Source organism: Setaria viridis, chromosome 9 (genome assembly GCF_005286985.2).
Source record: "Setaria viridis chromosome 9, Setaria_viridis_v4.0, whole genome shotgun sequence".
Classification (NCBI taxonomy): Eukaryota; Viridiplantae; Streptophyta; class Magnoliopsida; order Poales; family Poaceae; genus Setaria; species Setaria viridis.
In genome coordinates, this window is record NC_048271.2 from 8,883,544 (window position 1) to 8,953,393 (window position 69,850).

General features: G+C 47.2%; 6 protein-coding genes, 1 long non-coding RNA gene and 3 other non-coding genes across 10 annotated transcripts in view; 7 read left to right on the top strand and 3 right to left on the bottom strand.

Moving 5' to 3' along the window:
- Positions 1-747, top strand: part of LOC117836312 (uncharacterized) — a 1,772-nt gene extending 1,025 nt beyond the window's left edge. Inside the window, exon 2 of the mRNA XM_034715717.2 lies at positions 155-747. Coding sequence (XP_034571608.1) covers positions 155-549 — 395 coding nt within the window. The 3' untranslated portion in view covers positions 550-747. The remainder of the gene's footprint in view (positions 1-154) is intronic.
- Positions 748-9,579: 8,832 nt separating this feature from the next.
- On the bottom strand, positions 9,580-10,762 carry LOC117840604 (uncharacterized). Its single transcript, XM_034721125.2, has one exon. The coding sequence runs from the start codon at positions 10,258-10,260 to the stop codon at positions 9,730-9,732; it is 531 nt and encodes a 176-aa protein (XP_034577016.1). The 5' UTR covers positions 10,261-10,762; the 3' UTR covers positions 9,580-9,729.
- Positions 10,763-16,152: 5,390 nt separating this feature from the next.
- Positions 16,153-17,415, top strand: LOC117840852 (exopolygalacturonase). Its single transcript, XM_034721389.2, has one exon. It carries the CDS (start codon positions 16,153-16,155, stop codon positions 17,413-17,415), a length of 1,263 nt encoding a protein of 420 aa, XP_034577280.1.
- Positions 17,416-23,831: 6,416 nt separating this feature from the next.
- LOC117841195 (small nucleolar RNA snoR126) lies at positions 23,832-23,926 on the top strand. Its single transcript, XR_004637220.1, has one exon. It is a non-coding gene; the product is annotated as a small nucleolar RNA snoR126 (small nucleolar RNA).
- Positions 23,927-24,239: 313 nt separating this feature from the next.
- On the top strand, positions 24,240-24,332 carry LOC117841196 (small nucleolar RNA snoR126). Its single transcript, XR_004637221.1, has one exon. It is a non-coding gene; the product is annotated as a small nucleolar RNA snoR126 (small nucleolar RNA).
- Positions 24,333-24,410: 78 nt separating this feature from the next.
- On the top strand, positions 24,411-24,501 carry LOC117841194 (small nucleolar RNA snoR126). Its single transcript, XR_004637219.1, has one exon. It is a non-coding gene; the product is annotated as a small nucleolar RNA snoR126 (small nucleolar RNA).
- A 1,220-nt stretch (positions 24,502-25,721) lies between these two features.
- LOC117838897 (growth-regulating factor 9) lies at positions 25,722-28,332 on the bottom strand. Its single transcript, XM_034719094.2, has 4 exons — positions 28,101-28,332; positions 27,473-27,658; positions 26,802-27,126; positions 25,722-26,506 (listed from the first exon to the last, which is right to left on the bottom strand). The coding sequence occupies exons 1-4, from the start codon at positions 28,330-28,332 to the stop codon at positions 25,951-25,953; spliced, it is 1,299 nt and encodes a 432-aa protein (XP_034574985.1). The 3' UTR covers positions 25,722-25,950.
- LOC117838898 (uncharacterized) lies at positions 26,283-28,451 on the top strand. The gene is made up of 4 exons (XR_004636739.2): positions 26,283-26,422; positions 26,747-26,919; positions 27,003-27,139; positions 27,516-28,451. It is a non-coding gene; the product is annotated as an uncharacterized lncRNA (long non-coding RNA).
- Positions 28,452-36,633: 8,182 nt separating this feature from the next.
- LOC117841119 (DUF21 domain-containing protein At2g14520) lies at positions 36,634-42,388 on the bottom strand. Its single transcript, XM_034721690.2, has 11 exons — positions 42,007-42,388; positions 41,121-41,197; positions 40,942-41,025; positions 40,746-40,859; positions 40,568-40,654; positions 39,304-39,443; positions 39,110-39,197; positions 38,320-38,393; positions 37,646-37,779; positions 37,300-37,547; positions 36,634-37,003 (listed from the first exon to the last, which is right to left on the bottom strand). The coding sequence occupies exons 1-11, from the start codon at positions 42,182-42,184 to the stop codon at positions 36,962-36,964; spliced, it is 1,266 nt and encodes a 421-aa protein (XP_034577581.1). The 5' UTR covers positions 42,185-42,388; the 3' UTR covers positions 36,634-36,961.
- Positions 42,389-46,941: 4,553 nt separating this feature from the next.
- Positions 46,942-54,048, top strand: LOC117839232 (CSC1-like protein RXW8). The gene is made up of 12 exons (XM_034719516.2): positions 46,942-47,102; positions 47,222-47,285; positions 48,011-48,367; positions 49,119-49,265; positions 49,570-49,633; positions 49,731-49,937; positions 50,915-51,109; positions 51,194-51,492; positions 51,855-52,131; positions 52,240-52,512; positions 52,941-53,174; positions 53,519-54,048. Exons 3-12 carry the CDS (start codon positions 48,087-48,089, stop codon positions 53,828-53,830), a joined length of 2,289 nt encoding a protein of 762 aa, XP_034575407.1. The 5' UTR covers positions 46,942-47,102; positions 47,222-47,285; positions 48,011-48,086; the 3' UTR covers positions 53,831-54,048.
- The last annotated feature ends 15,802 nt before the right edge of the window (positions 54,049-69,850 follow it).

A 69,850-nucleotide genomic window follows, 5' to 3' on the forward strand; every position in this document is an offset into this window, starting at 1 on the left:
TCTGCAAATGTGCCTTGTCCTCTTTTAGGCCAAAACTTTTGTCTTTATACATCATTGCCTCATTGGCCGGGTGTTCTTCAGAATCGTCAGTAGTGGCAGGTTAGCATGCGAAAAAAAGCATGATGTTAATCTCTTTCGTCTGTTCTTGTGACAGGGGAGGACGAGAAGCCATCGACCTCCGGGAGCTCACCACCCTCCGAATACTTCCTGGGCCCGGCCTCCCCGTGCTTCAGCTTCAGCTACAACCTCCACGACAAGTTCTGCGAGATGGAGGTGGACGAAACCGAGGACGAGGCGGTCAGGAACGGCAGGTCCATAGAGGAGCAGATCTCGTCGTGGGAGAAGATCGCGGGGGACATCTCAAGGATCCCGGCGATGATGGAGCTGGACCTGTCGCGGTCCATGCGGCAATGGCGGGAGATGGAGCCGGAGGTGAGGGAGATCGGCGCCAGGATAGAGACCCTCATCTTCGAGGACATCAGGAGGGAGACCGTCTGCGACATGCTCACCTCGCATTGTACATTGGCGGCGGCAGCAACATCTTGTTGATCGGAGAGGGAGAGGGAGAGAAACTGATAAGGGTTTGTTTGTCAAAACGAAAGGGAAAAAAATATTAGTAGAGGATGTGTACAATTTGAGGCAGGCTCGATGTGGAATTCTTTTCCCCCCAGACTCCAAAGCCTAGGACAGCTGCTCTCTTTCCTGCATTGGGTTCCATGCTGAGTAGTATAAATTCTGCAAATATGATATTGATGGCAAAAGGACAAGCTTTAATCCTTTGTTAACACAGCAGCAGGTTAGACCCAGGACTAAACATGCCAATGTGTAGACTTTTATGCTTGAAAGCAGGTGCGAAAGATCAAAGCTGCAAAAGTGCCTGTTAGGTTAGGACTACTAGTAAGAAAGTGAGACTAACTAGCTAGGCTTGTTCATGACTAGCCATGCTTCAGGAGAGATAAAATTCAGCAGCAAACAAACCATTTTTCCACGTAAACGCAGCAGCAGCAGCTGGCAAATCTGTTGTGGCCCCCAAAGTCAGAACTCAGAAGAGGTGAGGGCTGCATGGCCATATAAAGAAAAGCATGGGCTTTTTGTTAAGTGATGGGGTCTGCCCATTTTGTTATAATGGAATAGCAATGGAAGCAACACCACGCCGCATCAAGAGGACGAGGGAGACTGGGGGAGAGGCAAAGCCCCTGTTGTCCTTTGCAAAGAGGACAAGCATCGTCTATAGGATGCCCTCCTGCAGCGCCCATGTTGATGTGCAAGTTGATCTTCATTAATTAGGGAGTCAAAGTGGTAGCTCATGGTTGGCAGTACAACCCCTGCAGTTGCCCCCATGCTACTGAACTACTAGTAGTAGCTGCGCGTTGATAGATTAAGGTGACAAGTACTCCTGGCTGCTGCTGTAGCACTAACTGGAAGCTCAACAGGAGGTGAAGTGATTCCCTGTCGAGGGGGAAAAATATACGCAGAGAACACTCGGGCGACAGCACAAAATGTGGGATGCGAAGTTTTATTTCTATTTCTTGACCCGTTTTCCGCGGTCTGTTCTCTGGAAGTCAGTATTGTGCCGGCTCGGCTTAGGGCGTGTTTGGATACGAGGTGTTAAACTTTAACAGTGTCACATCGGATATTCGGATACTAATTAGAAAACTAAACATGAGCTAATTATAAAACTAATTGCAGAACCCTGTGCTAATTCGCGAGATGAATCTATTAAGCCTAATTAATCCATCATTAGCAAATGGTTACTGTAGCACCACATTGTCGAATCATGGACTAATTAGGCTGAATAGATTCGTCTCGCGAATTACACTCCATCTGTGCAATTAGTTTTGTAATTAGCCTATGTTTAATACTCCTAATTAGCATCCAAACATCCGATGTGACAGGTGTTAAACTTTAACACCTTGTTGCCAAACAGGCCCTTAGTTAGTTGGATCATTGGATGGACACAGAGTGACACAACTCCGAAAACAGATGATCTAGTGCACTTTAGCAGTAGCACAAGCGCACGGGGCAGCAATTGCATTAGATCATCTGTTTCCTTTTTTCCATTTCCTTTTTTTTCAATGAAGGTGCAGAAAACAGTAGTAGATGAATATGGAGCGGGCTTATTTTGACCGATCAGGAATTCAGGAGCTGGATGCGCACAGCAGGTCAGTGGAGTCATGGAGCGGCGGTTAGATGGGGACAAGAGGCATTTATTGGCATTTCGCCATCGGCACGTACGCCCGATGCGCCGGGTGCAACCCGTTACTAATATAATCATTATTCCGGTACTACGTGAATATTAGTACCGAGTCTAACGGCTAATCAACCAGGAGTTTCTCGTGGTACCGGGTGGAGATTTCACCTAGTACTAAAAATTACCAATTAGTATCGGTTGGAGGCTCTAACCGGTACTAATATACCTGAGGACCTTTAATATCGGGAAAGTCTCCAGCTGGTACTAAAAGCTCTCTCCGACTCCTCTCTTTCCCTTATCTCCCCACCCACTCGGACTTATCCTTTTATCTTCCCACCGACACCACCGGCTTTATCACCCCACCCTCCTCTCCCCACCGGCCACTCCTCCCTCCACACAGCCTCCTCTCTTCTCACTCTCCTCTCTCACTGCCGCAGGCGCAGGGGGCCTCCCGGCCACCCGCCACCGAGGACGCAGCGGGCCCCCCGGATGCCGGCCATCACAGGCATAGGGGGCTCCTTGGGCGGCCCCCGAGACGCTGGCCACCGGCCACCGCAAGCGCAGGGGGCACCACGGCTGCCGCTGGCCATAGAGGGAATCGTGGCCCCAAGGGCACCCCGACTGCCGCCGGCACGTGGGCCGCCAGCCCCTGAGGGCGCGGGGGGCCTTCCTGGTCGGCCTCCGGGGCCGCTGGCCGCTGCTGGCGCGCGGGCCGCCAATCCCCGCCGCTTCTGGCGTGGCCTGTCCTTTGGCTGCCACCAGTACATCGGCCCCTGCTGCGGCGAGCGTGTGAGGAGGCCCGACGGCGCTTGCTGGCAAGTGGGTGAGGAGACGCAGTGGGAGGTCCGACGGCGCAGTCGAAGCTCTCGCGTGAACTCTGTGATTTTAATTTTTTCTGTGATTCTTGTGAAATGTGATAGTGATTCTTGCGAAATGTATTCTTGTGATTCGTGCTGTGATTCTTGTGAAATCTGTAATTGTCATTCTTACTGTGATTCATGTGATTGTGAATTTTTTTTATTCTTGCTAAATCCGTGTGCGCACAAGAAATTTGTAATTGTGATTCTTGGAGAAGCAGACGCTTTTGGAAGCTGTAGCAGTGGTATAAACAACCGATACTAAAGGGGTGCCTTTAGTACCGGTTATTTGACTCGGTGCTAAAGGTCCCCTTTAGTACCAAAATAGTAATATCGGTTGCACAACCGGTACTAAAGGGGGTTTGGATCTGAAGGCGCATTCTCCAGCAGTGATGAAGTGATGACGAGGACTGGATTAGCAATCGATTGGACGACAATGCGTGCCCATGCATGACCCATCTTCTTCCTCTCTCATTCCAGATGATGTTCCGCCACGTTTTGAGGCCTCTCGCCGGAGAACTTTGCGTCGATCTTTCACCACGTTAGGGAGGTATACGGGACCTTATCAGGACATAGCGGGCCCTGATGAAAAGGAAGACATGCATGCACGCAGGCGTTCATCCAGTTCAAGTGGGCCGTTTCCGCCGTCGTAACTGCCGGTGGCAAAGCCGTGTCGTTGAGAAGGACGGAGTACATGTGCACATGGTTAGTTGTGAGTTCCGTAACGACAAGGCACGGCACGTACGTACGTGTGGGTGCGGTTGCCTAGACGCGCACTTGCTCGAAGTCTCACCGAGCGGATGCTTCGTTCCGGAGCAAGATCATCCATCCATGATCCATCACTCGGTCACTACTCCTACACGTTCAGTCGAGTCGAGGGCCAGCCGCTTGGATAAACTAGCCGTACGTGCTGCGCGGCCACGGCGGCAGCGCGTACGCGGAGCAGGACGAAGCAACTGCGACCCAGCCAGAAGGCATGGCTGGGAGTGGGACGCCCGTCCGTGCATGCGGCCCGGCCGCCCGGGAGGGCCACATGATATGATGGACCAGCAGCGTTTGTGGCTGGGTCCCGGGCGCGCACGAACGGCGGGCGGGTGGCGCCGTGGCGGTCCAGGCGCGCGCTCCGGCTCCAGCTCCGGCTCCGGCGTCACACGGCCGGGCATGGCCATGTGCCCCCATTTAATTGCGCGACGGTGGCGCGGGCAGCAGCAGATCGCACGTACGGCGGCGGTACAAACCCCACACCGCGCCCCAGCACCATATTGATGGCACCCCACCGCATCCCCACCCAGGCAACCGGCAACCTCCTGTTCTCCGCCCGCCCCGCCACGGTGGGCGCTCACCTCGCCGCCATCTCCAATTGTCCACGCCCACCCCATCGCGCACGAATGTACGCACGCTGGCCGCACGACATCAGCCAGTGACGGCTGGGTCACCGGTCTAATCCTCAAACTCTGATTGGCACGATCACACGACGCATACTCCGTCCACCCACCCCGTCCGTACTGCCCACCTGCAGTGCAGATACGACGCGCGCTGGCCAGCCCGGCGGGCAGATCCGGGGAAATCCCTGGACGGATATTTTCCTTCCCCTGCATACCAGTATATAATGGAAGCTGCCGATCGCACTCATGATGCACGATTGCTTTTGTCGTCGCCGGTGGCTGGATATGCATAATCAAGTCCCAGGCAGCAGCAACATGTGCCCCAACAGTCGCCACTTGGTGCGCCGCCCAAGCCGGCGCGCAGGCACCTTCTGGGCTCCTGGGGTGCGTGCGAGTGCGACGCCGCGAGGCCACGCACGTCGGCGCTACCGCGCCAATTCTGGTCGCGGGTTTAGCTTAGCTGTTTGGGACGAAATTGAGGTTTACTAGCACCCTGCAGTGCATGAGTGTATGTCACCCTGCGCTCTGCCTCTGCAGCCTCGGAGCGGGCAACGGTGACGAGTCTCCAGTCGCACAGCGTTACGGCCGCGCGGGCCATCAATTCCGCACAGGCGTTTGCAGGCTTCAAGCTGGAAAGGCAGCCCGCCACTGGTGTCATGTACTGTGCCTACGTGCGCGGCGGCTTTGGCATTCGTGCGTACGCTGCCCTGAACCGTGCCAACATTGTGTGCTCAGCTCCGGTGCTGTGCCTACGGCGGCTTTGGCATTCGTGCCTGCGATGCACCGTGCCAGGGCCTTGTTTAGTTGGCCAAATTGGGAAGTGCCAAATTACTGTGCTGGCACTGTAGCACACTGTAGCGTTTCGTTTGTATTTGTGAAATATTGTCCAAACATTGACTAATTAGGCTCAAAAGATTCGTCTCGCAAAGTACAACAAAACTGTGCAATTAGTTTTTAATTTCATCTACATTTAGTACTCCATGCATGTACTGTAAGTTTGATGTGATGGAGAATCTTCTTTTTGCATAGTGCCAAAGTTGGGAGTTTGGGGTGAAGTAAACAAGGGCCAAGATTGTGTGCTCCGGTGGTAGACTGGCAGTGTACTAGTGTATCGATGTTAGAGCGTCGCGCTGCTGCCCGATCGCAGTGAATTGGATCCGTAGCCAGCAAACTGAGCAATGTATTTGCCCGGAGTAACGATGTGATGACACGATTGATCGAGGCAGCAGATTAACCTGCAAAAAGCCAGCAGATTACTTATCATCCATGGACTCAAGCCTCTTCCGGAGACGCAAACGGACATGCAGCCGCAGGAAGCGCCGGCCTTCTTCCACTCCATCCTCAGAGGCCGCTGCCGCCGAAGCCGGCAGTTTGTCTCTGCTTCCGGTTCCCGCCTCGGATGCCCTTGGGCAACCCAGGTACCCAACCTCCCGTTTTGTCCTGTTCCCGGGCGTCCCCACGCCATCCGCGGCACGTGCGGCCAAGCGGCGCGAGAGGGACAACGCCGGCGGGCGCCGCGCTACGAAACAAGCCGGACGAGCCGTGCCGCTGTTCCGCGCCCACGACGTACCAGCGGCAGCCGCGCACGTTGCGGGGATTCTACTCGCCGCAATCTATCTATATCCATCTGATTAGAAGGCATGGCCGTGGCCTCGTGCGTCGTCTGTGTCTGAATTTTGTTCCGTACCGGTCGGCTTCCACTGCATGCTGGAGGATTCCTCCTCCCATCCAGGCCTCCACGATCATGTGTTTCGTGTGTTTTCTCGTGATGACGAGAAGGAAGACAGCAGGAAAGGCTGCCTCGTCGAGTAGATCGGATGTGAAAGGAAATCGTATACCTCTGTGACTCTGACTGGTACTTGATCAGTAAACCCTTTTTCTCTTACTGAAAAGGCTGTTAGCATATTGTTTTCTCTCAACTGCCAACGTTCACACTCTGCGTCTTCAGGAGTAGGATAGGAGCAACTTATCTCTAGGTTATACTGGACGCACACAGCGGTTCGTTTTGCTGCATCGTACTCCCTCCGTCCCAAATTACTATTTATTTTGAATTTTTTAAATACATAGGCTAGAACGAATAGTAATTTGGGACAGAGAGAGTAATATACTAATATTGATCGCAATTGATGTGCACGACTGTGATCTTTAGGACAACAATTATGAAGTTGCAAGAAGTTTAGGTAAATAATGTAGTACACACGTGGGATTTATGCCTCACATTTTTAAGTTTCATTTTGAGTTAAATGCACTTGGGTAAAAAAAAAAGAATTTCCCGAGACTAGAGTGCACCTCAGCCTTTTCTTAAAAGAAAAAAAATGAGAGGAGGATTTTGTGCCTCCACTAGTCCACTGGCACCGGTGGGCTGGCCCATTTGTGCATGAATGGCTCGGGTCAACGAACTCGAGGGCTCATGAAGCCGAGTGGGCCTTCTTTCATCTCCCACCAGCTTTGTTGTCCACGGGCCTCTCCCAGTGCGCGAGAGAAACTTTGCTTCCGTTGCCTGCTCGCCTTGCTTTGCCTCGCTTTGTCGGCGCGAGCAACGAGGAGCTTGCCGGGCGGGCGAGCCGATTTAGCTCTCCCACGGGAGCGAGCTAAGGGTTTGTTCAGCCAGAGTTATAAGCCGGCTGAAAAACTGAAACAACTGATTTGTTGTGAGAGAAAAATACTGTTCGGTGGCTGATAAGCCGGCTGATAAGCTGATAATCTTGCTCGCACAAACCTCGAGACACTCAGGCAAGGGAACCAAGCGGGAGCGCTTGCTCGGTAGCCTCGCTCAGCAAGGCGATACAGGACCGAGTAAGGAAAGCAAACGCTCCCTGAGAAACTGAACGTAGGCAGCTCTCCGATAATCAAACTTAGGGGCTACTAGGGCATACCAACTTGGTCCAAGCAACACTGGCAGCTACAACAAAGTGAAACAGTTCTTTGGGACGAGAGCTGAGCAGCCGAATAGTTAGCAGGTAGCGCACGCAACACGCTTGCAAACATTGGCAGCTGCGAACGAGCGCGCCGGTCCGTGGATACGCTGCGGCTGTGCTGCCGCGGCTTGCGCGAGAGCGAGAGATGAGATGCGAATGCGACGGGTTTCTCGGAGGCAGCGAGTGGCAGCCAGGGCTGCTGGGTGCTTTGCCGCCCGTGCCCGTCATTTCCTCCGTCCGTTCGCCTCCTCATCTTTCCCCTGATCTCGGCACGGGGGCTCGATCAGGCGCACGCAATCCTTGAGCTCGGCCGCTAGCAGGCTGCATCGTCGACCAGCAGCCGGCAGGCATGCTTGCGGAGTCCGTCCATCTAATATCAGCAACCGGTTATAACAACTTCAGATTTCCGTGGGTGTCTTGGTCCGGCAGGCCGGGCGGATTTCATTTTGGTTCTGCACACGTCAATTTCTGTTCCTATGTAGTACTAGTAGTACGTAATTGGTATAGTGCTACGTACGTACGATACGAATCCATCTGTATTTAAGCCAGGAATGTGTCCGAGGAGATGGGGTTAATTCCTATGGTGAACGCTACAAAAGCTCATGCAAAAATTGTGCGCCAATGTACTCTCCGAAGAAACCATGTCCAACGCGACTTCATATGTTTGGCAAATGGCGACTAACGGTGAAGTGGCGCATGGCAGGGCCAGCCGGTCAGGCGGCCTTGCGCCTTAACGTACGCGTGCGCCTGGAAAAATGTCAACCTGTCATGACCTGAACGCTAGGTTACAACGCACGAGTCAAATCCGCACCGGCCGTGACTTCTCTCTGCGTGTGCTTGCAGAAATTTGGCAGGCGCGTATAGTAGTGTTCGAGCCCCAGCGCCTACATTGAGATACATGATGCCGGCCGTTTTGTAAGTGATCATAACTAGGAATTTTCGTAACGGGGAAAGAAAGGAAACAGTTGAGATAAAAGACGCGATCGACATCGATGTAGGAGCTGCACAATGCCTGTTTAACCACCCGCTGTTCTCCTGAGATGGCGCGATCGATCGGGCATGAAATCAGGATGAACAATCGGAGCAAAGGGAATTACATGTGGTGTTTGATCATTGACCTCTTTCGGTTGTTGGAAACTTGGAATCAACAACATACTTCGTTTAGTCAGACTCAGGGCGGTAACATGTGATGAATGTTGATGGAAGAAATCTCAGAGGTAGTAGGTTTTAGCTGAAAGTGACCGTGTCCGGGGAGGTCTTGATCGCAAGAAGCGGATTTTAGGCCGCCTATGCCTGGAAATAGTGTCAAGCAAACCAATCTCACTCGAAGACGGCTAACGTCGCAAACAATTCTCGTCACGCACGTTGCCTCTGATGGTCTTTACGGCTGGATTTCTGCTTAATTTGCTCGTGACGGCGACTCTTAGGTTGACGAAATTTCTGCGTATCGCCGAGAATGGAGGATCTCGCCAATCTGGTTACCGGAAGTGGACATCCAAATACGGTTTTGTCAACATAAGTATCCGTTGCCACCACCGCACGGATGATGTTTGATGTGTTGTTCCTAACATGAGGAGAACGGCAGCTGATTGTCTTTTGATCCAGATCGCTCTCCGGGCATCGCTTATTGTTGGACACGTGCGCTTTCAGTTGTTTTTGAGCAAATTTTAGACAGCCGTGGGTTTTATAGCACTAGCATCATAAAACCTTAGAGAAGTAATGGTACTTGTTAGTTAACCTTATGGTTCCATGGCCATTAGTATTCTGAAATCCCAACACTAACAAAATCACATCATCTTACTCGTGAGTCCCATCTTTTAAGCATGTTGTGTAGCTTTTCAATGGTACATGAGGAGGTAATTGGGGATAATTGTTTATTGTGAGATCATCCTATTTGTTGGTCAGCTTTGGCATCATAGCCGGTATGATCATCGTTGTTTCAAGCTTCATCATGTAAAACACACTATAGAGGCAGCGCGAGCTCATATGAATATTTTGGTGGAGTCCGTGGTATTCATACACTATATAAAGCCATGGATCATCATAGAACACCTCCAATCCAAATTTTAAGGACGCCATATGCCATCCAAGGCACTAGGAGGTTCTATCTTTGGAGTACGCCAAGCAATTCCAAATGACTCTTTTTTCGTGAACTTGCTTGTGTGAGCATTTCATTAAAAAAGAAGCAAGAGTTTATTACAACACACATGACCATGCACCAAGGTACATCTATGAATCCGGATATATGTATTTAGAAGTCCAATAAAGACAAACTTTGTATACAATTTCAATAAGAGTGCTAAGTGCTAGTTCAACTTTTCTACCCTAGTGTTTATGGCTTCTTTGGAACAAATTGTTGAGACGCAGGATTGGAAAATTCAATCCTCATCGAGTTCAGGGATCCTAGCAAGCGTCACGACGCACTCCTCCACGGCCCCACACGAAGTCTTGCAAGAGAGCCCGAGCCCACGCAACCCGAGTCCAAGCCCAAGCCCAAGCCCCGCCCACCCAAGCATTTTCTGTGCCCCCTTGCTGTTGCCGCCGCCGTTGTCCGTGCAGGCCAGGTAGGCTGCAAGGAACGGGTCGTCCCGCGGCCTGACGCCGCCACGGCTCCTCCTGCCGCCGCCGCTCTTCCCTGGCTGGGAGACGGCCGGCGCACCCGGCCCTCCTGGCGGTGGCGGCACGCGCAGCCGGTGCGGGCGCGCCGGTACAACAGCCGCGGGCGCAGGCGCCTTCTTGGCGGTCGCCAGCGTCCTCTTGCTGACGGCCTCCGTGCGGGGCGCCCCGGCTGTGGGCTTCTTGGTCTCAGCTGGGCTCTGTTTCGACACCCCCGGCTCCTGCTCCCACGAGAAGGCCACCGTGCCGCCGCCGGACCTCGACGCCGCCACAGCTCCCGGCTTCATGTTCATGCCGCCGTCGTCGTCGGAGTCGGAATGAAACTTCCCTCGAGCTCGATCAATCTCGACAGCAAGAGAACCGAGTGAACACCACTAGCCGACGAGACGAGCCTCTCTGCTACCTATCGCCTCGAGCTCCTCGCAGGACGCAGAGGAAACGCAGAAGGCCAAGCCAACTAGCCAAGAGCAGGGGCTGGAGCAGAGAGGCAAGGTAAGCCACCGGTGCACCTCGCGCCGGCCGGCCGGTCGGTTATCGGAACGCTGGCGCCGTGATCTGCGGGAGCTTTGAGAGATGCGGCGGGTTTCTTGGAGCTTTTATAGCCGCGTGCAGCGGCGGCAGGAGGCGGGCAGGGAGGGCAGGCAGAGGCAGGGCCCTTGATCCGCTGACGCCGACGTGGTTCAGAAGTGGTGGCTTGACCGCCTCCGATGCCCGTCGTTTTCTGTTCTCTGCAAGCGTCGCCGTCGCGTCGGTTCCCTGCTCGCTTTTGCTGATCTGATCTGGGCATGGTTGTGGTGGCTTTTGAGCTCAGTGGCTAACAGACTGCACCGATTCGGCGGCCGGCAGCGGCAGCCGGCAGGCATGCTTGCAGCATCCGTCCTTCTAACGGCCTCCGGTGGCAGCACGGATTTCTTGGATCTATTCTCTTTGGGGGCGTTTCAGTTCGGCACCTGGACGCGTACGTTGGTATCTGTTTCTGCATTTCGGCAGTTCGTTCGGTACACAGTACAGTAGTTCGTTCACACTGGGTATCTATCTATCCGTATCTTCTTGCTACGTTCATAGTACGATGCTAGTAGATACTATATGATGCAGTGAGAACGTGAGATTCCTTCGTTGCAGGGGGGATGGATGCTGCGGTGCTTCTTTGTACTGTTCGGTGTTCGGAGTACCAACGTTTGCGTGTCACGGGGCACACCGCCTGAGAATGGAAGTCTGACGCTCATGACCTGAACGCTAGGCTACAACGCTAGAGTCAAAACGCTAGGGCCGCGACTTCCATGCGTACATGTAGAAATTCGGCAGGCAATGATAAGATTATGGAGACGAATGTCGCGAGCCGAGCTGCCCCAGACCCCAGTGCAATCTGATCGCGGTTTCGCGCACATGTGACGGACGTTAGATCCCAGGCTCCGCTGGCCTAGATATATGTACCTGCTTGCTGACTAGCGTCTCGCAGCTATGTTTGTAGTATGGTCACCTGGCTGTTGCTATTTTCAGACTAGGCTTCACCCTCGTCCTCAGATTTCCGTTCCATTATTGCCTCGCTCTAAAAATGTAGAACCCCCTCAGATCAAGTTTTTCCAAATCAGACTAAAAAAGATTTAGTTCTGTGTTAACAAATAAATGGAGAGCTCACATTGAGTGTTATTTTTGTTCGTTTGAAGATTAAAAAAGTTCGAGGAATCTAACCAACTGATAAACTCAATTCTCTCATTTGGATTTTGATTATGATGCTAGTATGCTTTGTTTACTGAAATATCGATTGTAACTAATAAAATATAATAATCCAGCTGTTGAACAGCTATGAAGTACTTGGATTATTCTTATTTTATATACTCATCGTCTAGAAACTACAATTGGCACAAATATATGACACGTGAAAGAAAACTTGTGTTGGAGGCCTTAAAGTGCTCAAGTGAAATTTGCATTCTCTTTTTTTATAATTTTGTGAAGATTTTGCTTCAGACATACCAATATAGTGCATAATTAATTAAGGCGATGTCACACTAAAAGCAGTCATATATTGCCGAAGAAGAATTTCCTCCATTTTTTCTTAATATTATATACAATCTTGGAGTTATGACCTATATGGTTTTTTAATTAGTTGAGCAGAAAGAAGAGCGAGGAAGTGGCAAGTTACGCTTTCGCTAGGCCACTCGAAGCTTTTAGCCGCAGCACTGGTGATCCTAACTGCCCGATCTCCATGCCACGGCACACGTGCACACGTAGTTACGGACAAGTATATTAGTATTGTCTAATAAGTGATCTCTTGACACGTAATAATCTTGAGTCGACTTAACAAATAACTTGTACAATGGGTTGTCTTTTTAAGTTGTCTCATAGTAATTCTATTTTCTTAATTTGTGTATAAAAAAAGAAATATTATGAGTTGCACAACTCGTACAATGGGGGAGTAATTGTTTCATAGTCCTAAAATCTAACCTATGAGGTGGATGTTTCATGAAACAATGACCTCTTTCTCTCTCCTCACCCTCTCTCCTCCACATTAGCAAAAATCCTATGTGGCATTGCATTGCATGAGACGACCTATAAGACTGCTGAGGTGTAGCAATGTACTTGCCCTAAGAGCAACTCCAACAGAATATCCACTATTAACTCTCCATTTGACTCTCTATCCAAATTGGTAAAATGATTCCTCTCCTTATTGAGTTGCTCATTCCAACAGACTATCCATTTCCCACTCTCCAAATCCTAATAGCTAGTTTCCTCTCTAAAAATCTACACTCTCCATCCACTCCAATAGCCTCTCCATTTCGCACTACAACAGACTCTCCATTTTGCACATTTGGCAAGACAAACTTGCTTGCCAAGTTTGGAGAGTGTGGGGAAGTATTTGGCAAGCCAGATGGGATGGCCATCAAGATAGCAACTATGTTGGATCGTGATTTTCTAGCAGACTTGCCAAATTTTGGCTTGGAGAGGAAGATGACAATGCCGTTAGAGTTGATCTAAAGGGTTGTTGGAACAAACTTGTATTAGTTTAATCCAGGAAAAGTCCACAAAGGTGCTAAGAAATTAAAGGCACCAAAATAACATGCTTATTTATTATGGATTATTCTGGTGATTTTGTGGAAGTGTGTAGATGTAAAAGTGCGCAAATAGATTATATCCTTCACCCTCTATTGGAGGTAGTTAGCACCAGTTTGAACTGTAAGCACACGGATCAGTTATAACTTTTCCCTCAGAGTATTCCCCAAAGTTTATCAATCCGTGGTAACAAGGTCACAAGCTCTAAATTAACTATGCATCGGAAAACATGATTCATGTTGCAAGGTGATTGTGAATAAACATGAAGCATTAGTAGATATGAACAAGAGGTAACTCGTCTAGAACAAAGCCTAGACTATGCATATGTTGTAGCTCTAGCTAGATGGCAAGCAAAACATGGTTCTCATTCAAAGCATCTTTAAACCACCACCTCTAGTCTGACTCCCCAAAACCCCTACCTTATACGGTGTCAGACTCTGTCACGATCCTACCTATTAGCGTAGGCAGTCTAAGGGCATGAACATAAAGCATATGTCTAGCTGTTATGTAGATCAGACATGCAATTTTAGTCACCATGACTACAAGAACACCCTATGCAATCTACTGTGTTAATAGATTGGAATAAGCAAACTCATAGCAGTAGAAATCATAGAAGGAGGTATATGGATCGCTATTGAATCAGAACTCATCTATTACTTCACCATAAATGATTGTTCATCACAAAATCTCCACCGAAGTCATACCCACGACTTGTGAATCCTACCTCCAGAATACTAGCGTGGATCTTCCTCGCAGGGTGATCACGCCGGCCAAAACCTACCCTAAGTTAGCCTCCGAACAACTGCACGGCCATCAGCTCTTTGTAGATGGTTTTCCCTCAAGTTTCTCGGCTTCTTCTATGAATGTATTTGTGGGGTGCCGATGGAGAATGGGTATTTATACCCTGGAGAGGCCGTAGTCCAAATGGGAAGTCGAATGGGTGAAGCAAAGACCCTAGCCGATCAGCTTGGGTGGGTCCAGGCTGATCAGCCTGGCCCTTCCTTTTGTCCTCTTGCATCCTCCTTCGTCTCCAAGTCTTCTTTGATATTCTAAGATTTTATTTTCACTTGTATGTGGGTTTGGCTTGATGATAACCTTAGGATAAGATTGGATCTTGATAACCTTCCAAAGTGTTGTTTGCTTCATCTTGATCATGAGATCAACTTGCCTTAATTATCTTCTGAAACTTAGCCATTAAGTCTTCCTGTAGGAATGCTCGCTGAAGATGAGCATGAATGGGCGCCATAGTACCCTAGGCCGATCGGCTTGGGCTCCATAGGCATCTGGCCTTTGTCTTTATGTGGGTTGCTGTTGGTTCTGGGCCTCATCCAATTATGGTCCAATATAGTCTTATTTCTTGCGAAAACAGAACATCCTCCAAAATGCAAGGCATATACGAAAAAAACCCGATTATTAGGTATGATCGATGTTAGTGATGTCATTTGTATTTCAATATTGAAGATAAATAGGGGTAAAAGTGTGTCATTAACGAGTGCCCACACCCTCCTAGAAAAGAGCAATTTTATAGAAAAGCTCTAAACAAAGTTAGGGTAATGAAAGGCTAAGTTTGTGCATGGCATGTTTTTCACTAGGCACATCGTGTTGCTTACGAATTATATTCCGATATGTGAACGGCGGTTGAGTTAGTTAGATGGTCGTAATAGTACTACTCAGGTCCTGGGTTCGACTCACCATGGGAGCGAATTTCAAGCTGGAGTTAGAAAATCCCTTCGTCTGTCACCGCACCAAAACACAGGTCAATGCTTAGCCTAAGTTGCAGCTGTGGTTGGTTTGAGCCCTCCTACCTGAAGTAGTTGCAATGGTCACCAACCCAGTGGTAGTCTCACAATGGGTTACGGGCCCATGTATGAGGGTGGGGCAGAGGTTTGATGTTTTTTCTCAACCTGCATGAGAAGGTCCTTCTCTTAGAAAAACTCTAGGGTTATCTTACCCCGCAGGTCAAGTTTTTTTGAATTATATTCCGGTATGAATAATTGAAGATAATAAATTTAATACTACTATGATTTAATTTCAATATTTTTGCAAGTAGCAACATAACAATTGATGGTGCCAACCAATTAATGATTAAATATTATATTGTGAAAGAAAATCCTAGGATTAAGTCATTATGCTTGAGGAGCACTAAGTAAAATACTAGCAAAACAACTTGCTGAAGTTTATCTATTTACACTAAATTGGCATGGGTTTGTGGATGGTCTACTTTAGTCTCAATCTGAGAATATCGGCAGTATGGGTAACTCCTAAATAAGTTAATAAGTGTTCTATTAAGGTATTAATTGTAGTGAATGTGCTAAATGGCGTTCAAGTAGTGATTAATGACCACTGATGACATATCGATCTGGTCTTACTATTATATTGAGTGTGAATATTAGTTTAAAGCGAATATAAGTGATGAGTTAGCTATTCGCATCGTTGTGATCGAAAGGCACCCTAAGGATGTTTTTGGAGTTGGCCTTGGCTCCACAGCTCTCTCTCTCTACATAGATATATGAGTTGAAGGGATGCTCCATGCAATCTAAACTTTAATCTCATCGTTAGCCTAAATTCTAATCAATTAGAATACTGCAGGGGTTACAAGTACGACTACACTTCTGAGGCAGTTCATCTATTTTGAGTCTTTCATCAGGAAGGATCATCCGGATCCTAATTCGGTGAAGACCAAGTGTTGATTCACCTATATATCACCTCGTACTACGACTACAGAGGCAGTCATGGCGTTGCAAGGCCGTCACTAAGCATGGTCTTAAAGGTTGTCGACATGTAGAATAGGCACCGTTGGATTTGGATGTACAGAAAATAAAGAGTAAAAATGAGTGCGAACTAGAACAAAAATAACACTCGATGTGAGCTCTCCATTTATTTGTTAACACAGGGACTAAACCTTTTTTAGTCTGGTTTGGAAAAACTTGGTCTTAGGGGCTTCTACATTTTTAGAGCGAGGCAATAATGGAACGAAAACCTGAGGACGAGGGTGAAGCCTAGTCTAAAAATAGCAATGGCCAGGTGACCATGCTGCAAACATAGTTGCGAGACGCCAGTCAGCAGCAGGTATATATATATAGGTGAGCGAAGCTATGAGTGAGCAAGACACACACAAACTAAACGTATTCAAAATGGCCTTCACCACCAAAAACGCCATGAGAGCCCTCTTCCTCCTTGCGCTAGTGTTCACCGCGCAAGCCGGAAAGGCGGCGCCGGCGGCGTCGAAGGACGCTAAGGCGGCGGACGATAGCGCGGCGAAGGGAGGAGGGTCGTGTCCCAGCGGGTCGTGCGACATCACCAAGCTGGGCGCGTCCGGTAATGGCAAGACGGACAGCACCAAGGCGCTAGAGGAGGCATGGGCGTCGGCATGCGGCGGCACCGGGAAGAACACGATCATGATCCCCAAGGGCGACTACCTGGTTGGCCCGCTCAACTTCACGGGCCCGTGCAAGGGTGATGTGACCATCCAGGTGGACGGCAACCTGCTGGCGTCCACGGACCTGAGCCTGTACAAGGGCAACTGGATCGAGATCCTGCGCGTGGACAACCTGGTGATCACCGGCAAGGGCAAACTTGACGGGCAGGGCTCCGCCGTGTGGAGCAAGAATGCCTGTGCCAAGAAGTACGACTGTAAGATCCTGCCCAACTCGTTGGTGCTGGACTACGTGAACAACGGCGAGGTGTCCGGCATCACGCTGCTCAACTCCAAGTTCTTCCACATGAACGTGTTCCAGTGCAAGGACCTGGTGATCAAGGACGTGACGGTGACAGCGCCGGGTGACAGCCCCAACACGGACGGCATCCACATGGGCGACTCGACCGGGATCAGCATCGTTAACACGGTCATCGGCGTCGGCGACGACTGCATCTCCATCGGCCCGGGGAGCACCAAGGTCAACATCACCGGCGTCACCTGCGGCCCGGGGCACGGCATCAGCATCGGCAGCCTGGGGCGGTACAAGGACGAGAAGGACGTGACAGACATCACCGTCAAGGACTGCACGCTCAAGAAGTCCAGCAACGGCCTCCGGATCAAGGCGTACGAGGACGCCGCGTCCGTGCTCACTGCCTCCAAGATCCACTACGAGAACATCAAGATGGAGGATGCTGGGAACCCCATCATCATCGACATGAAGTATTGCCCCAACAAGATCTGCACCAGCAGCGGCGCCTCCAAGGTCACCGTCAAGGACGTCTCCTTCAAGAACATCACCGGCACCTCCTCCACCCCCGAGGCCGTCAGCCTGCTCTGCTCCGACAAGATCCCCTGCAGCGGCGTCACCATGGACAACGTCAAGGTCGAGTACAGCGGCACCAACAACAAGACCATGGCTGTCTGCAAGAACGCCAAGGTCACCACCACCGCATCCCTCAAGGAGCTCGCATGCGCATGATGAACGATATGGTCCGTCCATCCTCCATTGCCATCCATTTCAATCAATTCAATTCTTTGGATACATGGTAACTAGTAAACTATAAACAGCAGATCGAGCAAATCCGGCCTAGGTATTCTTCTGCTTTATTTTCTTGCTTGATTCCTCCCTCAGGCAAGAGAGACATGGAATAACAATGTTTGCCACACTAACAATGTGTAAAGCACTGATGATCCAGTCACGCCGGTCTTTTCATTTTCTGTGTTTTTTGTTTTATTTTCTTTTTGGTAGGTTAGACATAACGCTATGTAAAACTAGTGCTTGTGAGTCATCAATGAATGGACGAAACGGTGACCACATTCTACAAGAAGTTTTTGGCCTATAATTTCCATGTTCTCTTGCGAACTGTTGCTCAGAATAGTTTAAGAGGGTGTTTGGCAGCACTCCACCTTCCAAAAACCATCTTCACTCCACCAGCTCCATACTTTCCCAGCTCCACTCCATAAACTCCAAAAATCCATGGAGTTGTTGTACGCGTTTGGCTGTTTTTAGTGCTCCAACTCCAGAAACACAAGGATTTGGTGGGAAAGTTCTATTTTTCCCATGGTGGATAGCTGGTTCTATTTTTAGCATTGTGGAGAGTTCTTTTTTTGTTTTTGACGCCGCCCTGGCCAACACGGCCACGGCCTTGGCCGCCACCCCTGCTCATGCCCAACTTCCGGCGTCGAACTTCCTGCCCCTGGATCGCGCCTTCTTCCTGGCCCATGGCCGCGCCCAAGGGCCTGCGACCGCCGGTGCCCAGGACCGCAACGCCGTCTTCATGCGCATCCACACTGCCCGTGGCCGCAACACCCAAACTTCCCCGACTGGCGGCACCTAGGAACGCTGCGCCGCCCAAATTACCCCTAGCCACGCTGCACAAATTTCCTAGGCCGTCGGCGCCAAGGACCACAATGCTGTCTTTATGCGCGTCCACGGCGCCCCTGGCCGTGGTGCCCAGGACCGCTACGCCACCCAAATTTCCCCTGGCCACGCCGCCCAAAATGGATCCGTGAGGATGAGCTGAGGAAGAAATCGGAGAAATCGGCGGAGGAGCTTGCCGTCGCTGTCCATCTCGCCGGGAAAGACCGGCGGCAGCGGCCCAAGGAGGAAGGGTGGCGCTAGGTTTCTGCACGGCGGCGGGAGAGAAGCAACGGTGGGAAAGAGAAGCGACGAACGTGGGAAAGAGAAGCGCGACGGTCTGTTCTTTTTTTTAGATCGGACCGATACTGTGTAATCGGTGGCAATGGAGGTAAATACCCACCAACTCCACGAGGAGGTCTGAAAAGTGGATTTTTGGAGCACCCCTTGAGGTACTCCACCAAAAACATGGATCTGCCCCCCTGCTCCACCTTTTTCCTTGAGTCAGAGTTGCTGGAGCTAGACACGTTTGGCTGGAAAATTTTTGAAGTTGGTGGAGTGGAGCAATTTTTTCTAGGGTGGAGTGCTGCCAAACACCCCTAACTTATATTAAAAAATAATCGAAGATAATATATATTTCAAATTTGAAGTTTGATCTATGTTTACTATTCCCTTTTTTAAATGACACTTTGATAATAATGAAGATAATATATATTTCAAATTTGGCGCGCCATGTTTATTTAAAATCTTGTGGGAAACGTAAATTACAAATATAACGGGAAATGAAAAATTACAAAAATGACGTAAAATGAAAAATTACAAATATGTGAAATGAAAACTCCAAATATGGTTTTCCCTCGGGCTCTTTGACAAAATCGGCCTGGCTATATGATTTTCAAAGAAAATACCACGAGGAATCTCATCATATTTTTACATATGCTATGAGCAAACATTGAAAAGTTGATAAACCTATCAAGTAGCACGTGGAGGATGAAATTAACACTATGCACTAATATATTACTTGCCCAAATAATGCAACTATTACATGTTTCAATGGAGCAACACATCTACATCTTTTAATTAGGATGGATTTTTTTTATACAAAAGTACATGGGATGTTCTGTAATAGTAATAGCATATGATAAATACCTCATTTGGATTTTCGCATGTAGCAACGCACGAGCACTTTTACTAGTACAAACAAAACAAAACAAGAACAATAAGATATTGCCACTAAATTTCACCTCACATATACATTGGACTTACAAAACAATACAACTTCTTCAATTTATTTGATCTGAGCAAAAATTAATACATCCTAAAAAAATACAACTAATGAAAAGATATTACACTTAACATACAATATTGATACAGGATACTTAAAAACAATATTTCAAAGTACAAAAATGAAACAGACAAATATATTGTTGGGAAATCCCTAAACCTAAGGAATTATTGTGGGCTCATGCCAAATACACTCCTAGAAGGTCAAGGCTATATAAAGTAATTAACGTGTACTTATCTATAAAGATCAAAAGAGAATAAGTTCTATCTACATTGTCTCCTATGTGCTAATCTAGGGGGGTTATTGAAAAGGGATACAGATGATCTTCTACGTCTTCCCCACGCCTTATCAGCTGCCAGAGGGAGTGGAACAGCGATCGCAATTGCACCGTTTGTTGATACATATTTAGCGTGCTCGGCACAGTTGGCTGCAGCTGTGCTGCTGCAGCAGCTGGGCCACAGCCGGTGTTCTAATTAGTAGCAGCTGCGGTGGCAGCCCACTGCTACTAAAAAAAGCCTGTTTCTGTAGACGTGAAATCGGGCCCCAAGTCTCGGTAAACAAATACGTGCTGACGATTGGATCCAAGGGAATTGCACGTTATCTATTGTCGATTGACTTGGAATTTCAGCTTCGCTTCTGTGTTTGCCAAAGTATTTGGCTGGAAAAGGTCACAAATGCAGATACACGTACGTACCCTAAGGCCAGATTTGCAGCCTGCTCTGCGCAGAGTAGGTTCACCTGAAAGTGACATTAGCTTGTTTGTTTGGCTAGGCGCTAGCTTAATCGCAAGCACCAGTATTATTCCGATCGATCCGTTAAATTTGCATAGATCTCCAGAGTCCAACCAAACTTGATTCCCGCAACTTGCCTAGAGTTACTGGCAAGTGAATCCAATTTCAGACTAGCTAGCTAGTAGATGCTTAACGTGGCAAGCAAATCTAACGATCTGTGACATGTAAATCTAGCTCGTCGTTTTCTGGCCTGCTCGATCTAGAAGCTGAAGTCCCCACGGGCTGGAATTCTACTCCATTTCCTCACCATTCTTACTCCGCGGCTGGGGAATTAATTAATAGTATTGGTTTTCTCCGATTTGGTAAGAAACGTATTTAATCATCGTGCAGCCCATGAACATGATAGATGATGTGTTCCTAAGGACACAAGAAGAACGGCAGGTATTTGACACGTCTACTCGTGCAAAACTAGTGTAATTATATCTCACATATATTTTTTCATGATTTCCTTATATTATTTGTTTGATTTTTTAGAGGAATTTTATCATTTGTTTGTCAAAGCTTGTTTTGCGAATGAAAAAGTTCAGATTACTCCCTCAAGTATAGCGAAAGTCCAAATAATCCCCTAAACTATATCTTGGTTCAATTTACCCCTTAAACTATGCTATTTGGTTCAACTTACTCGATAATACAATTTGTCATTTTGTTTCTCCATACACAAGTTGAATTTTAATTTGAGAGTAATACAATTTGTCATTTTGTTTCTTCATACACAAGTTGAATTTTAATTTGAGACTTTGCAGGGTAGTGCCCATCATAATCTATATTATAAAAATATTTTATGAATTTTTCATCATTATTTTTTATATCATTTTGTATCTCAAGGATACAATAAATATCCTACTCTATCAAAATAATGATAAAAAATTCATGATATATATTTCTAACATGTCTTATGATGTTTGCTATCTTCTTGCAAAATTTGAACTTAAGACTTTACTTGTGCACAGAGAAAAAAAACAAATTGCGTTAAAGGGTAAATTGAACCAAATGATATAGTTTAGGAGTAAATGGAACTAAAAAATACTTTAGCGGTAATCCAAACTTTGGTTATAATTGAGAGGAGTATTTTGAACTTTTGCGAATGGGGTATGATATGCCCAAAAATGATCAAATAAAGGGCCTCCTAGATCAGTCAATCCAGTTGGGACGAATTGTCAAACGGGTCGCTTGAAGCCATGGTCTTTACTGCATCAGAAATAATCTGAAACCTGATCACGGGAGATGGCATGACGTCGTCACGTTACACGGTTCCCCTTGCCCTCGCACTGCCAGGTGGACGGCTATATAACACAGGCAGGCAGGACCCATCAGAAACCATACGATTTCTGTTGCCTTCTCCAATCGGCACCAATTCGAAGATCCCCTTGCAGCGGATCCCTCTCGATTCCTCGCCCAATTCTGTTCCTGAAATGAATCTGCAATTTTGTTCGATCATTTGTTTGCAAGTCTTCCTACATTTTCTCGATCGTTTAGCTCCCTTTTTTCTGGATGATTTTCTGAAAGTGAGTTCGGCCACATCCACGAGCCGTGGCATCCAGTTTCGATGGCCGCGGCTCCCATGCCCCAATGCTCCCAGATCGATCCGATCCGAGGTTTACATAGCCTGTGCCCGGCGAAAATATGGGCTCGTCAGGGTATACGCGCCTCGCACATGCGTCTCTCGCTTTTCACTTCTTCTCCTGTGTTCTTCATCCGATTCTGCGGTTGTCTCCGTCACTTGGGTTTTTTGGCAGGTGTACGTATCTTTTTGTTAACCACCGTGCTTTAGATCTCGTGGTGCTGTTCATCGTCACACCGTCACGTATTGGGTATGGATTTATCTGCACGAGATTCGTAGTCTTTTCCTAATGCGGATAATCTGAGTTGGTGGTCACTGGCCACTTCCCTCCTGGCCCTTTTATAGATTATAGGATTTTCGGTTTTCAAAGGTTCTGCTTTTCTTGCAACTGGATGCGTTTTAGCATCTTCTGCCTCATGATCACGACAGAGACGCAGATACATGCGGGCGATCCTGATCCAAGCATCCAACTGCCGGATAACCTCAACAAAATCTGAAGTTTGTCGTCTGCCTCAGCACACGACAAATTCTGAAAATAAACCATTGCTTGAATTTTCTTCCTGTGCATGGCATAAAATTCTGAAAATAACCGTTGCTTGAATTTCTGATTTCTTGGTGCATTCGGAAGGAGCGTAATAACCGAGTTTTTAGCAGATCGTCGCCAAGGCAGCCACACCAGCTGGCTCAACAGATTTCAGAAGAAGCGCTCCTGTGGTGTGCTAAGGCCCTGTCAGCGTTTGCCTGTCCACATGCAGCTGGCTCAGCCCTAGATCTTTCTTACTTTGTTTTCTTTCTCTAGTTGTGTTGAGTCTCCACCTAGATATCTAAGAAGTGAAATCTTGTGCCGTGTGCAAGAGCCCGATTGACCCGTGTTGTAATGTTCTGACGTTCTATTTCTTCTTAATACAAAGATACAACTCTCCTGCATATTTTAGAAAAGATACAGCTCTCCTGCGTATTTTAGAAAAAAACCGTTGCTTAAATTTTCAAATACATAGCATATTATGCCTCGTAGAATGCACACCTGCATAGGCGTTCGTGACCCCTCTGTTTTGCCACGAATTCTAACAGACAGAGAGCTGAGTTGGCTCGCAAAATCTTCGATATTACCAAAATTTGGCACATTTTAGTATTTGACTCGCAGCTGCAAAATTCTTCGCGTGAGAGTAAAATGGTTATGATGTTACAGTTGTCTCCAGTTTATTGCAATTACAAATTGCTGCGGGGGCCTTAAATGTAGTAGAAACAAGATGTGTACTTGTATATAGTCTATAAAAGGAAATCGGTCGCGTTAAGTGAAACAAAAAAGGAAATCAGGAACCAAGAAGTGTAGCTGTCGGCCCTGTTGGGCTGCATATGTTAACAGCCCAAATTCAAATTCACAACAGGGCCGCATATGTTAACAGCCCAAATTCGAATTCACCAAGCCCAGCAATTGAGGTAGCAGTTAGGTTACAAGTTCCAGAAGCTTCTCGATAGCATAAACCCTAGATCCCCAAATCTCTCTTAATTCCACCGAAGAACACACGCGCATGTCGGCCGCCTTATCAATTCAGACAGCTCTCTGCTCGTTGCCCTCTCTATAGATATCTGGGAGTTTGAGCTCAGTTCTCGTGTCCTCAATCGTGTTTTCGTTTTCTTTTTCACTCCAGTTGGTTCTCATGTAATTATTTGCATAACCGATTTATTCATGGGAGCTTGGTCATTTCCGCGAGCTGTGGCTTTCAGATTTGATGGCCATGGCGATTCCTTCGTCCAATCGCTCCCAGATTGATTTGGGGCTCTAATAGCCGCGGCCCGAGTAAACGATGGGCTTGCGGTTACGCACCCTCGCACATCCATTTTTTTGTTTTCAGTGTTATTTGGGATTTGGTGGTGAGCATATGCGGTTGCTGCTGCGTGGCTGTGACGACAAAAGGATATTTTGTTCATTCTGATTCTTAATGCCAATTAAGGACCAATCGTGATGACCTTATTTGTGCGTGTCTGAGCCGATGCTGTGCAGCGCCCATGTTCGCCAAGCTGTTTCTGTTTCTTTTTCCCCGCCTATCTTTATTCCTGCTGAAGTGCTGATTACTGCTTGCAGAGGCAGTTTATTGTCTCATCTATGTGCCCTCCAACTTCTTGCGCTGTACTGAGGATTACACACTATTGTTCATTCGGGTTTGGTAATTGGATGGCTATTAATTCAGGATGCAAATAGACTTGAATTTCTAGCTGACAGGCTAAATGGCAAAGGGACATATATCCTCTTGTATTTCTGTGTGTCAGCTTTGGTTTCTTAGTAGTGTCTTTGGCTGTTCTTGCGTGGCTTGGATGACAACAACATACGTTTCTCGATCCTGATACTTGATGTGTTCAAGGACCAAACTTTGATGACCTTTGTGCGTGTCTGAGCCTGTGCAAATGCATGCTTTCCTTGTTTACTTTCCTAAGATATGGTCTTGTACTCTTTTTATGCTTTCCTCGTGCATCCGTGTGGCTGTGATGACAAGAACATACATTTCTCGATGCTGAGACTTGATTGTTCAAGGACCAAATTTGATGAGCTATGTGCGTGTCTGAGCCAGTGCACCTTTATTCTGTGTGAAAGGTACATCCTTATTTGTTGTCCATGGTGTATTTGAGTTTCCTTCCACGCCGAACTTGGGCTCGGTTATGTTTTCCTGATTCACTTGTGGTGTATGCTAGTGGCTGCTTGTTTATTGTGACTTTTTGGGGAGTTTGAAAACTGGAGCAGGTTGCTCCGTTCCACTTCGTCACACTGTTCTGAATGAAGATATCAGTATGACACTATCAACTACCTAGGTTATGGAAAACTTGTAGCATCAAACCATTGAGACATGACTTTCATTTTTAGGTAGAATAACTGTTGAAAAGAAATTATCCTTACAACCTGAAGTTCTGAAATACCTCTGAAGATAACTATGTGACTGCAGTAGACAGTTTATGGCTTATCAAAGGGTTTCCTACCACTTATAGCATATAGCTGATCGTTAATCTTATAGTACAGCCCATGAGGATGCCAAGTAACCGAATGTCTGTATATACCATATAGTTTCTCTCCACCTGTTTAATCTACAATATGTTAGTTTATGAGAAAAATGCGCAAAAGTTCAGTAGTTCCTTTATCTCAAAAAAGTTCAGTAGTTCCTTGGAACTGTTGATATTAGAGCTGTTTCTTTGAACAATTTCCCATTGCACTAAAGTGGATCTTTGAAGCTTCTTCTGAATTGGAGTAGACTGTTCTGCTCCACTTCGTAAGTCTTGTATTATCGTCATGCCACAATCATAAATACTTTCATCACTGTTCTGAATTGTCAGATCAGGATGAGCAAAGTAGGTCGTGGAAAGCAATATCTTTCTAGCATTGAATTGTCATACATGAATTTCGTATGTTGGGATTATCTCCCGTAAAGAACTATGTGTTTAGAACCCTGCAGGATTGGTCTTGGAATATGCGATCTAAAGTTCTCAAATACCTTGTGAAGTTATTACGAAATGAATGTTAACTATGTGATTGCAGTAGATAGTTTGGGACTTAGGGTTTCCTACCTCTGGTACTCTGTTATGACTGACCACTCTAATCCTACGGTGCTCTTGAGAAGGTCAAATAACCTTAGTGCCTGCAATCACCTAATAGGTAGCTTCATCATTTTAATGTATCGTATATTAGTTTATGAGAAAAATGCGCAGAAGTTCAGAAGTCCTTTTGAACCTTTCCAATTAGAGCTGTTTCTTCAAGTTAGGTCAAAGTGAATATCTGAAGCTTCTTCTGTAAGTCAAACCATTAAGCAGCTAACTAAGCAAGATATAATCTGTTGTAAAACTAGTTTAAGATACAGCCAGACTCAGAAGCACAGATAATTTAACTTGCTGAATACTACAAAAACGAAATGAAAAAGAGAGATAGCGAGCATGCATGGGACAAACATCGAGGTCATCTCAACCTTCTTTTCTGAGCATTTCTTAGCTTTCATGGTGAGATATCTATGTCAAGCTCTTCAAGGATTGAGGAATCATGGTGCGTGGTCAAGATTCAATAACCAACCATATGACCTTGAGTCACACTTTTTGTTTGAGTCGTTGCTGTTCTTGGAGTTTGTTAAGATCTCGCCCAGAGGTCCACCTTGAGGCATCTCCCAAGAACTTGAGATGCAATCCGCCTGCACTTGTGTCATGTTAGGTGTAAGGCAGGTTGTCCGTGGACCTTCTGCGGAGTGGTAGAAAGTCGATGAAACTAGCATGGAATCAGAATATTTGTTTTTCTCAGACTCCATGTTCTCATTCTTAGCCAGGCTGAAGTTTTGAAGAACTGATTGGAGGGATTCAGCATCATGCAGCTGTGTGGAGGAAATGCTCTTTTGGCTGTGCTTGTTGATGCTTTCCCAGGCTTTCAATATTGTGTCTGAGGAGATCGACGCATTATCCACTGCAGGGCTGAACTTATCTGGTTTATTATGCTGCTTCAGTTGAGAGAGCAGGGACAAGGTGGGTTGTCGATTTGTAGATTTTATCAGTGGAGTATTGTTGTCTTCTGTTTGTTGGTTTGCTTTCTCTTTGCTCAACATTGTCCTGCATTGAGGTTTTCAAATGGAAATTGTTATGATTGCCAAGTGCCAACTAAAACAAAATAAGCTCGAGTTTATAACATAATGCAGTATTTCATAATGTGACATTGTTGACACTTTTCTTCATTTTAGCTTCTTTTGCTAAAGCAGTCACTGACAAATTTTTTTTGTTAAAATGGATCTAAAATCTTAAAAAGTTCTAGTAATACGATGCACAAGTAATAAATAGGACTTCATTGTTCAGATTGTGATGCTGAAGTAGTTCTGCTTCGTACAAGGAGATGAATGAGGACATATACCTGTTTAAACTATCAGTCCAATAGCTGACAGTGCCTGGCTTCGAGTCATTAACTTTTGCCTTCTTCAAGCTACCTTGTGACACAGCACAGGGCAATGAGCCAGCAGCAGCAGCAGCAGGTGTGTCCTTGGCGGTCTTTTTAGGTTGGTTTTCCACAGGCTTTCTTGAACGGTGACGGTTTCTGTTGATGTGCCGCTCACAGTACTTGTGATCAGCCATTGCCTCCTTCGAGCATCGCCATTTCTTTCCATCTGTCCGACGGCATCTTCCAGGTTCTGGATCAGAGTCTGCATTGGTGTAGCCTTGATAGAGAGGTCTCCAGCTCACTGCATTAGAGAAGTATGTGTATGTCAAGCTTTGATTCCATTTATATCCAAAACAATACTATGGTTATCCTTTATGGCATTATGACTTGTTTGCTTACAAACTGATGGAAGTATGGTTGAAAGTAATACATATCCTTGTAACTCCATGACATGCCTACGTTGGATTTGATGATTGATAGTTTCAGATATTATCACAGTTACAGATATTTTTATTCAACATGTAACACTGCAAAGGCATCCATTTGTGCAAAGTAATATTTTTCTTCTGTATTGGTTTATTGAAAGTGCTAATAGTTTTGAAGTACTAGTAAAGAAAACTTAGTGATCTGTTTCAGAATATGCACACCTCTGTTGGATGATCTGAAGCTTTTGCTGATTGAAATGAGCAGGCTGGAAGGTATGGGGGCTTTTGCATGGAGATACTTGTATATCAGAGCCTGGTGCTCCAGCTCCATCCACTGCGAGGGAGTAAAGGGCCTCTTGGTCCTGGATAGCAGGAAAGCCTGCTCATTTGGCCTTCCAAAATCCACGCCTAGATGATGATGAAACAAGGAGAATATTGAGTCTGACGAAATCTGAAATGCTGAAGCAAGCAGCAACCTTATCTCCAGAGACGTGCATGGTGAAGGGAGTGCCAAGACAAAGTGTAAAGGTGAAAAAGCAGACGAAATGTTACGGGCAGCCTTGGCTGGGGGCTTGAGGGGCCCAGCGAGCGGTGTAGCGTTGTGCAAATCCCTATGGCTGCTAGGCTAGGCCCCTCCATAGCATTCATGAGAGCTCATCAAGTTCCATGAATGCTGCACCCCTGTTCTCCTTTTGACTTTTGCTTTTCTTTTGAACATTGCAACAGAAAAAAAAATGGCAATAGTTCTTCTCTCTACCATGATTTGCAGATAACATATCCAATAACATATCCAAGAAGGAATGGACAAGAGGGAAGGCTGTGTTGGCAGTTGCTGATGAGGCATCCAAACCTGAGGGCAATGCGTGAGCAGCCTTGGAGAACCTGAGCATCTTCTGCTCGTCAAGGAAGGGCGAGGGGTAGGAAGCAGCGGCCGCAGCAGCCTGGGTGAGGCCTGCTCGCTTGAGAAGACCCAGGTCGCTCTCCCTGAGCGATGGCGCGGTGACGGCGACGCCTTGTTGCATCCCCATCACATCTCCGAGCTCCATGGCCGCAGCACCAGCAGCACAAAACCCGGCACTCATTTGGGGGAGTAGGAGAAGAGGCTGATGTGAGAGAGTGGAAGAAGGGTGGTGTGCATTGTTGGGGACAGCCTGGTTGGATTTGAGGATGTTGGAGAGGGGGGAAGAGAGAGAGAAGGTGGGTGTGCTTTTCTGGTGGGAGGCAGGGTATGTGTGGTGGCTCTTTGGGGGACTAGGGGGTGGCCCTTAAATAGCACCAGTCCTATCATTCATTCTTTGGGCTTTCAGATACGTTTTTCCAGATTTCCTTTTGAGAATTTTTTCAGCTCAACGCCCCAACAAATGTTTCCTACTGCTAGGGTTTTTTATGACCGCCAGGCGAGTACCACGGCCGGTGTAGCAGTGAGTTGTTAAGGCAGGATCTCAATCCACATCCAATGGTACCATGATCAAAACAGGACGGCCCTACCCTACGGCCCTGCCTTTTGAAGTGGTCTGTGTTTTCTTGCGAGGCCATTGGTTTGGGCGGGTCGATTGGTGATGCTGCGTAGTAGTACTCGCTTGAAACTTGAAGGAAAAGGAGTGATGTGCCTGCCACTGTTGCAGGATAATGGGTCAAATTGATTGGAGCAATTACGTGTGCTGTGGTGTGGGTAGGGCCGGTAAACTACCATGCGTGTGGGGGCGTGGTACGTGCGCGAGTAATTTCTATGAGCTAGTACCGGTACTTCTACTTGAATAAGTAGACGGCTTTTGTATCCTTGCAGGTAAATATGAGGAAGTAAATGGCCGGGCTTCATCCATGTGACGGCCGCAGGACGCACAGGGAAATGTGACGCTCACACGCCGTAAACTGGGGCATTGACTGTCTCTAGCCTCTAGCCAAGTAGAGAGGGTGATAGAAAGAAACCTTTACAAGCATTTATCCAAAAAGCATGCATATATTTGGAGAGTCTTCCTTGGGCGCCAACTTTGTTTATTTTAAATTCACTGTAGTAGTCGTCTTCGTAGGCGGGTGCACCGTGCACGAGTGCGGTGTGCATGTCGGGTCTGGAGGTGTGTGCGTCGTTTCCCTTGTAATGCGGACATACTATCAACAAAGAAGCTCGTAGACTTTGTGGAGTATAGTTAAGGTACTAACCCTGAGCCTTAAACCCGTCTGCTTGCATCTTAAGTTAACATGTCCATGATAGGAGATCTGATCTTATCCGGTGGGTCTGCAGATGCCCCTACCTACCAGGGTTTCGTTGGCGCAAAAGGCAACACCTTTAGGCCCCTATTGAATCAAACACAAGGGAGCACTACTAATCGCCGCTACAGTACCAGCAGGAGCATACAGTGCTCCCCCTTGGCCCCTGCTACTAGCCCTAACTCGGTTGGGATCTTTCTTTGGGGGGCGTTCGCTGGTGGTGGGCTAGTGCCTAGTGGTGTAGGAGTCGCAATCACACACCCTACTCCAAGGGAAGATACGCTACAGCCCGGCGCTGCGCGGAAACATGGCGGATGGGTCCGGCGGAGGCCAAGTACGGGCCGCCGCGCAGGGCAGGCGCTTTGGCAGCGCACCAGCGCAGGGCCATTGCGCCGTCACGAGGTAGAGATGACGCTTTTCAAAGCCCCCCGGCTTCATTCATTGCCCGCCGCGCGGCGCGGCCAGTTTCGGGTTCGTGAACCACCCCGAGCGCCGGGCGGAGACGGAATGGATCATGGTCCATGGATGGATGGACCGGTTATCTTCACTTCTTGAGGAAGGTCTCGCGCTCCTCTTGAAGGCTGGAGCACACATTTTGCCTCCTCCCCCCTTGGCAGCTTGCTGCTTCGGCGCGCAGGTCCGGTGTCGTACGTGCCTGCCGCTCTCTGCCGAGCAGCCGAGCATCATGTGAGTTACAGCTTACGACTTACAAGGGAATGGAGGGCTTCGGTCTGGCGGTCGGCCGGCCGGGGCGGGGACCCGTGGCGCGCTCCACCAGCGTGAGTTTTTGCTAGGGTGATCAGTTGATCACCTTCCGATGCTAGTACGTGTACCAGCGAAGGGGGCACGCGTCGCTTTCGGCGGCATTTTTACGCATAATATTGTTGATTACTAGTACTTAGTTGATAGTTCGGTTGGACATAAGATAGTAATACTAGTTACTCAACTAATAATCCAAGGGCACAACATATCTTCAGGTTTGTGCTAGGCCATACATTACCTGATACTCCCTCCGTTTCAGTTTACAAGGCATGCTATGACTTAGCACGGTCTCTCACATTACACTTTCACCGTTCATTTCTCTTAAATTATTTATTTATGATTATAAACTACGAATCCAATTATTTCAAATTTATATTAAAAAATTATTGGTTAAATTATTAGTCAAAGATTATAAATTTTGAACCCTAATACGCGTGTCCTCCTTAGGAACAGAAACAGAGGGAGTACTTTTTATACTTACATGTCATACAGTTACTACACACAAAAATTACGTTACTAATATAAAGTTTCTTTAAACCTTCCCTCTCTTTTTCTTTCCTAATCCACCTTCTTCCTTCCTTAGTTATTGTATAGACATTTTCTTCTATGAATCTCTACTCATCCCCTTGCTGCCTCAATAAATTGCTACATTAATAACATGCTATTTAGTGCTATGTAAACTATCCTAATAATTATTTTGGTTGGGATTGCAGTTGTATTCCTTGGCAGTAACTACTAATGAAGTTTGTAAATAAATCTAGGGGACATGGTGGGTAAGGATGCTAGGGATGAAAGTGAGCATAAAGACAAGGGGGAACATTATTAGTGAGCGATAAAGGAAAAGTGATGCTCACACCACCCACCAACAACAACCACGGAGGGAAGAGCTACAAATATAGTAGGGATGAGGTAGCATCTAAGAGCGGGGCTAATGAGCTATGATTCCGATGGGGTAAGGATCAATGGAGAAAGAGGTGTGGATGTTGTTAGATTCGGGTGATTGAATTAGACCTGAGCAAAGTGTGCGTCAGGCCGGGTTGGCAAAAAACCCAGAATGATTCGGGCTAAAAAATGTGACCGATCCCGCCCATGAACAGTTTTTGGATGGCTTTTTCGGACTTTTTTTGGCTAGGTTGTCCGTTCATTTTTAGTTGGGAAATAAAAAAATTAATCGAGCGGGGTTTGGCCCGCTTGGATTTTTTTACGGGCTGGCAAAATTTGCGCCACGACCCGACCCTATAAAGGTCATAGGCCGGGTTTAGCCAGGCGGGCTCGAGCTGGGCCAAATTTGCTAAGGTCTAGATTGGATGTATTTTAACAATTAGTTATGATACAAAATTTGTAGGTGAAGATCTAACTACAAGTTAGGTTCTTTACCATCCCTTGGTCCCAATTCCTTATCACTATGTGAGCATCATCAAATATGTGTTTGGTTGTTGCCTCCAACTGAGCAAGCCAAATTTTTAGCATGCCCATCAATTAGGCCTTCATTTGGTTGCAGGGCTAAACTTGCCGCAACCAAATTTTTCGACCGGGAGCGATCGACGGAGGAGGAGCAACGCTCACATCACCCAACCAACACCAATGACCACGAAAGGGCGAGCGTGTCCAAAACACTCGAATCATCGAATGTTGGCTCGCCCCTCATCGTCCGTCCCACTGGACGACTCGGACAGCGCTCGCTTCCTCGCGCGGCCGCACCTGCTCCCTTGCCCCCCTAGGTGGCTCCGTCTCACCGTCGAAAGTCCGAGCATCTCTGCCGGAGGGCGGCAGCACGGCATGCATCTTCCTCTCATCTCCTCTCCCCGGGACCAAAGAGAGGGTGTCATCCAGATTCTTCGTAACTGCAAAGACGGCACCAAACCAAGCGGCGAATGCAATCTCCTCAGTGTTGCACCGTACCACACTGCCTGGTAAACGACACGTAGACCCACAACACAAAAGGCCGATCCAGCGCCGCAGCGCGCCACGTCCCATGCCGGTGGTTTTCGTGATTCGTGAACCATCCGACGACCGCTCCCACTGTTAGCGGAATGTTTTCCTTTCGGCGCGATCGCACACGCCAGCGCTCGGGCGGGACCGGCCCCCTGACCCCTGCATGCATTGCTAAGCCTAAAGACTGCCACTCATGGCCAACCATGGCTGATGGATGGCTCATGGCTGGGGCAACAAACAAAACAATGATGCTGTGAGCGTACAGTGGCGTTCCCTCCTTGCCACGGGCACGGGCGGCATTTAGGGAGGCGCCGATGCATGCCGCCTGCTGGGACCCTGATCTCACCCTATTTTTATTTACCTGCGTGTGTGGGGTGCCGGACAGACACGGGAGATTTGACGCAACGTCTGCACGGCGCGCTTGGATACGTACCGATACGGGGCCCTTCTTTTTGTAACTCCCTTTCAATTCGCGCGCCCAGGATGGTACCCGGTACGTGGTATGCCTACGCGCGTATGTATACATGGAGACGGCATGTACGCACGTACGGTACGGGTACGGGTAGGTTGTTGTACAGCGTCACGCGCGACGCATCAATGCGATTTGATCGCTCATGTGCCGGCAACAGTAGCCCCCCTTTTTTCCCTCCTGCTGCTCTTCGTGTGTGTGTCTCGTGGACGCGGGCAGGGGGTACGCGCGGCCGCGTAAATACGAAACTGTGTTGGGAACCCCGGCCGGCGTCGGCGGCGATCTCGGCAGGATCCGGCCGTGTGCTAACGCAAATTGCATAGCTGTATTTTCGTTGCAAACTTTTGCCGTGTTCCCGACACGGTGGGCCGCCTCCCAGGTAGTGGCTAAAGTTGGGTGGCGGTACGGTGCACGGAGATTTGAATGGAGTACTGTTCCGTTTGCTTGTCAACGTGAAGAGTCAGAAATTTAAACAAATATAAGATTTTCCGTGCAACTTCAACTCGGAAAAACTGAGTTTATATGGAAAACTGAAAAGCTCAATTTTTCGAACTTTTAGTAGCTTTTTGAGCCTAGAAAGCTGCTCTTCAAAACAAAATCAGTAACAACTTTTTAAAAAAATTTAAAAATTGCAGCTCAATGGACTCTTAACTTGCTTGCTGGAGAGAAGCGGCCTTGCCGCGGTTGCGCCTCCGGCCGTCTCTCCGGCCATTTGGTTTTTGAACGGGCAATTTTCACGTCTGGCCTGCTAGTGCCTAGTGACCTGATAGATGTGCTCCGGTCCTCGGTTCAGGATTATGAGTCCTTTTCTCTGGAGATACTCTGTTAGTGCTCAAAATCAGTGTGCCACGTGCGTAGGATTAGGGGTTGTTTGCTTCCCGGTTACCACACCGCGCGTGTGGCGGCGCCACACCTGCAGCGGGGAAATCAACTAGCTAGCTGTAGAAAATTCGTGGCGCGTCGCAGCTTATGGTCCCGTTTGATAGGATTTCTCAAAGTGCTTCTCCACTGATTTTTGGTGAAGCCCTACCAAAGGGCCAATTTTAAAACGGCTTCACCACCAAAGTCGGGAAGAAGCCGCAAAACGGCTTACACTAGAGAGAAGCCGAAAAAGGTGGCTTCACCGGCTTCTCCTCTCTCTTCAAGCATTAAGTGATCATAAAATTACATATATTGCCTTGAGAAGCCATTTTACCAAACGTTTTGCAAAACGGCTTCAACTTCATAAAAAAGCCACTCCACCGAAGAAGCCGAAACCGAAACCGTTTTATGAGAAGCCGAAACTCTACCAAACAGGGCCTATTTACCATCCAAGCAGTTGCCAAGCTTATGTGGCGATGCCGAATCTAAAGCGTGGCGAGCGCAAGCGGGGAACCAAGTACGCCCTTATTCCATTTACCGTGCCCACGAATAAAACAATTTTCAACGGAGATATCAACTGCACCACGACAACTCTGTGCTGTGTTTTTTTTTTCCCAAAATACATTTTGGCAAAAAACAAACAACAATTTTGGTAGGCATCCACGGTCCAAAAAAATCATCTAAAGAATTTTAATCTTAAAGTAATGTCAATTGCTACAAATCCCACATCATCTTAAAGTAATACGAACGCTGCGCGCATATAATTTGATTAATTTTTAATCGGAATCTGCAAAGCTCGACTGGGAGCACGAAACAGCGCTACGGGTCGCCAGTTCCCGTGCTGGCTTGGTGTTCCGCTGGTGCCGTTGCCAAGGATGCAAGTGCAACGGTGCTGGTGGTGTCCTTGATGTGGCCTCCTCGTTTCGGTTTGTCGCCGTTGTGACCGGTGCGTGAGAAAGCAAGCACGCACTCACGCAGCGCGTACGCACGTAGTACGCGGCTACCGGCTACGCCGTAGCGCCCGCGTGTGCGGACGGAGTAGGCGTAGCCCATTAGTACGTATACTAGGTAGCAGCTACTACCGGCCGCCAACCGTACGGTAGACGGCTGGCGCTGCTGCTAGTGCTAGTAGTACGCTTGTGTACTAGACCGGCGAGAGCGTTGGAGGTCGCCCATGTGCGGGCGCGGCGCACCGGCACCCCCACCGCGCGCACCGCGTGTGCCCGGCCGGGGAGCAAGGCGCCCTCGGCTTGCAGAGACCGCGCACGGGGGACAGCACAGGCAGCTAGCGAAGCGAAGCCGCCGGGGCCGTAGCCCACACTGGCTGGCATGGGCAAGGAGCTAGGAGCCCCGCGCTGCTTCGGGCGGCATGCCCATGGCGGCCGAGCGAGCACCGCGGGCGGTCTCGCGGCTCGCCTTCGGGCACCGGGTTGCCTGCGCTTCGGCACGTACACACGGCCGTGCACGACGCGCCGCGCCGTTCATCGGACTGTGTTGCGCGCTAGCTAGCGGCCGCGCGATACCGTGTACAACAATGGCGGGAGGCACTAGCCGTTCAGATCGTCGTTGCGGCAGATCATGGTTTTCTGTTTCCTGATCTTTCTCCGTAGAACGTATAGTAATCCGCTGCATGTCGGGAGATCGTTGGAAATGGGCAGAACCTGAGATCGCTAGAAAAGGAATCGAAATCTTCTTCCTTTTGCGAGAGAAAGAAAGTCCTTCCTTTTGGGATACGGAAACCGGGAATGTTGCGGCAGATCGTGGCGGATTCGTAGTTTTCTCGGTGACTTCGGTCCCGTTTGGCAACCTACTTCTAAACTTTAGTACCTGTCACATCGGATGTTTGATACTAATTAGGAGTATTAAATATAGTCTAATTATAAAACTAATTGCACATATAGAGTCTAATTCGCGAGACGAATCTATTAAGCCTAATTAGTCCATGATTTGATAATGTGGTGCTACAGTAACAACCATTTGCTAATGATGGATTAATTAGGCTTAATAGATTCGTCTCGTGAATTAGTATAGGGGTTCTGCGGTTAATTTTATAATTAGCTCATGTTTAATCCTTCTAATTAGCATCCGAATATTCGATGTGACTCTCCAGTACCTCGTATTCAAACACTCACTTCGTCGTTCTGAAAACATTACTCGGACGCGTGCAACTGTGTGTACATGCACCCTCTTCGGCGGATTGAACGAGGAACTTAAATTCGACGCCTGGCAATCGGCCACGTGTTGTTCAAGGTCACACGCAACAGTCGTACCCCGTACAAGTAGTACTATTGAGGCCATCCGTGCAGAAGGGTGGTCAGGCACGGAGATTATCACGACCGAACAGTAGTACGTGAATGCGCGGCAAGGTGCACAACGAGGTCACGTATTCACGTAGGGTGGGAGTACGTCAAAGTGATCCTAACTTGCAGATGCGCGCCGAGCTGGCCAGTTCAAGGGAAGCCGCGGCTGGCTCTGCTTTTGCTGCCGGTGACCGAGGATGCAAAGTTGCAAACACAACAGTGCTGAACTGCTGATATATAGGAGTAATAGTGACATGGGCTTTTGAGACGATCCTTTCGCCGTTTGGCTTGCCGCTGTGTCAACCGTTATGATTTGTGACTTGTGAGGAGCACGCAGGTGGCAGGACGCGTATGGCATTGTGTACCGCGTTACCGCGTATGAAGTGGGATTAGACTTTCTGGTGCTACCGGCGGCCGTATACAAGTGCGCTCGCACGCGCTAGAAGAAATAGGAAAATCTATAAGGCCCATGTGCACGCGCCGTACCGGGGCGGCATGTACGAAGAAGCGTGCGCGGTGCGCTGCCGCTCGGGTCTCTGCCTGTCCTCCTCTCAGCCGCTGCCGTACACGGCCGCTCCCACTCAGTACCATTCTGGTTTGTATTTTGTAGGATATGGACAATACAACTATACGAGCATGCACTGTTCAAACCGTCGCACTCTCATGCTGTGCTACTGCGTAACAGTATCAGTAGCTGCTGAACATACGCCCCAGGAGAAAACGACGAGCCGTCTTTACATGCACCGTCGCCGTTCCATTCGTTGGCTGTACCTGGCTCCGTGCTTCAAAAGGTGAGATCTCTGTAAAGCTGGCAGAAGCTCTTGCAGATTTGACCGAGAGCCATCGTATAAACAAACTGAAATCTTTTATTGGGTTTCTGAACCGATCGGCACCGCCGCCTCAAACGCCTCCGTTTCCTATCAGGATGCCCGGTGCATCAGTTTCAGGACCAGAGCAATCCTGCGGCTCTCAGCTACGCACTCCAAAGTCCAAGTAGTGTTCTTACCAATATCCTAGACAGCCACCTGGTACTACAATGAACGCCTAGTATCTTCCAATGTATCTACTAGACTACTAACTAGCACCTATTAACATAAAAGTACAAATATTACGTTTCTAACAGCTGCTTCTCTGAATCACGAGGGAACTATAGAACAGCGGACGCTAAGGCCTGCGTCATTGCTCCTCATGTACGTCTGTCTCGTCGTATATCTCCTCCTGCATAACATGGAAGGAAAAATTAAGGATAAGTGGGTACTTAACAGTTAACAGTAGCATTGCTCAAGTTTAAGACTCAGTGCAATCGAGGTTTTTTTAGTATCCCTGAACTTTACTATAGTTTACCCAGTGGAATGTAGGGCACTGAAGTTCGGTATGTCTTCAGAGATTTTGAACAAGGAAAATCATCATCATAACTTTGTCAGTCACGATAAATGTCAATATGCCAAAGATTATAGAAGATAAAACAGTTTGCTCAAACTTGGAAAGAAAATAAGCCATGTGAGATCACTAACCTGCAGAAGCTCCTCAATGACATCCTCCATGGTTATGATACCAACAGCCTCTTCATCTTCACTCAACGTGGGCAGGGGCTCTTCATGTATCTGCAGAACATCTGATTGGTCTTTGGACCATTTCTTAGGCTTGCTCCCTCTATTTGACGTGTTCTGAGTGTTAGGGTAGCTCTTCCATCTTCGCAGTGGTGGTGGAAGGTTCTTCACGACCTTTTCGTTATTCTTGTCGTCAATAGCAATGGACACCTCTTTGTTTTGCACCCGACAAAAGGAAAACAATGAGAAAGATATATATTGAGAAGGTAATACATGCCAGATGCCTAGTAAAAACCGCGTTGGAGCTCACCAAAAGTTCCACCATCATTGGCTGGCTGTTCAGCTGGTTCATTGGGAATGTTTTTCCTTATGACCACTGCCATGTGGCTGTGGCCTTTCTGAAATTCATTTAGGATGTCGTAGAGGGGCATATCTTCGAAAACGCTGGCATTCATCAAGGCACAGATGTGTTAACTGAATATATAAAAGAAGGTCGTGCTATCGTAATATGTTCCAGAAAATGACGACCCAAGCAGAAGGCCACCAACTTTCAAATTTCTCAAGAAATAAACTGTTGCATTCCTATATTTAAAATTAAACCTTTTTATTAAATACATTAGCTGTATAGCCACCATCCATATAGTAACCTACTTATAAGCCACTTGAATAATCAGCTACTTCAGGCCACTTATATCGCAACCAACTTATACATGTCAGAGATACAAATGTTCTTTCATCATTATGTCTGTAGATGATGAGAATAACAAAACAAAACTAACTGTAGCTGTAGTACATATCATGCTACTTAGGTTATTACCCATTCTATAGTGAAGTCCATCACTGGTAGAAACAGGTTTGGCCATGGAGTGTCATGGACAGTTTGTCTTTTTATTTCCAGGAAAACAAATGTATAAGGAGATAGAGTTATAGTAAATTACAGAAATAACCTACAAGCATTGCACAGAAAGAGCTTTTATATATTACCGAGGAATTTTGCGGACAGTTACACTTTTGATAGGAACCTCGTCATCAGGGTTAACCGATAATAAATTCTTCACCTAAAATTTTATAGCATTTCAGATAAATATAGTACAAATTATATTCTCAAAAGATTAACAAAATATAACTTCTATAGACTCTAAGTAAAATAATAGCCACTGATAATAACATATATGTCTGAAACAAACATTCTTCTAAATTGTATTGCTTGATCATACAAGAGAAACTATAGAAAACTATGCCTTTCTCCTAAGTACAACTTGTCCGGTATTGATTGTGTTGATTGGTGTCAAATCAAATTAAATATTTACATGTTTCAACCTTTTCTAAACACGGGGAAGCCATGACATAATTTTAAACTTATGCATTACAGCTGCATGAATTCAAGGTAAATTCAAAGTGTTTATTTTGTAGCAAAATTACAAATCAAGCTACATTTAAGTAACATGCACGATTCATAATTGCCTCACTCCACAGGCTGCTATATTTGTTGATACAGTATGAAAATTCATTGAAAACAACTCTGCATACTTCAATAATTTGGTTGTAAACCTACTCAGCTCCAGTATTGACAATGACAACCCTATCAACTTAATTTGACATTGTATTCAACTAACCCTTGCTGTCATTTAGAATGTATGCTACCCAAAGATCATTATTCAATAAGAAAGAGAGGGGATCAGTGGATACTAAAGTTTAGACAATAAAAACTGAGATCTTCCAAATACAATTTTTTTAAACAAGCATAGCTTATTTTGACAGCAAACAACATTACCAATATCAATCCAATAATATTTTTCTTCTTTTCATAATAAACTGGCACCCTGCTATGCCCTTTCTCGAGGACCTCTTGCATTAGTTCCCTGTGCAAAAGACAGTATGAGCAATAGGACAGCCATAAAAAATGTTTCAGCAGAACAGTAACATAGTATCACTAAAATCATGTATAAATTAGATATAACATAGTACCTGTCAAGCTTTGCATTAATATCAATTGCAAAGGTTTGACATAATGGTGTCATAGCATCTTTAGCTTTCTTTTCAGTGAGTTCAAGAGCTCCAGCAATTATAGTAGTTTCATCATGGGTTAACTCTCCACCTTTACCTGCCTGTTTGAATTAAAAAATAATACAGTTAAGGAACAATTAGCACAGCCAAAAGACCAGAAACATCCAATCCAAAAAAAATAGTATGATAGATCATACACGCAATAAATCTCTAGGCTAGTATATCTCTGCCATCCCATTGAATAAATAATGGTACAAATACCATCATCTGCCCACTAACCTCTAACCCGCATCTATCAAGATGACCTTTGAGCAAAATCTATCCTACTCCTAATAAGCAAAATGATATATGGCCTATAGGAAATTGTTCATAGCACACACATCCTAACCATATCTGGGTTGGATACTTCAAGTAGGCTTGCCTTTCTGTCTTACATTGAATACACATCTACATGAGCAAATCATCCACTGACAGCAGAACTTATCTTAAATTATCGCCTAGGATATATGGCTTCAAAAGCATAAATGTCTCGATTAATCAATTAAAAGATCTATGCATATTGCAGTTACTTAAATAGTGTATTGCCATCTTGCATCTACAGTCTTCAGAATCTAGCAGAGTCTGTTCATAAAGAATCTCTGCTTCTTTCCAGGACACTTTAGCTGCTGCTCTCATAGCATTGAGTCATTGAGCATACCAAATTACACACGATGTCAATTCTTACCCACTAACAGACAAATCAATTCATAAATTGTTGCATTGTTCGTAGATAATTTCATATTCTAACGAGGACATACTGTAAGCAGTTCATCTTCTGCACATTTGGTTAAGTCCAGCCACCAAATATACCCTTGTAAAAGCTAATTGAGCAATTCACCTTGCATAAAACACTCTGGTCAACGCTTATCTATTATGTATATGGGGGAATTAATGATACATGTGATGCATCAGACATGGTGTGAATAGCATGTTGGACAACAGTACGGAGGGCACATCCTGCAGAGCAGAGGACGATAAGAAAAGGAAAACTGGAAAAGATGGTTCTACATCTCCATGTGCCCATGTGCCTGTTTACTCGTGGGTACATAAGAAAATGATGCCTCAATAGCTACATATGATAAACACATAAATACACTATTGGTAAGTCCATGACAAGTTCAGCTTCACAGCACAGGAACATTTGCATTGTGCACATTCTATTTAGAAGATAAAATAGTTAGCATACCTCATTTCCATGCAGAGTGACAAGCGTCTTTAGCTCAGCTCTACGGAAGAGAGCTGTCTGACCATGACCCAGCACATAGTCTAGTAGCTACAACAGGAAGGACAAAAGTTCAGTTCATAGTTATCGGAGAACTTGTCAAGTAATGACAACACATTCGATCTGGCAGTATACTTATTACCTTGCTTATAGGATAGGCAACCGGAAAGCAGATCCAAACAAGCCCACGGACTAATGGAGCAACTGAAGCACCAATAGCCAGCCCATAATGTGAGCAAATGGACTGCGGTAAGATCTGTTCATACCAAAATATTAGCATAGGACACCAAATTTGACAATTGAAACTGACATCAGTAAGTGAATTTTGGATGATTCACCTCACCAAACAGCAGAATCAGTGTCACTGAGATCAAAATCGCGCCCCAAGCAGTCACCAGGCTATCAAGGAATATGGGCAAAGCCTAATATACAGACAGAAGCATATCATCACAACTAATTTCTTTGGAGGTATTAACCTCAAATCATCTGAAAATTACTGAAAGTGAAAGAGCAGAACCTCCATGGCTGCAGCATTGCAGATCAGAAGAGTGCATAGCAGAAGGTGCTGATTCTTCACAACAGGCAAAATCTTAGCTGCAATAGAGGGGGAAACATAAGTGCCAGTAGCATCAGAAAAGCATTCGACGATATATTTGTCGATACTTAGGTTTTATGTTGAAATTTAATACTGTACTTTGGTATCTAATTCTGCAAACAGTGTACCCTAGGGCTCATCTTCAGCTATTTCAATGCCGTGAAATCCCACAATAAATCAACAGAACAGAAGTGACGACCACAGCTTTTCGCTATGTGCTAAAACCCCACAACCTCAAACATCTTCACCTAAAAATATGCATCAAGCCCCAGTAAACTATACAACGACAAGAACAAGATATATCTGTTATTCTGTAGCAAAAGTTTGTCTTGTAAAGATTTGTTTGGTTTAGGCGTTGGAGAGACAAAAGCCGAGCCAGTGCAGCATTTCATTATGCTAGAGAAAATGACAAGCCACTTCTCATGGGAAAGGGCCGTATGTATATATTATTGTGGGGGGCTTTTGCAGATGACTAGCAGGAATTGGTCGAAACCAAAAGGGAACGGCTCATCAGCTCAAATGTTCGATAGTCTGATCGATCCCTATTTTCACCATCCACCGATTCCTCGGAGAAACACGCTCCTTAACTGACTATACTATCAATGGACTAATTATTCGTAATTCGTAAAGCGAACCAACAGGAAGGTGTTCGACGAAATGCCAGGCCAGCCCGGGCAGCAGTGCAGCAGCGAAACCCGAGGAACCCCGCATCTAAATCCGGCGCCGCGCGCACCCGCCTCCCACCTACGGCGCTAGCGAACGGACCCGCGCGGGCGTGCGCCGTGCGTGGCGGAAGGCCTGTACGTACCTGCGTGCTTGCGGTCCTGCTCGGTGCCGGACTTGGCGAGGACCTCGAGGTCGACGAGGCTGAGGGACATGAGGCCGAGCGTGAGGCCCGACATGAGGCCCGCGAAGAGCACGAGCACGATGATGATGACGATGTGCTCGAAGAAGGGCGCCGAGCAGCAGTGGTACTCCACCGCCATCCACCGCCTCCCCCTTCTGCCGCAGCGATCCCCGCTCCTCTGTCTCTCTCCGCCGGCTCCGACGACGAGGGTCACCACCACCAGAAGCTTCTCCCCCCCTCCTCGCGCGAGCTCGCCCCCACCTCCTGCTCCGCGACCACGAGCGATTCCGCAGCTCCCTTCTTAATTTAGGGAGCGTGGGCGTGGGGGTGTCAGCTGTGCAAGCGAGGTGGTGGGGAGGCGTGGCAGCGGTTGCCACGCGACACAGCCGAGGCGCTGACAACGTGGGCCAGGCGCGCGCTCGCGTTGGCCCACTTGATCGGACGCATGGTCGTGGTTCGCGGCCGTACAGGATTGTTTCGCTGTAGGTGAACCCGGAATCAGTTGGGTCCACTCTGCAGTAAGAAAGAGGGGAGGTTACGCGGGGTTCTAGGAGAAATTGCTGGAAGACACCTACCGACCTGCGCCGGCTTCGTCGGGGCTGTCGGCATCTGTGTCGGTGCTTCCATGGGCCCGATCTATGAACAGGTGGCGGCGACCGGCGACGAGCCGGCGAGCATCTCCTTCAAATCGTGGTCAAAGCATTTTCCAAGCTCAAAAGGGCACCGCCGGCTAAAGCGTAATCAGCAAGAAAATACACGAGCTGTGCGTGTTTTACGTTAGATTCTTATAGTGAACGGCTTTTCTCATCGAATTGTGAATCGATGCCTTCTTGCCACGAGGTGTATAAACCCTCATACAGCTCAAAAGGCTACGACAATTTTTTTAGGTGAGTATCCGTCAATAAACTCCGTTGCAAAAAAGGCTGGAGCACGTCAGCACGGCGCAGCTGCGTCGCTTGCATGCGGGGCGCGTGTGCACGACGGGGGTCGGCGTGGTACGGCGCGGGCGCGCGGCGGATTACGGCGCACGGAGCGTTGAGAAGGCGAGATCATCAAGTTGGACAGATCCTCTCTCTGCTGGATCTGCAGCGCGTCAGACTTATTTCGTCTCTCGTTTTTGTTTTGACGCCGGAAATCAGCACGTCAAGAGTTTCAGTCTTTCAGACGTGATCCTTATTATACTATAATTTGCCCGTGTGGTTAGTAAAAGTGTGTTAAGTGCGATCATGACACCGTAAAGCGAGATTTTGCTCAACAGCGCATCTCGCATTCTTCCTTTTTTGTTTTTACTCGTGGAACTTTTTAAACGCACGGGAGCGTATTTAGCAACACATAATAACAAAAAAGCCCTCCATTTTCAAAGAAGATACGGTACAGAAGAAGCCGTCGTCATCCGCCGCATTCTTCTTCTTTTTTCGTGGGAGGATCCTTGGGCTAAAATTTATCCCTTGTCACATCGAAATATTCGGATGCTAATTAGAAGAACTAAACATGAGCTAATTATAAAACTAATTGCGGAAACCTTAGGCTAATTCGCGAGACGAATCTATTAAGTCTAATTAATCCATCATTAGCAATTGATTACTGTAGCACCATATTGTCAAATCATGGACTAATCGGTTCGTCAGAGTGGCTGAGGAAGTGGCCTTGCCGAGGAAGACCCCGCTGGCGAACTGCGTGCCCTACATGACGAACGCCTCGTCCCAACGCATGAAGTAGGGGGACACCCGGCCGAGCAGCGTCCTCGCGAACACCGCCACCAGGCACCAGAGCTTCGTCACCACCAGCCCCCGCACGCGCAGGTCGGGCTTCGCGGCGTTGGCGGCACCCACGTCGAGCTCCAAATCCCTGCCGCCGCCGTGCGCCCACGCCACGTGGTGGTCGCAGCGAGGGCAAGGCAGAGGAGGAGGTGGAGGTGGGCGCTGGTGGTGGCGCGGGCCATGGCGTGTGAGGAGGAGGTTGGTGTGTCAGGATTCACAAATGGATAAACTTCTCGCTCGCCCACGAATCTGAGGAGTTGGCAGGGTCCGCGACAGCGCTCCCGAAGCCCTTGGCCGCCTCGCTTGCCTAGCTCGCTGCCGACGAGCGCCTTTTCGCCACGTCGGCGCGGCCCCTTCCATCGCCGCCCCTGATTCTGGCACGGACGCGCTGATCTCCCGGCCCCGCGGCATCCCACAACGGCACTGCTCGACTCCGCTCTGCCGGTGGGGACCTCCTCCCGCCGCTCAGCTTCCGCCTTGTAGGCTCCTACGAAGTGGATCGCCCTACGAAGTGGATCGCGCGGGCAAAATAAAAAAACTCGTGGGAAAGGAAGAGGGGGGGGCGATTGGGGGACGGTCGTAGTCACGCAAATATGCAGGGCAACGGTGTCTCGATTCGGCTCGCCCAATATTTTGGGCAGGTTTGGGGAGCTGTTGGGGAGGGTTTTCTTCCCTTTTCTCCCTAATTAAGTTATTAGGGGTAATTTAAGAGAGCTTTTGGAGTTGCTCTTACACCAACATTTGCATGGGTCTGCAAAAGGAATCGTACGCCAAGTTTCAAGTGTAAGGAAGTATTTCCTCCATTCCAAATTACTACCGTTTTAGCTTTTTAGGTACGCTAGCTTTTGCTGTGTGTGTATAGCTTAGGAAAAAGTGTGGGTGATCTTGACGGAAAAGCGAGCAACGACAGCGGCAGACGCTATCGTTTCCGCTTGCGGTTTCAACTGCCCATGCATGAGCAGAAGAGAAGGTATAAACTATGAGGATGCTGATCAGTATACGTGCCAACCTTTCTACAACCAGCTAACTGACGAAACTTCGAGACGATGATATGGACGACTGAGAAAAGGGAAGATGTGATTGCAGGTCACGAATGGCCGCAATTTATATTGGACTTCTAACTGCACGCTACTACCCTCGTTCCGCATAAATTTCCTGAATGCTATGTCACGAAAGTGATGGTGCAGGTAGAAGCGGATGATAGTCAATTGGACTGGCATGTGTTTGATCCGTAAAGTGACATCAGTTACTAAAATCTTCGATGGAGCTAGGCAATTCGACTTCTTACAAAGCCACGACCTTGCCACATACCAACGTGCGTGCCCTGTGCCTTATAGGCACCACAAGGAAAAAAAAAACTAGTTCTATTAATCAAACTAGAGAGAATCGTTGGTGATCCTTGTAGGCACCAATTTGCACCTGTAGAATGCAAAATTCACTTCTTCCGGATCAACGTCAGGACGACACCACGCAATACCCATTCATTCGAACTAGCTTATTCTTTTTTGAGCTTTAGGATATAAATAAATTGATAAAATAGTGTCCCGGGATTAACCATTAGCGTCACCATTTTCCATCATATCTTTAGTGGAGTGCGAGGAACACCCTGTACGATGAGTGGCATGGCAGCATTGTCGAACAATCATTTTAGGCTTTCATGATAAGGCATGAGCCATGAAACTTGACTAAAGTGTGCTGCGTAGCTTCTAATCACCGCGATATACCGTGTTTGTCTATGTTGACGACGCAACAGCTGTACTTTTATTTCGCAGATATTTTTTTAAAAATCATTCTAAGGAGAAACTGATTAGTCAGTGAACTGTTAACTTTTGAAAGCAATGCCAAATGGTTCTAGGAATAAGTTCTTTTTGGGCCTGCATGGTTTAGCCATCGCACTGCATGGGCTTTAAAGCCAATTGGGCCTAGATATCTAAAGTTGTGACCATCCAATATTATTGTATAGTTGCATAGATTAAAGCCTCCAAATCTTATAAAATGGTGACTACAGCCTTCATAATTGATTATAGCACTTGCTTTGCACATTTGTACACACTTGGGGGGTTCGACTATCACTATACTTGGCAAAAGTCATTTTCCTTATGAAAAGTAAAAAAGAACACGCTCCTCATTTCAATTTGTTGAAGCGCGGTTGTTTTCGAGGCCGTTCGGCTGGACTTATAAACCAGCTGAAAAGCTGAAACGGCTGATTTGTTGTGAGAGAAAAATACTGTTCGGTGGCTGATAAGCTGAAGCGAACAGAGCCATCGATGTGTTTATTTAGGAGGGAATAGGGGTTGGTTATCCACTTTGATTGTAGAGAACGTAGCAAATCTGGCATGAGGAAAATGAATGTTAGGTTGGGTTAGTTGGCAGTGCTTTAAGGATATCAACCCGCTTTTCACTTTCGGAGGTTATTGGAAGGTGACCTAGGAGAGCCTAGTAGGTGGCGTTTTTATCTGGCGATTCGAAATGCATGAAGCCACATTTTAGTTGCCGGTTTCTATAGGCAATCAAAATTTGTAATTGGCACCCCTTTGGAAAGAAATATGTCTGGTCAAGATTTGTTTGTGCATAAAATGTGAAGTTGCAGAATTGCCAAAAGAAAAGGAAAAGGGTCAGCTGTCGAGTAGACATGTTCATGTCTCAGCAGTAATCATTTTTTTTTTCAAGAGAAAGAAACGCCAAATTCTTTGCGAGGCGATTACTTCTTTCAACCTTTATCTATCATGGAATGCCTACTGTCCACACTTAATTTCCCACCTTCTTATCCAAATTATACTTTTCTGTTTAATATAAAGGGTGACACGAGAACCACTATGCTCGCAATGCTACATGATTAGAGTACTTTAGAAAATCTTTTAATTACAAAATGAACATAATCATGCAATATACTCGGAAGATCCCGCGATCCCGAGCGGCCTGCTCTTCCGGCAACCAACCACGCCCCGCCACGTCTCCCTTGCCAATGGCCACCCCAGTGGCAGAGCCTCCACTTTCCCGTCGTGGGAGCATTTTGACCCCCCTGCGCTCCATCAAATCTTCGCCCCGTCGCTTTCCTTTGGTCTGACCCGGACCCACAGACCCACCCCCCATGCCATCCTTTCCTTCCGATCGAAACTTCCAATCCCGATCCCACCAACTAGACCCATCCCGATCGCCAACTACTCCTACTGCTATAACCATCGCTCCGCCCGCCCAACCTCCGCCCGAATCCAATCGCCGCGCCGCTCCACTTCGTTCGTCCTCCTCCTCACTTCATTGCCACCGCCGGGGCGTCGCCACTCGGCTCGACTCGAGGTGATCGCCTCGGTTGCGCCGCTCCGCGCACGGTTCCAGTCGCAGAGTCCCCCCCCCCCCCCCCCCCCCCCCCCCGCTGTTTTCGCCTGACCTTTTTGGGTTCGTCGTTGGTTGTGTAGGGTTTTGCGGAGTCGAGTTCGGGCGGCATTGGTTTATTCAGTCCTGGTGGAGGCGTTGTTGGAGGTAAGGCTGCTTCTTCTCTCTCGGTGTTGTTGAGATCACGATTGGTTTGAGGAATTCGGGGTTCCTTCGTGCGGAGTGAGAGTAAAGTGCGGACACCAGCGGCGCTGTGCCTGTTTAATAATGATTTTGATTCGAGAATCTGCTAGCAATGTATGCCGTCCCGTAAAATAGACGGGGACGGCGATTGCGATCCTGGTGATGATTTTGAATATCCAGTGCCTTAGGGGTTAAGTATTCTTAATCTGGCTTCTAATCCTAACATCCAACAGGTTCAGATGATCTATAGTACGACACCACCGATTGGGCTGTTCTGGTTGGTTAGTGAACTGGTTTTCAGTCAAAAGCTGGGGAGATAAATATATATGGATTTAGAATTCTGAACAACTGAGCCAATGCTATGAACTCTGAAGTTCAGGTGTTGCTACAACGTAGTTTGACAGTGGACTAGGGATTTTTTTCTTTTTTTCCTTTGTCCTTTATGTCACAAACTGACAAAAGGTCGGTTCTGTATTCTCTTAAGATTCTTCATGTCTCCCGTGGGATCTGTCAGATATCCCATTCCGTACTTTTCTATGATGGAGCCAACCTATTGCAAATCTCACTACCGGATTTGTATAATTAAACACTTCTGCTCTTTTCCCCTAGGAGGATCACCAACACAGGCTAAATGTTCATGCAAACTCCCAGATGTTTGTGAAATTTCAGCTATCACTCTGTTTCTGCAGGTACCAACACCATCATGAAACCATTCATATTCAGATGACAGGAGTGTTGGATCTCGTATACATGTTTTAGAAAGAGATGAAAGTTGGTGGTCTCCTGACCTCTGCTGGAATCAACATTGGCCTCTGTGTACTTTTTCTGTCACTGTACTCCATTCTAAGGAAGCAGCCACAAAATGTTAAGGTCTATTTTGGGAGAAGGATTGCTGAGGAGCACAACCGGCTCCGTGATGCTTTTATCTTGGAGAGATTTGTTCCATCCCCTAGTTGGATTGTCAAAAGTCTGCGGTGCACAGAGGATGAAATCTTAGATACTGCTGGGCTGGATGCTGTAGTTTTCAATAGAATTATGGTATTCAGGTACTTGCATCTCTATTTTAACATATTGCGTTTCTTCAGTTTCTGGTTAGTCATAAAAGTTGCTGCATGGGATTTTAAGCTGTTTGTGTTTGTGTTATTACTTGAATCTATCAGATGGTATTTTGATCTGGAAGGTTCATTATGCTACTTTGAGAATGACAAGCCCGCTAATGTGGCTTTCAAACTGCACTGCCTTTTGCTGCTAATTGTGGATAAAGTTATATGCAGAAAGTCAGAAATTAATAAAACTCTGGGAAATTAAATGAACCAAAACAGTGCACTGAAAATTATGATAAACAAATACAACAAACATATTACTCTCATGACTATTGTCACATCGTATGCTTGCTTAGCGTGTCACACATGGCTAGACCTTGTCGTGGTCCAATATCCTAATGGATGGACTCGGAGATGATAGAATTGAACATTTCTTACGACCTGTTAGATTCAGTAGACTTAACTATTTATTCAAGTATGTTTGTCTCACTTTACCCTAATCTAGTCACTTCTATGGCACAGGCACCTTTTGTCATTATTCTTGGTGGATTTGTCGATTATTTCTCTTCTAACTGAATTTTTAAACATCTGTGTAATTCAAATAAATGGGGAGTAAATTGTGGCCTTGGTAGGACATAGCAAAAAACTTTTAATATGCTACTTTCACATCCTACAGTATTATGTTCCTGTAGTTTTTCAATTCTTGTTATTCCCAATGTACAACAGGACATGCTGACGCATTTACTTTCAACAGCATACGCATCTTCTCCTTAGCCGCCATTCTTTGTGTATTTGGAGTCCTTCCATTGAATTATTTTGGACAAGATATGCATCATGTTCGTATTCCCTCAGCATCATTAGAGACATTTACAATAGGAAATGTGCAAGAAAGATCGAGATGGTAAGTAGTAAAGCTTATCTTACCTGGTTATAAGGTGGTTAGTTTCAGTTGTTATGTATGACAACTTATATATTGTATTTTTGTATTGATAATTGTTTTTGTACTTGTTACTGCTGTTAATAATTATGATATTTTATTTTTGTATTCGTAATTGTTTTTGTACTTGTTACTGCTGTTAATAATTATGATCTCAGCTAATTAGTTCTACCTTTATACTTATACTGATCACTGAATTGTTGCACATACATTTTAGAAAATATACATTCCCTTGGATTTTTCTTTAATATGCTGGTTATAACTGCAGGCTCTGGGTCCATTGCGTTGTATTGTACATCATATCTGCTGTAGCTTGCGTGCTTCTGTACTTCGTAAGATCAAGTGGTTTTGCTGTTAAAAAATGATAAGCATTGTTCTATTACCTTATGATAAGAAATCACTTGTATTATTTATGCGTTATTTCTTTAGGAGTACAAGCACATTGCCAGGCTGAGGTTATGTCACATTTCTCGAGCAACAAGCAATCCTAGACATTTTACTGTCCTTGTCCAAGGAATACCTAAAAGTACAGAATCATTCAGCAGGACTGTTGAGAATTTCTTTACCAAGTACCATGCATCAAGTTACCTATCTCATCAAGTCGTTTACAAAGTTGGGAAAGTTCAGAAGATAGTGGTAAGCAATACCTGTAGTCACATACACCATACATATCACAGTTAACAAAATTAGTTTGGTTACTTAAGGAAATGCAACGCTGCTGGCTGCTCTTAGAGAGAGTCCTGATGTATTAAGGGTATGTTAATCCAGTTAAAATAATTTATCTATAAACCGCACCAGATCTGCCAACTCAATATAGCTTATCCATTCAATACATAGCTATTGTTTTTTAATTTGTAATATCGATCTCTGCAAGTGTAGCTCAATAGTATGAGAAAGTATTATGGTAATTCTATGATAGGATTGAAGTCCCTTGTCTGTTATTTGAAATCAGTTCAGCAACACTGCAAAGTTTTGCGACTGGATCACTACATAATAATGAGATTGACATGCGGGGCCTGTAGCTACTTCTCATTGGGACACCAATGTTATTTCCTAACTTGTATATTATTTGTAGTTTCTTTTCCTAGAGCGAAACTGAGAGCTTCTCCAAATCTGATAAAACAGGATTACAATCAGCTGTTGTTTCGCCACCAGAGAACAAGAATTTCACATGTAATTTAGCCAAAAACATCTATGCATATTCTATTAGCCTGTCTAGCACATTCGTGCTGGACCCTGTAGAATCTCATATTGAGTAGTCCATAATCCTTGTAATGTTACCAAGCAGTTTTGCTCTTTCCTAAATGATGTTAGTCTTTAATTCAAAATATGCTCCTATGGGCTTACAGAGTTACAGTCATAGTGGCTGTTGTCTTTTGATGACTGTTCAAATGGGTGAGATTGAAATTTAGTATTCATGAGGCAGAGGCTGTGGCACAATTGCACAACTGAAATGCACGACAAATGAAATATAAGTTGTATTATAGTTCATTTCCTCTGTCCTTTGGGTCCCTAATTGGAAAGTGGAAATCTGAAATCTTCAAATAAATAGCATCACTGCATCTTCCATATGTTATTCCTGTTTGTAGTAGTAATTTTATTATTATTTGCAGAGTGGTGCAAAGAAGGTTTACAGGAAGTTCAGACATTCCAAGGGCACCACAGTTGATAAGAGATGCAGATCCATTACATTTCAATGTTGTTTTTGTGGAGCGTCTTCTAATTCATTCCAGTTGTTGCCCAGTGACTTCGAGCAAGAGAGCGAAAAGCCTGAAATGAATGATTCAAGCTTGAGCTTACCTGATGAGGTCAAACTAGCAACAATCATGGTTTTTACTATTCTTAATATATTACTGCAAATTAGTAATTAATATGAGGGAATTTGATCACAGGAATGTGGTGCTGCTTTTATATTTTTCAAAACTCGGTATGCAGCACTAGTTGTAGCGAAAATTCTTCAGACATCCAACCCTATGAGATGGGTCACTAGTCTGGCTCCAGAACGTGATGACATTTATTGGTCTAATCTCTGGTTACCCTACAAGCAACTCTGGATTCGGCACATAGCTACACTTCTGGGTTCTATTGTTTTCATGTTTTTATTTCTCATGCCGGTGACCTTTATACAAGGTTTGACTCAGCTAGAGCAGCTGCAGCAAAGGTTCCCTTTCCTGAGAGGTATATTAGAAAAGTAAGTTCTGTAAATACTTACATTTTACCTCTTATGTTCTAAAAAAAAACCTCACCTCTTTTAGTCATATTATAGATGTGGTATTTTCGGCTTTTATTAGCATATAGTGTGCATCGTCATATTCAAAATAACCCAATTTATCAGTTAGGACAAATCTACCTTGAGCACCTGACATGACATTGTAATAGCGGCAGCGGTTTAAATTGATGGTTACATTCCATTTACTGGTGAAATGGGGAGAAAGCAACTAAGCAAAGATTCCTATGAATGATGATAGTCACTGCGGTTTCCATTCAGGCATTGTACTGTAGTCTTTTGTTCATCATTTTAGCAACATATATTGACAATTATTTTGCTTGCAGGAAATACATGACCCAGTTGATAACTGGATACCTTCCCAGTGTGATCTTGCAAATATTTTTGTATACTGTTCCCCCAACCATGATGCTATTTTCTACTTTAGAGGGTCCTATCTCTCACAGTGAAAGGAAGAAAAGTGCCTGCTGTAAAGTATTGTACTTCACCATTTGGAATGTCTTCTTTGTCAATGTCTTGTCAGGTTCTGCAATTAGCCAAGTGATTGCTTTATCAAGCCCAAAGGATATTCCTATGCAGCTGGCCAGAGCAGTACCTGTGCAGGTGAATCACATATACTTTGTTTATCTTGGAAGGAGGCAAAAGGACGATGCATTTTAATCACTCATGTTTGCTCATTGCAACTTTCTAAAAACTTTATTTCCATTTCAGGCTACATTCTTTACAACCTATGTTCTTACTTCAGGATGGGCTAGTCTATCATCAGAACTTATGCAACTCTTTGGTCTTACATGGAACTTCATAAGAAGATATATTCTGCGAATGAAAGAAGAAGACCTTCTTTACTCATTTCCCTATCACACTGAAGTGCCTAAAGTTCTGTTGTTTGGACTGTTGGGCTTCACATGCTCTGTACTAGCACCTCTTATCTTGCCCTTTTTATTGATATACTTTTGTCTCGGCTATGTTGTGTATCGCAACCAGGTGAGAAACTAGGGATGAAATTCTCCTTGGAGTCATATGCACTATTATATGCCTAATTATGACTATTATCTAGAAAATATTTAAAGTTACTTTATCATGCTGCCTAACATGTGTTTTTTATAGCATTTAAACCTGGAAATCTGACGATGACATAAATTCTCCAAGTTCCATATTTTTGGTGAAAATACTTTAGATATCTGCACATGCTTTCATATGCTTCTGATACTCTGCACATAACTTGTAGTTACCTCGTTCGAAAAGAGCTTCCTAGCAGCTAAACATTTTTTTTCTTGTTATTTCTGGAGTGAACAATAAATCAAACTCATCATTTCCTCATTAGTAGATTTAAGTTTCAACAGAACAAATTTAGTAAAAACTATTTTTTGGTTGTCTTTGAACTGACGACTTGGCAATTTCTTCCTTTTCAGTTCCTCAATGTTTACTGCACAAAATACGACACAGGCGGTCTATATTGGCCAATTGCCCACAATACTACAATATTCTCTCTAGTCCTCTCTCAGATCATCTGTCTTGGTGTATTTGGCTTAAAAGAATCCCCAGTAGCTTCAGGCTTCACTGTGCCTCTTATCATCTTTACTCTTTTGTTCAACCAGTATTGCAGAAAGCGTCATCTTCCATTATTCAAGACTTTCCCTGCACAGGTTAGTATAATTCCTTCAGTAGCTTGTAAAAGTTCACATATGTATACCACTGAAGGATTCAAAGGTGAACTGTTGCCCATCCTTGCCTAGCCTTGCAAAGGGCAAGAAAACCATTTTGCAAAGGGCAACAAAAGAGAGGGAGATGTTGCCAAAACTCAAATTTCCTCACCCAAGAGCAAGGCTGGGCAAAAGTTGGCAAAGTTTTCCTTGTTTATTCTCTCAACTGTGAACTGTGTTTTTATCGTGTTTTCGCATGGCAAAGCTCTCTGTTGAAGTTCTATCTACTAGCCACTTGAAATGAATCATTCTACTGAATTACTCTCACTTAATTCTTGGTTGCGCAGAGTTTGATTGACATGGACAAGGAAGATCAGCAAATGGGTAGAACTGAGGACCTTCATGATCGCCTTCATTCTGCTTACTTTCAGTTTCCTGACACCGACGACATACCTTTGGAAGGAGCACACAATGTTGGTAGAGATGAAAATGGAAATGGCACTTCCGGTGAATCGAGTCGCAAAGAAAGCGCCGATGATGACCCCAAAGATGACCTGTCTCACCCGACACTGGCCGGACTCCCTGTTAGCCAGCTGCGGAATGCGGTGATATCCATCGGTTCGATTTTGAGACCGCAGAGGAGAGAATTACCTGTATAGCACATTGTTTCGTCCGCCCATGTAAATTCACGGCTGGCAAACCACACAAGTTATACTCATAGCACGTACAGGAAGGGGAAGATACATCATATACCGAAATGGAAGAGAAGTATATATCGCCCGTTTGCAAGGGTTGAAATTTTGATGTGCCAATTGACTTTTCTGGTATACCACGATTGAAAACTTATATATTACAATTCAAAATTCGATTCCACAAACATCCGGCCTGGCATCTCTGGTTATGTTCTGTACTGCTTGGGTAGAGTGGTGCTCCCCTTTGCTTTCAGTCTATTCAGTTGTGCGCCTAGTTTTGTATTAATTTGGCTTTGTAGGTGTAGGCTGATGTTTATTTCTTGGTGCCACTCCCAGGTAGCAAAATCAGTCTGGCCATGAACAGTTTCCCCGGCAGGGAACGCGGCGGGACGCCGATGGCCAAAGGCGCCGCAGCGCAAAGACGACAGGAATTGGGCGAGCTCGGCGAGGCGAGTCGATTTCACGGGAAACCGATGGCACGGCATCGGAGGCAAAGAGAGAAGTAATCACCCATTTATTCCAAAGCGAAATTACACGACAAGACAGCAATGGCTGGACCCAATCGCAGAATCCTAAGTAGAACGACCGGCATACATGAAACACGCTACGCTTCGGCACGGCCTCCGCCTCGACGCCTCGTCCAGCAGCGGGCGCGGGCGCGCATCACAGGATGGTGCAAGTGGACGACGAACCCTCCGCTGCGGCGGCGTCGCCCGCCGCCGCCGCCTTGTCGCCGACGCCCGGCCAGTCCCGGCAGGCGCAGTGCTGGCCCTCGGGGATCTGGCGGTGCACGGAGGCGACGTGCCGGCCGCAGCCGGCCCACGTGGACTTGCCGCACGTCCCGCACTTCACCTGGTAGCACATGGCTAACGACGGCTTGGAGCGGCTTCCTCTCTTCTGCTGCTCGTGCTCCTTTGAAGCGAGGCTATATGTGAAATCTGAATCGATGTGGTTGATGGTTGAGGCCGGAAGGCGGGTGGCGGAGCCGATGATTTATACACTCCCCGACTCCCAGCCATCCCTTTCGGCCTTCGCGTGGTCCGCTTGTCAACCTTCGTCCGATTTGACCTGCGAAACCGATGCTTTTGAATAGGATCCCCTTGCGGCTGGCCTATGCTGACACCAAATACTAAGCCTTTGTTAGTCTTGGGACAGATGGATGCTCGCGCAAAGCCGTAGAGGATCCGGCCAAAGCAACTCACCGCTTACCTCAGGCGTGCCATTGAACGAGTCACTTGTGGGGATGGAGTACTGAATTCTTCTTTGTTCCAATTGGCTTCTCTGTCACGGTCAACCTGCTCGTGCAACTCCGTTGACCTCCGAGCAGAAGCGGTCCTCTCCTGTTGAGCGCTCCATTGCACCTACCGGGCAGGGCAGATCAAATTAAAGGAATTAATCCGGAAACGTCGAAGTTCGAGTGTTCGACGACGACCTCTCCACTAGCAAACGTCCAAAACATGTCAAAAAAGAAAAACGTGCTTCCATCCTTTTGGACTGGGACGTGACCACCTGGCAATTTCACGGTCGCACGACTCAAGCGGAAGCTCAAGCCTTAGCCCCACTTAGGACGCGGTCACTTTGGACAAAGAAGAAATGTGCCCCTTGAGCATGATTTTGTTCAAAAGGATCGAGGGCAACGCAAGCACATCTGCACATGTATTGACGTATTTTGGACGCCTGTTAGTGGAGAACGGATTCGGTTCTTCGTTCCCTGACTAGCTTTGCCTGCTACTTCCAGTGAGTTTCAAAGTCTATTCACCACCATTCGATATTCCCCAACTGCTCCCCTTAATCTTTCCATTATCTTTTTTTATTTATAAAAAGGAAATAAGGAAGAGGCGGCCCACTGGACCTATCATGGGCGAAAGAAATGAGCGGTCGAGCCGATCGGGCCTCTCTATAAATGCTCAGCATTCATTCGTCCCCCAGATCCAATCATCCAACCATCACCCAGTTGAGCACAACAGCTCATCAAGGTTGGAGACGACCGCGAGTAGGGCCGTCGTCTCTCAGAAGTCAGAAGCAAGGAGAGTAGAGGGCACCGATCGGAGCCAGCCATGTGCTACCAGGTGAAGTGCGGCACCTGCGGCAAGCCCACGTGGGCGGGGTGCGGCCGCCACGTCGCGTCCGTGCACGCGCAGATCCCCGAGGGCCAGCACTGCGCCTGCCGCGACTGGCCCGGCGTCGCCCTCGCCCCGCCCGTCGAGAAGAAGGCCTCCGACGACGCCGGGAAGACCTCCGGTGCCGCCGCCGCCGCCGCATCGGGGGGGTCCGCCGGTTCCGCGGAAGGCGGCGGCGCTGCCCAGTGAGATGCGCGTGGTTCCCGACCCGACCCGACCCGACCCGACCCGACGACGACGACGATCGATGCCCGGTTCGAGACGCCAGCGTGTCCGCATGTATTCGTATTGTATTTGTAGCGGTGAATTAACAGGGTCCGCGGCTTTTTTTGCTGCGGATTTGACTGAATAAATGCGGTTTTGGTGCGGATTATCTAAATAAATGTCTGCTCGTGATAGTAAATACTACTCCAGGATGAGTAATCCTGTATGAATTATTTTTTTTTCACTCCAAGTTTACCGTTTTTTTTTTGAGAGGGTTTGCCTTACAGAATATGATTTACAAACGCCTTCCGGCGGCTCTAGCAGCCATAAATGCCTCGCTCCAAGTTTACTCCTCCTCCGACTATGTTATGAGGCCGTGGGCCCGTGACTGAAAGAAAAAGGGCCAGCAGCATATGTGTAGGAGGGGCCGCCTCGGGCCCGTTTAAAGGCAGGGGTGTCTATGGCCCATGGGCTTCACGGATCCGCAGCCTACAATCAATTCGGAGGAGGGGAGAGAGAGAGAGAGAGAGAGAGAGAGAGAGAGAGAGAGAGAGATACTCGTGACGCTTGGTGGCCCGTTTAAAGGCAGGGGTGTCAGTCACGGTCGCTGCTTTTAGCAATCACAAAGCAGTCGGTCACTGCCTCACTGGTGGGAGGGAGTGCCGGAGTGGGACTGGGTGTTTGGCACCGCCGACTGTGCGGGCGCAGGGGTCGGCGGCGGGTGCAACAGTCGCCGTTCGTACGCTTTACGGTGTGCAACGGCGACGCGCGCGTTCGAGGGGAGGGGGCCGGCCGTGGATCTCACTCATGTTCCCGGCCGGCCGGTGCCGCGTCGCTACCTCGGAGCTAGCCCAAGTCCGCCGCCGATGGGATCGCATCGCAACGCAAACGGCCGATGCGATGCGCTGCCGTGTCGTCTAACGGAAGGCAGCCACCGGCGGGCTGACCGGCCGGCCGGCCCCATCGATACAGACCATTTACGATGGAATCATCACTGCGCTCAGCGAGAGCTGCATGTCAGCGTGATATCGTCGCATGGAGGAAACATTCGCATAGACGTTTCTTTTGACCTATGGGCATGAAGTGATGCTAAACTTTAGCACCTGTCGTATTGGATATTTGATATCGAGTATTAAATATAGTCTAATTACAAAACTAATTGTACAAATGAAGTCTAATTCGCGAGATGAATCTATTAAGTCTAATTAGTCCATAATTTGATAATATGGTGCTACAGTAACCATTTGTTAATGATGGATTAATTAGCTTTAATAGATTCGTCTTGCGAATTAGACTCCATCTGTGGAATTACTTTTGTAATTAGTTCATATTTAGTCCTCCTAATTAGGAACCGAACATCCGATACGACCCCTCCTTTACTCTCACGTGCTCACGAGCAGTCAAGCATGGGCACGTTAACGAAGGCCGACCGACCGGCCGGCGGAAGTGACCGGCGAGAAATATGGGAGGACGTACGTCGGTCGACAGAGCTCCCGCGAATCACGCGCTCGCCTCCATCCCATCGTTTTGCAGTAATGCAGTACTACCGTCTACTGGACCTTCATGGCTGGGCTTGTCAGCGTGTCTCTTCATTCTATGATGGTACATGGTATAGGCCGCGCGTGTATCACTGCAGCGAGCCAGCGACACGCATACATGCGGTGAGCACCGAAAGCGTGCATGTGCCTGCTGCTCCGATCCGATCGGAGCCGACGAGTGCTCGCTCGTACTGAGACCTACCGTCACATTCATGATTCATATCGGTCGATGACGATCGACGACCAGGCCAGGTCGGCCCCAACGTCCATGCATGCATGGATTAGGGTGGCGTGCAGAGATCAGCGGTAAGCATTCAATCAGCCTGTCTCTGAAAGCTGCAGCACTGTACCCACTTCTGTTCTGATGAATTGGGCGCCGGCTTTATTTAGCTTTATTTACGTGCAGCTGCTTCCACCGGTCGCAGCAACGGGATCAGCCCACAGTGTTTCGCCTGGAGCCATGCATGTTCATCGTCACTCTCTCTCCCCACTGCTTTTTCCCTGCTTCCTTAGGGCAGCTCCAGTGTGTAATCAATTTTGGTTTGAAAGATCGTCGAGTTGGAATTCCGTTCGAGAGCTGCTGTGCTGAGTTCGGTGATTGGATCGAGGAAAACAATAGAAATAATATGAACTACTCCTTTTCTGGGCAGGTGGAGCTGCATGCACCTCTGTACACTTTGCATGTGGAATATTCGTGGTTCGGCCGACCGTCGCAGTGTGCTCAAGTCGATTTGCGTCGAACATTGTTCGGGTCTTGTTTAGTTGCATGATTTTGAGTGTTCAAAATCACTGTTGTAGCACTGTAGCACACTGTAGCGTTTCAAATATTGACTAATTAGGCTCAAAAGATTCGTCTCGCAAAGTACAACAAAACTGTGCAATTAGTTTTTGATTTCGTCTACATTTAGTACTCCATGCATGTACTACAAGTTTGATGTGATGAGAATCTTCTTTTTGCATAGTGTCAAAGTTGGAAGTTTGGGGAACTACACGCCCTCGATTTTTTATACACTGGAGCTGCTCTTAGCTCGTTGGAACATATATTGCCGGGAAAAATCAGCAGCATCTGCACTCCAGTCCCAGCCAGTGCTATCTTCGGTGGGCTACGGGAAGGCCGGAGGGAGCCACCGTGAGTTTTGTTTCCTTTTTTTTTGTGCATATCTCCTATATTTAGGTGTGCCTGATTTTTTTTATTTCTACGAACTTGTTCAAAATTGGACAGATTTAACTTAAGACGAAGCAGATGTGACATGTAAAAATGAATGGAGGAGGTTGGTGCTTGTTGTGCTCATCGGTTGTTGCAACTATACATTTTTAGCAAGAACTAAGTTACCGCATATATGTATGGATAGATGTATTTTTTAAAAAAAAACACGTGATATATACGGATATAGAGACACTCACATTTACGCATGCGCACCAAACTCATATGAACATCTTGGGTAGATTGAGATTGACGAAATAAGAGCAGGAATCCTAGCTCTAACTTGCTACCGACGAACACGTCGTCTATCGTAGAGCGAAAATAAGCGCAGTCCTGTCGAGTGTGTCTGAGTTGGTTGTCTAAATCTTGAGGGGGGCACGGTCCACTTGAGGTTAACAGTGAGGATAATTATTACCGTACCTGCCGTTGAAATAGCTATCCTAGAAATGCAGCATGATACAATTGACCTTGACAACAAGACGGTAGTGCTGTGCATGCATATAGCTGCATGCAGAGGAACCGATTCCTCTGCAGTACTGCTCTCTGTTGTTGAGTCACTGACGCGTGGGGGCTGAGCTTATGCAGTACTGCTCTCTATTGTTGAGTCACTGACGTGTGGGGTTGGACTTACATGTCAGTGGCTCAATTGGATTTATATCTATTGAAGAGGAGTCTCATCGCATGCGGAATGTCACTGCAGATTGTCCTTTAGATTCTCCTTCGACACCGACAGCAGCACAAGCTCCAAGACCGCAAGACCCTCGTAGGGGATCGGTGACGTTCGACCTCACCAACATGGGCGGAGGAACCATGATTCCTGGGTATTCCCAGGAATACCCAGGAATTTTGCCCACCAATCAAGCCCATATAAGCTACACACAAGTATATACTTACTAGTTAAACTTATTTCTTGGATTCTTGTTTGAGCCAAGCAAACCAAGCTCAATCCTCTTCATATACCCAAGCAGCTCAGCCGCATGGCCTTCCCAGCGCCTAATTTCTCATCCCCTAATTGATCAAGTTGATTAGGTGAGGCCACTTCCTACAGTCCAGTGATTGAATTGATTCTTTCCCTCGTGCATTCACGAATGAAACAACTGATCAGTGCTATGTTTTTTCCAATGTTCTATTGTAGGCAACACTAGTGGTGAACTTTGAAAAATGATGCCGAAATGAGGCGATTTGAAATGTTTGTGGGAATTAGATGTGAAGGCACACATGCTAGTTTCATCAACCGCGACGCAAGAGCCGATTAGTCTTGATAAACATTTGCTGCGAGTTATTTTTTCTTGCAAGTTAAGGACAATGACATCACCGAGCCTTGAAGGAATTCTTTAAAAATACTGTAGTTTTTCATTTGAGATGTGTTTAGCTCGAACAATTTGTTATATTTTAATTTTGGAAACAAAGGAATTTTTTCCATGTCTTGGAAGAGAAAATTGACTTAAGAATTGGGAATACCCAACTTTGAAATCCTGCCTCCGCCACCGCTCACCAAACGAATTCTTCTCAGTATTATACAATCCTAATTAAGTAGGAGCAGTAGTACTGACTTCATCATACATCACGTATACGATGATGAAACAATAATGCTCTCTGCTTGGCCGTGCGCGCGCGCTGCGTACGGATGAGATGGCGAGATGTGGCCCGCCATCATGGATCTATTCGGGTGTGTGGTATACTCCAGGGCCAGGCAGCTACTCTACTCCGTAAATGGGATCGGAGTTACAATCAGGTGCTGACATGACCAATCCGTAGGAGCCAACGGCTGGCCGACCAAGCTGCAGCAGGTGCTGTACGAGTGTACGGACTCGTGAGGCCGCATGCATGTGTATCTGGCCGACGACGATCTACGGCCACCCGTAATGGCCGGCTGGCGGCAGCATTAATTACATACTCCCGTGAAGACACATGTCTGCTACGTCAAGTTCACGGGCAAATCGATCTGATCGATCGTATTTTCCAGAGAGCCTTCATCATCAGGTGCCGGGTCTGATCGATTATTATCGCCGTGATGACGACCTCGATCGATCACCGTGATCTCGGCACCAGTTTTGCACATGCCAACAAAAGAATGAGCCGGCAGCCTCCACCAGGCGTCGAGCAGGCAATGTCGTTTGGTTCTCTTTTCCACGTCGATGGCTGCTCGCGCGCGCGGCTGGAGGTCGGCGTCGGCGTGGCAGAGGCTCGCAGCGACCAGACGTGGACGACACGAGGCCGAGCGGGGACGGGGCACGGCCACATGGCCATACGGCACGCGCCTGACCCCGACCCTGCCTGCTGGTCCGGCCGTTTCTAGCTGGCTAGGCCGCCTGATCAATGAGAAGAGGATCCATCGATGAAGGCAAATCGCGGCGCAATTCATTGATGGACCGGCACGGCGAGTGAAGCGACGCAAGTGCGGCGCTGCCCCAAAGCGACGTCGCGTCGTGCGTTAGTGTTTCTGTTTCCGGAAGTGGCCCATGCCGATCGACGATCCGTCGCCGCCGCGTGGCCGGGGAGATCTCGATCGGGCCCGACCGGCCGACGAGGAGGAAGGGCAGCCATCGGGCGCGCTGTAGCAGAGCGCCCACCTGTGCGGTGCGCAACGGCGACACCAACTCTTGTGTTCGATCCTACGCCCTCGCGGCCCGCCGGCGGTTGCCCCGTCGCCCATCGGTCGACCGCGTCCACGTCACGGTGCACGTAACGGACAGTGACACCGCGCGCGGGGTGCGCTTTGATTATTATATTATATTATATTATATTATATTATATTATATTATATTATATGAGGCTAAAATGCACCGGTGCATTCTGTAAAATCCTACATGTGCCATCTCAAAACTCAACCCACCATGTATGCAGAGAATTTTTTCTTGATTCGAAATGAAAAAATATGATATCTACTAAACTGCAAGTCCGATTTTAGATCCGTTTGAAGCAGGTTGTTGGAAAAAATGTGCTTAACACAACGAGATCCATGAAGGCTATATTTGATGAAGCTTTTTGTTAAGTATATAATTGCTACTAAGTTGTACTTTGAGTTGCAAGAACGTCTGCAACCCAATTGCAACTCGACAACCAACCACATGATGCCACATCAGAGTTTAACCCACCCACTAGGAAGTATGCATGCAGGAATCTTTTCTTAATTCAAAACAAAAAAAATGCGATATCTCCTAAATCGCAGATCCGATTTAGATCCGTTTGAAGCAGGTTGTTGGAAAAAATGTGCTTAACAGAACAAGATCCATGAAGGCTATATTTGATGAATTTTTTTAAATATGTAATTGCAACTAAGTTGTATTTTGAGTTGCAAGAACATTTGCAACCCAATTGCAACTTGATTGTAGCCTATTTAGCACTTGTTACTTATGGTTGCAATTATTTAATACTCAGTTGCAACCTAGTTACTACTCTAATTGCACCCAGATATGCTTCCTACTGAATAGAATTGCAACCAGTTACTACCCAATTGCAACCAGTTACTACTAATGTAACTAGTTACTACTCGGTTGCAACACGGTTGGTACTCTGGTTGCAATAAGATATGATTGCAACTCAGAATTGCAACTTGATGTGATTATAATGACCAGAGCATATAATACATAGAGTTATAACTAGTTGCAACTTGGTGGTAGACAGAGTTGCAAACGGTAGTACATTAATATGCAACTCGCTTAAACGATAAAAAATATATCATATTATATCTAGTTTTGTTAAGCATATTTTTTTAAGTTAGATGCGACAAACGGTTTGTCAATCGGGATTACGGTTTAGGAGAAAATTTATTTCAAATATTTGAACTAATAAAAAAGATTCCATGCATGTTAGGTTGGATTTGTATGTTAGGTGGCTTTACGTGGTAGGTGGAAGATAAAAAAATTCCATATATGTTCGGTTGGGTGGTTGCTCCAACCTGACGTGCCCGCCGACCTGGATGCATTCTACATATTGCACCCAGGTGTGTTTCAAGAAAATAGTATATAATATATATATATATATATATATATATATATATATATATATATATATATATTATGTATGTACGTATGCATGCATGCATGCATGCCGCGCGGACGTCGTCGACGTCGTCGCTGGTTCCAGGGACGACAGCGCGGCGCGCGTCGATGCTTGTACTGGCCTTTGTGACGTAGGGGGTGACGGGCTGTGAGTGCGAGTGCGAGAGATTTGGGCGGTGCACGGCAATTCAGTCGTCCTTGCTTTTCTGCCCAGGACCTGCCCTATCTTCTTTCTACGCTTCACCGTATCTTTTTTGGTGCTACAAACAGAGTGATCTTTTTGACAGGGTTGCAACAAATAACCGCACTGCGCAATGAGATTATTCTGTCCGAACCGGCTCGCACTGTACTCTCTAGCATATAGTTAAGGAGTTGTCCACTTGTCGTGGTAACTATCGTCGGGTCTAGGAATGGTAACAGATCATGACTCTTATACCTCCTTCACAATCCAACTTAACCTTATCTATTTTTATTTTTAGATCAAGATCATATAGACCCTGTTTGGATAGAGGGTGTTAAGGTTTAACACCCTACTTTTAACACATTTTTATCACATTGGCTCCCAAACACATGTGTTAAAAGGGTTGTGTTAAAGTTTAATACCCCCAATTTCATAAACACATCAAGAGGGTGTTAAAAGTTGTTAAACTTATTAAAAGTGGTCCCGTAGTCCACTTATTCCCTGATTGCCCCCCTTCTCTCTCCTCCCCGCGGGGAGGAGCGGGGAGGGAGGCGGCGGCGTAGCTCTTGGCGCTGCCACTGACCCTCGTAGAAGTCCCCGTTGGCGTAGCTCTTGGAGCTGATGCCGTGGCAGCGGTCCGCCACCCATGCGCCGTGGTAGGTGGCGCCGTCGGGTCCGACGAACACGCCTTGGCCCTCGATCCAGCCGCCGTGGAACTTCCCCTTGAACGTGGCCTGCCGCTGCACCGTCGAGGCGCAGCTCGCTGTAGCGGGGGCCGGGCTCCGCCCGGCCATGCCTCCTCCACCGGCGCGTGGATCTGGAGGAGCGGGGAGGGAGGCGGCGGCGGTGGTGGCGGGAGAGAAGAAGAGAGAGGAGGAAGGAAGGAAGGGAGTGGGGGTATAATTGTCATTTCTAATCTAAGGTGTTAAAGTTTAGCAGACCATCCAAACACTCCAACGTGCTAAACTTTAACACTCCATTTGAGGGTGTTAAATTTTAACACCTTGCTAAAGTTTAACACAGAGTATCCAAATAGACCCATAGTGTTTCAGCTCAGCTTTTATTAAGTATGATGTTTAAATTTGCTAGGCTAAATTAGAAAATCTTTTACCACCCATACGTTCCTCCGGACTACTTCTGTCTGAAACGTGAATCCGGAGACCCTTCAACGCGATGTAGAAACCGGGCAACGCTAGACCATCCTATGGACCATATATGTTCGTACTGGTAGGTAGGTTTGTTGCAAGATATATGGATCGTACACTAACGGCATCTCCATCGGTAATTTAGTTATGCGACAATTATTTAATATTTGAAATTTATCCTAAAATATATATTAATGTGCACTATGCTGTTAACGAGGTTCACATGCAATTTTTCCATTGTATTGAAATCCTAGAACCCTTATACCTGAGATGGAGAGAATTTTTTTTTTTTTTGGGGGGGGGGGCCTAACGAAAAGTCTTTGAAGAGCTATAAATGCACCACTAACCAGACATGAGTCTGTTTGTATACGCATGACTAATTGTTAGGCAACTAAAAATTAATACTCATCAAAATGTGGATGCTAATAGCTAGGCTAGTTATTAGTCAAAATCTCAACTAACTATTAGCCTATTAATTAGTTAAAGGGAGCTAATTTGGACTAAAAGAAGCTAATATTTACTACAAGTTACTTTTGTCCTCCTAGAAAGGAGAAAGCAGACAAGTCAAAAATAGACTTTTAATCATAGATCCACCACCTATTAAATGAGAATCCAAACGGCTAGCTAATTTAACTCCATTGCTCGACTGTAGAGGGAGCTTCGGGGTGGCTTGTTGGTCGGCAGTGGAGGCGATAGAGATGTCGGGGAGTGGAAGTGGTGAAGACACCATTAGAGCTAGGTGCTAGAAGACCCCCGGTGGGCGGTGAAAGAGGCACGAGCGTTGTGGGCCAACAACAAGTTAGCAGTGGCATTGGAGGCACTGGTTTGCTGCCGGAGTCGTAAAGGGAGGCGAAGGTTGTGGGGAGCTTGAACAATCGGAGTTGAAGAAGATGTCGCCAACGTGTCCTAGAAGGAGAGAGGGGAGGGCAAAAGAGGAGGGAGGAGACCATCAGCAGATCGCGCCATTGCGCAAATTCTGAACACAACACCAGCGAGGTTGAGGTAGCGGCAGGGCGAGGACGTCAAGGGAAAGAGCAGAGATAACGGTGGCTGTGTGCTTACATTCCCGCGGCGGAAACGGAGAAGCAGACAAGGAAGAGAGATAATATGATGTATAGATATCTAGATTGTTGGATAAAAACAATAATCATTGGAATACAAAATCTGAGAGACTGATGAAGAGATGGACACAATCTATAAAAATATAGCCCTTAAGAAGTTGTCAGCGCCAAGGGAACGGGGGTCCCCCGAGGACGCACTTACAGTTGAGGCGCACCTGCAGAAAAAGGCTCCCTCTTCATGGAGCCCACTAAGGGGATGGGCCCCAAATACGAAGCCCAGGAAGGAGCAGGAAAATATCGTTTCCACATTGCGGGACCTGCCGAGGGCCCAAGTGATGGGAACGGGACACGGCCGAGGAGGCCTCCCGGGAAGGCTCGCTTCGCAGCTAAGCAAGCGGTGGCGTATCCTGGCATGAGAAGGACGCAACAGTCGAGGTAGGCCATCAGCAGGTGCTCCATCCCCATAAAAACACCATCATTACGGTTGATGGGATGCGCCTGGGTGCCTCGGGGACTGACGGCCTCACCCGTCCCGTCCAACAGGCAGCGGGCGCCACCCTCGTGTCAAGAGCGCCCCGCCAAGCTCCCGGCTACCCTCTGCGAAAGAGGCAGGCACACATTGAGGACCCAGGAGGCAGCAAAAGTCCCTCCAGGGACTCTGTAAGAAGGGCGGGCCCACACTGTGGACCCGGAAAGCGGCAAAGGGCTCTCCGGAAGGTCCTTGGGAGCCAAGTTCAATGCTCCCTATCCCAGGACGCTGGGGCTGGGTTGATAAAAGCAAGAATTACCAAAGTAAGATGGTAAAATATTGAATTGACATACATAAGACTTTGGCGTAGTGCTCCGGCGCTATGCGTACCAAGGGAAGGGAGTGTCAGGGCAAATGAATGGCGTGTCAGAGGAATTGTAGCAAGAAGGGTGGCCATTGGGTCGCCGTATTCACACACACAATGTAAACAGATGGATTGAGGTGCAAGGCTTGCCCCAAGTGGCTTGAATCTGTCTAAGGGCAATCAGCTACACCAACTCCCCTCAACGCCTCTCAAATCCCTACGCGCGAACTAAACCCCAGGCCAGATCTCTAAAGGAGGTCCCATCGGATCCCCGCTCTCGGTGCTTGACCACCGTCAGCTGGCGCGCCAGGTACGGGGATAGTGGTGCGTTGTAATTTGAAGCTTCTCATCAGGGCAGAGGCGATGGAGAGCCGTTTAAATCATCACAGGGATCACCACAGTGTGTCAAATGGTGAAGCCAGTGGTGGGCAAGAAACACCTTGCCGACGGGCGGCAGCGTCGCAGTTGGCGACACCCGTCCCTGCTCCGCAGCGGCCGGACGCCGGAGCTTCAACGCTGCCACGCATCAACACTCCCCACTCGGTCTCCGGCGGAATGGTCTCCACCGTGGGTTGGGTGGCCCGCTTCCGGGAGGAGGCGAACAAACACGTCGAGGCAGCAGCTCATTGGCGCGGCTCCTGCGCCCGCCACCTCCTTGACTTTGACAATCTGCTGCCAGGAGATGCCCTGGTGGTCACCTAGGCCCTCCTCCGGCACCCACCGGTTCGACCCGCCGTCCATCCCTTAGCCGCCCGCGGAAGTCCATCATGTCTCCCTGCTGCTCTGGGTTGCAGGACCTGCGCACCCTCCTTTAGCGGAACCGCTCGAGGAAGGATGCGCGAGTCACAGTAGAGTAGAGCCGGGAGCGGAATTGCGAGCAGTCCCGGACGAAAGACCAAGCCTCGTCAGAATCCACTCCTAGGGGGGATTCTTGGCGAGAAGGGAGGACCCACATGAATGGGGATGACGATGCTGGCCCCTACGGGGCCAGGTGCCGTGCGTTCACGGCCGACCTCCGCCGGGTCGACTGGCCAACCAAGTTCCAGCCTGAGATCCTGAAGAAATATGACGGCACCATTGACCCGGAGGAGTCCCTCCAAATCTACACGACGGCCATTCAGGCTGCCGGTGGGGGGCCGAAGGTCATGGCCAACTACTTCCATGTCGCCCTCCGTGGGTCAGCACAGTCGTGGCTCATGAACCTGGCTTTGGGATCTGTTCATTTGTGGGCAGACCTGAGTGAGCAGTTCGTCGCCAACTTTGCGGGTTCATTCACCCGCCCTGGCATGGAGAGCGATCTCCTTGCCATTCATCAGCATAATGACGAAACGCTGCGACAGCACATACAACGTTTCAACCAAGTTCGCAACACAATCCCCCGCATCACCCCAACCTCGGTGATAGTCGCCTTTAAGCAAGGTCTCACTGACCATTGGCTGAGGGGATAGTTCGAGACCCACAACATCGAGAGTGTGGCCGAGCTGTTTGCCCTGACCAACAAGTACGCCCGAGAGGCCAAAGCACAGGCCCTGCCTCCTCCGTGGGAGACGGCCGCCCATCAGGAAGAGAAGCACCCCTGCCCCGACAAGGGCCAGGGGGACAAAAGGAACAAAAGGAAGGCTATCGTCGCGTTGGGTCTAGAGGGACATAACCAACCACCACTTCCCGGGGGTCCAGGAGATGACAAAAAGCCGCCGACGCCGGTGTGCCCGGTGAGCGACAAATGGTGCGAGATCTACAAGACCGACCGACACGACCTAACCAAATGCCGGTTGGTCAAAGGTTTGGCCGAGAACCACCAAAAGGAGTAGGAAGACTATTGCCGAAGAGACGGTGATGGTGAAGATGGTGGAGGTGGTCTGGGGTTCCAAGAGCCCCATCAGGCTGTCGCCACCATCTTCGGCGGGGCGAATGCCCCATCGTCGTGAAGGAAGACCAAACTCCTCTGGCGGGAAGTGTGCTCTGCCACGCCTTACCCTCAGGACACCCAACTACTGAGATGGTCAGGCACGTGCCTGACCTTCGACCGCAACGATCATCCTGACAACACGACTGGAGTGGGTCAGCTACCAGTTGGAGTGGGTCAGCTACCAGTTGTGGTCACCCCCATGATTTGCAACATAGGGGTGGCACGGGCTCTCGTTGATGGAGGTGCCGGGCTCAACCTCTTCTCGCCTCAAGTTTTCCACCTGATGTAAGTGGGTGCTCGGCAGTTCATCCCATCGCACCCATTCTACGGGGTGACGAAAGGGAAAACCACCCTCTTGGGGAAGATCGATCTGCCCATCACATTCCGCAATCGGACCAACTTTCAGACAGAGAACATCACTTTCGACGTGGCGGAGTTTGATTTGCCGTTGTTGACACCAATTTTTCACCAGAGTCAACCGCTATGGATAAGGTTCTGACAGCCGATGAAGTAGAAAGAAAAGGGCTGTTGATGAAGCCGCATTGACAAATTGAAGTCAATGCCCTCTCAGTCTTATTGCCTTGTCTAAGTTCAATACACTTATCAGGACATTAATTAAGATCTGTTAATGTATATGGGTTGTGTATGGTTTGCATCAACTAGTCCTTGTTGTTACGTTATAATCTTTTTAGTTAATAGATTGATGCCAATGCTTTCTCATTCGTTTTATCTTGTTTGAGTTCAATACACTTATCAAGACATTGGCTAGATTTGTTAGCTTATCTGATAAACGTAGTTAACAAGGGCTCCCTTTTATGGCTGTTGTGTTACAATGCTTTATCTTACCCCGTCTGCTGACATAGCTGATGACACATGCCATTAATAATTTTTTACACCACATCTTCGCCGTCGATCGGCTAAGGAATTTAATGTTTACCTTGTTAATTTTCAAGTCAAATTGACTGCCATGCCTTGCACTACTCGCGAGCGGATTTGGAGCCTGCACTAGAGTTAAGCAGATCTTCTAGATTTTGCGTCAACACGCTCTTGGCACGCCTAGTGGGACCAACAATCAACAAACATCATTAGCGCTCGTTGCTGCCTCAACTTTGATCAGATGGCCGGCGAACCTAGTGATGATCAAATTGTTCCCAAAGTTCCGCCCAAAGCATTCACGCCAGCACCTGAGATTACCCTGGATCATCTAGATGAGAAACAAAGAAAAAAAGTTGAAGATGCCAGGGATCAATACGTAGCGTGTCTGCAATCATTTAGCTTGAACCGCAACAAGGCCCATAGAAAGATTCCTTTGCCAATATCAATGATGCAGGACAAGAGCCACTAGCCAGAGATAAAAATGTGGTGGATGGAGAAGATGACATTGAGCTAGAATCTAAGATTACTACAATGGTCAAGAATGCTGTAGTCAGTCCAACTGGGGTATTGGCTAATGAGATTCAGATGATGATCAAGCAAATTGCAGATCATTACATCAGCAAGTATTCATACAGGTGGTATACAGCTAACATGTCAGGCTACGGTGGTGGTGAACTAGGTCAATCTTCTGGGCAGCCGACGCGGTAGCCTACGGTCGGTCCAACTATGGGCCAGCCGATTAATCAGCAGGCGTCAGGTTCGATTGCTATAGGAACTGCCCACCCTCAACCGATGCCACCAAGACAGCCAGATTTCACATCTGCTGGTAATAGAGTCTTCGATACTTGTCAGCCTCAAGCTGCAGATGGATCCATGCCTCCAGGTTCCCCATATTCGCAGCAAGGGAATGGA

Bases quoted from the DNA above. Each gene is read 5' to 3' on its own strand.
- LOC117840604 (XM_034721125.2), bottom strand. From the start codon at position 10,260: ATGAACATGAAGCCGGGAGCTGTGGCGGCGTCGAGGTCCGGCGGCGGC.
- LOC117840852 (XM_034721389.2), top strand. From the start codon at position 16,153: ATGGCCTTCACCACCAAAAACGCCATGAGAGCCCTCTTCCTCCTTGCG.
- LOC117838897 (XM_034719094.2), bottom strand. From the start codon at position 28,332: ATGAGTGCCGGGTTTTGTGCTGCTGGTGCTGCGGCCATGGAGCTCGGA. The intron at 27,659-28,100 runs GTTTGGATGCCT...ATCATCATCTAG, and splicing joins TGCTCACGCATTGCCCTCAG to GCGTGGATTTTGGAAGGCCA. The intron at 27,127-27,472 runs GTGTGCATATTC...TCTCTAATGCAG, and splicing joins CTTCAGATCATCCAACAGAG to TGAGCTGGAGACCTCTCTAT.
- LOC117841119 (XM_034721690.2), bottom strand. From the start codon at position 42,184: ATGGCGGTGGAGTACCACTGCTGCTCGGCGCCCTTCTTCGAGCACATC. The intron at 41,198-42,006 runs GTACGTACAGGC...CCTCTATTGCAG, and splicing joins GCAGGACCGCAAGCACGCAG to CTAAGATTTTGCCTGTTGTG. The intron at 37,780-38,319 runs GTAATATATAAA...GATGAATGCCAG, and splicing joins ACTGTCCGCAAAATTCCTCG to CGTTTTCGAAGATATGCCCC.
- LOC117839232 (XM_034719516.2), top strand. From the start codon at position 48,087: ATGAAAGTTGGTGGTCTCCTGACCTCTGCTGGAATCAACATTGGCCTC. The intron at 51,110-51,193 runs GTCAAACTAGCA...ATTTGATCACAG, and splicing joins GCTTGAGCTTACCTGATGAG to GAATGTGGTGCTGCTTTTAT. The intron at 51,493-51,854 runs GTAAGTTCTGTA...TTTTGCTTGCAG, and splicing joins CTGAGAGGTATATTAGAAAA to GAAATACATGACCCAGTTGA.